Source organism: Benincasa hispida, chromosome 5 (assembly GCF_009727055.1).
Source record: "Benincasa hispida cultivar B227 chromosome 5, ASM972705v1, whole genome shotgun sequence".
NCBI lineage: Eukaryota > Viridiplantae > Streptophyta > Magnoliopsida > Cucurbitales > Cucurbitaceae > Benincasa > Benincasa hispida.
In genome coordinates this window covers 15,481,128-15,553,216 of record NC_052353.1, presented here as the reverse complement: position 1 = coordinate 15,553,216, position 72,089 = coordinate 15,481,128, and the positions used below count along the sequence as shown (strand labels likewise).

At 34.1% G+C, this 72,089-nt stretch overlaps 3 protein-coding genes across 4 annotated transcripts; all 3 read left to right on the top strand.

Annotated features, from left to right (window-relative positions):
- Positions 1 to 3,980: 3,980 nt before the first annotated feature.
- LOC120078143 (bax inhibitor 1-like) lies at positions 3,981 to 6,121 on the top strand. The gene is made up of 6 exons (XM_039032364.1): positions 3,981 to 4,167; positions 4,460 to 4,603; positions 4,755 to 4,846; positions 5,178 to 5,364; positions 5,475 to 5,630; positions 5,752 to 6,121. Exons 1-6 carry the CDS (start codon positions 4,051 to 4,053, stop codon positions 5,800 to 5,802), a joined length of 747 nt encoding a protein of 248 aa, XP_038888292.1. The 5' UTR covers positions 3,981 to 4,050; the 3' UTR covers positions 5,803 to 6,121.
- Positions 6,122 to 39,581: 33,460 nt separating this feature from the next.
- Positions 39,582 to 41,700, top strand: LOC120077164 (bax inhibitor 1-like). Its single transcript, XM_039031070.1, has 6 exons — positions 39,582 to 39,760; positions 40,417 to 40,560; positions 40,661 to 40,752; positions 40,870 to 41,056; positions 41,161 to 41,316; positions 41,406 to 41,700. Exons 1-6 carry the CDS (start codon positions 39,644 to 39,646, stop codon positions 41,454 to 41,456), a joined length of 747 nt encoding a protein of 248 aa, XP_038886998.1. The 5' UTR covers positions 39,582 to 39,643; the 3' UTR covers positions 41,457 to 41,700.
- A 5,381-nt stretch (positions 41,701 to 47,081) lies between these two features.
- Positions 47,082 to 50,699, top strand: LOC120077104. 2 transcript variants are annotated; one of them, XM_039030978.1, is made up of 4 exons: positions 47,082 to 47,241; positions 47,357 to 47,508; positions 48,829 to 48,939; positions 50,210 to 50,699. In XM_039030978.1, the coding sequence occupies exons 2-4, from the start codon at positions 47,392 to 47,394 to the stop codon at positions 50,435 to 50,437; spliced, it is 456 nt and encodes a 151-aa protein (XP_038886906.1). In that variant the 5' UTR covers positions 47,082 to 47,241; positions 47,357 to 47,391; the 3' UTR covers positions 50,438 to 50,699. The 2 variants fall into 2 exon arrangements, with proteins under 2 accessions (XP_038886906.1, XP_038886907.1); XM_039030979.1 differs by having other exon boundaries at positions 47,087 to 47,241; positions 47,332 to 47,508.
- Positions 50,700 to 72,089: the final 21,390 nt, after the last annotated feature.

Genomic DNA, 72,089 nt, shown 5'->3' with positions numbered 1-72,089 from the left:
GTTAACTTTTCTTATCTGGGCAGGTGTACACATATGATTGTATATGAGCACATTACGACTGATTTTTTGACCTAATTGATGCATGTTCATTTGGGTTCATGTCTATGACTGATTTGTGGACCTTCAGGTTACACACTATGACTAATGCATGCTCCTCCAAGTTCATGTTTACGATTGATTTTTGTACCTTCGGGATACATACTATGACTTATGTGTGTTTCTTCGGGATCACGTTTATGATTGATACGTGACTCTTCGAGATCACTACGACTGATATGATGGGTGTACACCGATACCTAGATAGACTAATTAACAGGCTACCTAGAGGGCCCAGTAGCGGATCACATACTGAGTATTTCATACTCATCTTTTCTTCCTTTATGTTTTTTAGGTATTGATAGGAATAGATCGGCGAGTGACAAACAGGATCCGTGACAGAGCCATACGGGGACAAAAGAAATCACTTCTGCTCAGTTTATATTTTTGATCATTTGATTGTTGTGAAACTAGAATGTAATGTCAGACAGAATATTTTAATGTTTGAATGTTTCCTTTTTAAATGTTTTTATCGGGCTCGAACAAAGGTTTTACTTATTTATTATTTATTGGCTTTCTAGCTTATTTTGGAAAACTATCTTTATCGTTTTAATGAAGTTTACTTCAACAGTCAAAATGTTTTGGATTTTAAATGTGTAATTATGAGTAAAGGTGCATGCCAGTGTACATGAAAGGCTGGATCGTTACAGTTTAATTTTCTTTTTCCCAAGTGAAATCAATAAAAGAAAATGTAGTTTCCTGACTCTGTATATAGCTACTTTGTTATGATATTTTGATTGTGTCCTTGTAACTCAACTAAAGTTCACATGCATCCCCTTTATGCAATATAGGATAACATGCAAAACGAATATTTTGATTCTTCAACTTTCCAATGCACATTTTTCAGTCCACTAAAGTTTTTCTTTTTATTAATTCATTTTTCTAAATTCACTTTTATTTTACAATTTTTAATTTTATCATTTCCCATCTTATCACAAATATTGTAATTTTTATAAGCATCCATTATTCATTTATAACTATTTTCACTACATTCTATTTAAAATCCAACTCCAAATCTCTCATGAATAGATTTATTTTTCTCCTATTGACAAAATTACAACTGAAAGAAGGATTATCTGATATACAATGTTAGAATAATTGCAAGGGCATATAGTAAAACACAAATAATAATATTAAAAGATAAAACACAAGGTTTGATAATCCAGTTCGTTATTATACCACCTATGTCTTGAGGTAGTGTGCCCAAGAAAGATTATTTAACTAATATAAAGTCTAATGATTACAACAGTATACTTATCTATAAATAAACAACTATAGCACCTCGAATAACTTAACTTAGTGAAAGATTACTTAGACTCCCCTAAGTATGAGACTCTCTTTCAACAAGAATTTTTATCTTTTGTTGATAAGATAAGATAAGACTCCCTATCATTCTTATTTTGTTGATAAGATAGAAAATCTGACAAAATTTTTAAATGGAGAGTAAGTTTTATAAAAGTTACCAGCCTACTAAATAAAGCAAATATGTTGAAGAAATTAATATAGAACTAACCAATTGAAGAAGAATAACAACATATGAAAATTGGAGAAAGGAAGGAGTAGGTGATAAAGAAGACAGACAAAGGGGAATTTATACAACTTTTCTAAAATGTTATATTAATATTTGTTAGTTTTGTTTGCCAAATGAAATTAATAAAAGAAAAAGTAATCGTCCAACTTTGTGTACATTTGTTTTGTTCAGATAATTTGATGCATCCCCTTTATATAATATGGGACAACATGCAAAATGGATATTTTATTTCAACAACTTTCCAATACACATTCTTCCCTCTACTAATGTTTTTCTTTTTATTAATTTGTTTTTCTAAATTCACTTTTCTTTTAAATTGAAGTTTTTTTTAAAAAAAAATAATTAAGTACCATTTTAAAACTTTAAATTAAAACTTTGACATTTTCACGTGCATGGCATGAGTTCATTATTAGTCATAAAAAGCTTGAAGAGTGTGTTTTTTTAAAAAAAAAAACTTGAAGAATAAAAAACGTCCAGTAAACATAAATTTTCTATTATATCATTAATATATGTATATCACTAGTTAAGATGTCTATACTTGTAAAATATTGGTGATATACTATAAAAATAATAAATCAATTGTATATCAATTATAAAGTTTTTTTTTTTTTTTTTAGTTGGGTTGGGTTGGAATTTTTCTAAAAATATTTTTTAGGTTTAGTTTTTTTTCCTCATCGGGGTGACCAGACCCGACCCAAAAAGTCTTGAAAATGATAACCATTTAACCTACGTTTTTGTTTCTTCAGCTCTCGCCTAGCTACTGGAATCTCTCAAATTCGCCTCACGCAATCTTTTATCTCACGGTTGATAGCCTTTAGTCCTCCACTTCGATGTTTCAGTCTTTAACTTCATCTTCATGACGGTCCATGGATTCATCTCACATTCTCGCGATCACAGCTTCCTTAAACGATAAACCTAGGTCGTGGCTTCGTCCACAACTTCATCGATGTAGGATTCATTATGGATACTGCTATCAAGGATTCCAAGCTTCATTTTGACAATCCCTTATTCTAACAATCTCATTTCACATTTCATGGTCACAACTCACACATGTCAAGCTTCATTCGATTTCGACATCCACCGTTCATTAGACTTCATCCATCGTTCATCATCACACATTTCAGCCTCTTTCTACATACCTGATGACCTAACCCGACCCAACCTAAAAATATTTCGGTTGAGATGGGTTGGCCCCTTATATAGAATTGACGAATTGGTCCAAAAAAACCTCTAACTCGACCCAACTTAACCTGTGTGCACCCTTAATCCTCACCATTATCATACTAAAAAATCATTAACTTTTTCACTCATTATAATTGGCCAATATATTCATTGAGAATTTTCAACCCATCATTTAATATTCATGTACTTAAAATAAATCAACTTTGTTGTTTTTTAAAATATAAATAAATTTCATAATGTGACATAAATACAATTAGTAGATAAAAGTCTATTCGAGCATATAATTTAAGTAGATAAGATATATTTTTAGTCCCTAGATTTTGTGTCTATTTTTCCGTTAGTCCTTAAATTTAAAAATATTATACTTTTATTCCTGAATTTTGAGTTTATTTTTTATTCGGTACCTAGCTAGGTTTCAAAATGTCATAATTAACACTTGAGTTTTGAATTTTTTTTTCAATTTGATTCATAGAGTTTTAAGATTTACACTTTTAACCTTGATTTTTCACTAAATACTCATTTTTATTCATTTGTGTTATCGTCTATTAACTAATTTAAAATATGAAAATTAATTACTATTATAATTAAATTAAAATATTCACATCATAATTATTTTAGATTGATTAAATAAATTTTAATGTCAAATACAATGACAATAAAATCTCTAAAAATGGAAAATATTGAAATTTAGGAACCAAATAAAAATTAAAGTTAAAACTCAAAGATAAAAATAATTTTAAAACCTAAAAGTCCAATAAAAATTAAACCGAAGTTTTTATGGATAAAAAAAGTTTTTTTTTTCTATTTAATTATCATTATAAAGATTGGTTTGTTATTTCACCATAGTAACGGTTCAACTTTAAAAAAAAAAAAAAAAAAACAATAATATTAAATGGATAAAAATTTAAAGAAATTAATTATACGAACAGTTTCTTAGGGTGCTCATATTTCGTCCTAAAATTAGAGTGAATTTATCGAATATATATATCCTTGACTAATCTAGATGAATCCACAAGGTTCTGAAAACAATATTCAATTTATGTAAAATTTAGAATTAAATACCAATAATAGAATACCCATTTATTGTAAATTAGTTGAAAGAACAGGGGCAAAATGGTGATTACGAATGATCTGGAAACTTATTTGCATTGCTATAAATTTCTTCAACGAAATTCGAATTTTGTTCATTCGGTTCGTCCTCATCGTCTGTACTTGCTCCGCAAGTCTTCAAAGCAATCAAAATGGATGCATTTTCATCTTTCTTCGATTCTCAACCAAGTTCCAGAAACCGTTGGAGCTATGATTCTCTCAAGAATTTCCGGCAGATTTCGCCGGCCGTTCAGTCTCATCTCCACCAGGTCGGTTCCTCTATCCTTTCTCTCTTTCATCCAATCTATTCCCATAGAAGCGATGGTTCTAAACTAGGGTTTTGAATTCCTCTATTTACGCTTCTCGTGGACTTGGTAGTTATTGTTATTGTGCAAATGAGTTTAAACAAAATGAACTTGATGAATTTGCAATTTAGCGTTGAAAATTTCTGTAATATTATGTTCTCTTCATCGGATGTTGATGATTCGCAGTGTTGTCTCTTCGATTCTTATATTGATATGTGAATTTTCTTTCTGTATTTCGTTTTTTGCGAATCTGCAGGTTTACCTTACTTTGGGTTGTGCTTTAGTTGCATCTGCTGCTGGAGCTTATCTGCATATCCTTTGGAACATTGGTGGGATTCTCACGACACTTGCAGGTATTGGATGCATCGCATGGCTAATGGCCACTCCTCCTTATGAAGAGGTACGTTTCTTTAACTTCTCTCTCTCTCTCTCTCTCTCTCTCTCTTTTCCTGATGTATGTTTATGAATCATATGTCTATGCTTTCTCTGTTTGTTTATTTTTCGTTCTTAAAGTTGATATTTTTGTTTTATGGCTTGTGATTTGTCTTCAGAAAAAGAGGGTTCCTATTTTAATGATGGCTTCTCTTCTTGAAGGAGCTTCAATTGGTCCTTTGATTGGTTTAGCTATTGATATTGACCCCAGGTAAGTCGTGTCGCTATGATTTTTTTTTTTCTTTTTAAAAAAATTAATAGTTGTTATTCTGTCTTTTATCAAGCGGTAGTAGCTTTGTAATATGATCATCTAGCTCTTGGTTCCTGTAATTGGCTTGAATTGTTTTTAGGATGGTACCAATGTAGGTCCTTTGTAAGTCCATAAGTGAGGGAGAGTGTTAAAGGATTGATATGATACTATTTTATCTTTACCTATTAGCTTAAGCTTTTCAAGGCAATCGGTATTTGAAAGTTGTGCTCAAGGAATGATGATTGTTGATTCTTTCTATTACATTGAGATTTATAAATGCTGTTGTTTGCAGTGTTCTGGTCAGTGCCTTTGTGGGAACTGCAGTAGCATTTGGTTGTTTCTCAATAGCAGCCATGTTGGCAAGACGCAGAGAATACCTTTACTTGGGTGGCTTACTTTCTTCTGGATTATCCATGTTACTCTGGTTGCATTTCGCTTCCTCTATATTCGGTGGTTCTACTGCCCTCTTCAAGTTTGAGGTATGTATATAAATTTAATGATTCAACTTTGTCATGAATTGGAAAGTAGATACCCACCTTGTGCAGCTCGACTTCAATTTATTTATTTGTTTTTTTTGTTGCTTTTGTAGTTGTACTTTGGGCTTTTGCTCTTTGTGGGCTACATGGTGGTTGATACTCAAGAAATAATTGAGAGGGCACATCTTGGTGATATGGACTATGTGAAGCATGCGCTGACTCTTTTCACTGATTTCATTGGTGTTTTTGTCCGACTCCTCGTTATAATGGTGAGTTGTCCGACAACTGAGAATCAAAGTTGGTCTTCGTTGTTTCTAGTGGCTGTTTCCTACTTAGTTCAAGTCAATTGAGATTCCAGTACTAAATGATGATTGTTTTATAATTGTGCAGGTAAGGAACTCCGTAGAGAAGAATGAGAAGAAAAAGAAGAGGAGGGACTAAATGCGGTGGAATTAACGTTTGATTTTCCTCTTATCTCGAATGCAGCGATCCAAAACAAGTAAACTTCAAACCTTCATTGTCCTGTATATTTTGTAAATTGTAGTAGAGTTGTGTAATGTGTTGTAATTTTCCTAGTACTCGTAAAAGACTGCTAGCTTGTTTGGGGCTGAGCAGAAATAAAATGCGGTCTTTCTGTTTGTTTTTATAATTTTCCTCGTGTAATCTAGTAAGACTTTTCCTCCGAGCGGATTCTTTGTTTCTTGCAATTTTTATTTGGATGATCATGAATGACTCGGGTTTTGAAAATAGAGTTGTAGAACTTTTTACTTGCTTTGCACTCCTCCACTCTCGCACTCGTGTTTAACTAATTCAATATGAGCATCTATTCTATTCTTCTTGTTCTTGCTCTTACTCGTATTTGTTACTCCTAAGAAAAGTATTGACAAATGGTTTGTGATATGAGCAAAAGATTATTTATCAACTCTGTTCGAATATGGGTCAAACAAACAACATTTTAGACCTAAATTTAGTTCAATTAGATTGTAATGGGACAGGGTAAAAGTTAAAAACATACCAAAAGGTATGTAGATAGAACTACATGGAACTTTAACATTCTCTTGTTGGTCTTTCTTTCTATAAATAGAAGCCATTCTTGAAAGAATGGTTGTGTGACAAGTGGCATGGGTTGGTTTTACTTTTTGGTCTTTTTTTTCTATTTCAAAGAATAATAAGGTCAACTGAAAAAAAATAGGTTACAATCACCATAATCCAAATTACACACGTGAATGTGTTTCTATATTTATTTGGAGTGGTTGAATATTTTATCTTTTAAAAAATGATTTATTTTTAAAATTGATCACTCGAAAAGCTTAAATTGAATACTCTTTAAATATAAAAAAACAAATTGTAAGAATATTTTTCAATATACTATATTAATAGTAATTATCTCTTCAAACTTTTAATGGTAAATATTTAGCCATCAAAATTTTTATAGGGTTAAAATTAGATCTTCAAACTTATATGGTTTTATACGATCAATTTGAGGAATCAAATTTTATCATTTGGGGTTTAAAAGTTTATATACGGTAAATTGATGGTTTAATTTTAACACTTGTGGAGACTTGAGGGTTTAATTGTTATAAGGGTGTAATTGCAATTAATATTGTAATTTGTTTAAAAATATATATTCGCATTTGGATTTTGTTCATCTTGGGTTTGTATTGTGGGTATTGTCCTGATCTAATCTGTGCAGACTTGCATAAGGGTCTGGTGTTGAGTTTACTATATTTTGATGTCTAAGCTAGTATAAAGAGTGAATAAATTGGGCTAAACACTAAAAAAGATAACGTCAGATCTCTTCTTTTGAGATCATTTACTCTCCTATGGGATGAGTTGAATGGAACTGTATATAAATTTGTTTTTTTTTTTAACATATCTATAGTCCTGTGTGATTGCAAGTGATGTCAAGGATGTTCATGACACTTGAGGTTGTAGGGTGTCAGTTCGACCTCAATTTATTTATTTTTCAATTATATATGTATTTACTAGTTTGGCTGGTCTATCTAAAACCCAAAGTACTAATATTTTCTTGTTAGTATGCATTCTTTCCTATACTCTCTCATGTACCCTTTGGGCTTGACAACTCTCAATAATAATATACATTTTTTGTTTTTGAGCTTTAAGTTTAATGCCTATTTAGTCCATAAAGTTCAAAAAAAACAAAACAAAAAACTTTAGTCTTTGACATTTGAGAAATAATTTTAAATGGGTTCTGTACTCATTTTGTCCTTAGTTGATTTAAGAAAAAAATGGTGTGACAGTTAACTTATCGATTGGACTATGGCGACGAGAAAATTTTAATGAGTTGGCAAAATATATTGTTTTTATATTATTATTTGAGGATAGGGTTTTTCTCTGAGAAAATTGTGAGTCCAAATGAAATTAGCCTCAAATTTGAAAAGTAATCTTATGTCAATACCATGTGAAATTATCACTTTAACTCCAAGTGTAGCCTTCTTCCTTCTTCAATTTACAACTTTTTTTCCTTTTTTTAAAAAAAGAATCTAATTTGCTCTTGTTTTAATTTAATTAATTTTTTTATTCTTCTTCTTCAATTAGTAGCTTTTCCTTCAATCGATCCTTCGATTCTTCTTTAATATGCAATTTTTCTTCGATTCTTCTTTAATTTGCAACTTTTTCTTGAATCAATTCTTCGAATTTTCTTTCTCAATCGATTCCTTGATTCTTCTTTGACTAAATCTTCATTTTTTTTGGAAACAAGAGTGTGAGAAGTGAGAAGCAAAAATATTTTTTAAGACAGATAAGCGGAAGGATAGAAGGAGCGAGTAGTGAGAAATAAGAAGAGAGAATTCTTGAGTCAAAGTAGTAATTTTCATTTGTACAAAAATTATGTGTTTTTCCATCTCCTCCTTCCATTTCCACCTTCCTCAATCTCTGTTAAGCATCCTCTAATGGCTGGTAGGCATCAACTTCCAAAATGTTCCTTTCCCTTCTCTCAAGTGTTCTTTATCTTGAATCTTCATTTGCAGTCCTTCATTTTCAATTTCGTTAAATTCTTCATGTTCTCTTATTCCTAATTTGAGGAAGCTCCATGCTTTAGCTGTTTTAAGTCGTTGCTGAATTTTAAGTCGTTGCTTTTCTCAGCAGTGCCATTAAAATCAAAGTTTTAATTAGCAAATTTTTTATAGGAGAGGGTATAGCTCGGGTATAGCTCGACTGTATTTTTCTATATCATTAATGAGGCAGAAACTTGCCAATTTATACACAGAGGATCCCTAAATTAGGGTTGTCCAAGAATAGTGAATTATAACTAATATAATAACAAAATCAACAAATATTTGAAATGGCCAATTAGAAAATAATGAGGGAATATAGTTTGTTATGGAAATCATAACAACTAAAGACTATTTGTACTTCCTTATCCATGACCGGGACTGGTGACTTGGCATGACTATGTTGACGTGGCATCAGTTGACCTCTTGACTTGGTCCACTCTATCACTGTCTCTAACATCCCCCCTCAAACTCAAGGGAAGTTCAATAACTCCGAGTTTGGATCGTAAACAAAAGAATTGTGAATGGGACAAAGGCTTTGTTAAGCAATAGGCTAACTGATCAGTGGTTGGCACATATCGAACCTCAAGATTACCCTTGAGTACTTGATCTCTCACAAAGTGTACATCTATCTTTATATGTTTTGTTTGGGCATGAAAGACTGGATTTGCTACGAGGGCTCCTGCACTTATATTGTCACACCATAAAATCAGCCTGTTAGGAGACTTCATTTGCATTTCATCAAGAAGCTGCTATAACCATATGACTTCTGAAGATGCATGTGCAAGAGCTCTGTATTCTGACTCAGTGCTTGATCGAGCTATCGCCATTTGTTTCTTTGACGACCAAGAGATAAGATTGTTTCCAATAAACACACAATAAGCAGCTACGGACTTTCTGTCATCGATATTTGATGCCCAATCAACATCGAAAAAGGCAGAGACATCAAGATCATTTCCAGGTTGAAAAAGTATTCCAAAATGTTTAGTGCCACTGATGTAACGAAGGACTTTCTTTGTGGCTTGCCAATGAGCATCTGTGGGAGCTTTGAGGAATTAGCTGAGCTGATTGACTATATATGCTATGTCAGGCCTTGTGTGTGTTAAGTATTGAAGAGCTCCTATAGTACTACGATAAGTAAATGGATCTTGTAGTAAGGTACCTTCATTAGCAGACAGTCTTTTGCCCAGAGTACATGGCGTAGCAGTAGTTTTGAAATATGTGAGTTCTAACTTATGCAACAAATCATCTACATATTTTGCTTGATTAAGTAAGAAGCCAGATTCAAGATAGTGTACCTGAATCCCAAGAAAATAGTTTAGAGCCCCAAGATCTTTGAGGGAAAATGTCAAATCTAGAGCACGAACCAGACGCGAGATCATAGTAGTATTGTTCCCAGTGACAATAACATCATCAACATAGACTAAAAGTAGCACAACTGATGGTCCAGAGTGGTAAATGAACAAGGAGGAATCGGATCTTGAGTTGTGAAATCCCTAGCTGGTAAGTGTAAACCGTAGCATGTTATTTCACGCTCTCGGTGCTTGTTTCAGTCCATATATCGCTTTATCTAATTTACAGACATAATCCGGTCATGTGGTAACAACATATCCTAGTGGTTGGTTCATGTACACATCTTCATTCAGGTTGCCATTCAAAAATGCGTTGTTAAAATCCAACTGTCGAAGAGACCACCCTTTGGTTACAGCTATACTAAGGATTACCCGAATAGTTGATGGCTTGACAACAAGACTGAAAGTTTCAAAAAAAATCAACCCCAGGATGTTGAAGAAACCCTTTGGCAACTAACCTTGCCTTGTATCGTTGGATCGATCCATCTTCATTCCTTTTTAGCCTGAAAATTCATTTGTTGCCCAGCACATTGTACTGCGGAGAGGGGGGAACAAGGTGCCAGGTCTGATTGGCCATTAAAGTTGAATATTCAACGTCCATGGCCTCCTTCCACTGTGGAGTAACAAGAGCATCCTTAACCTAGTGGATTTAGTTAACGACCAATCTCTCTTGGTCTCAGTAATCCAAACTTTTGGCTTAAAAATTCTGGCCTTTCCTCTGGTAATCATTGGGTGAGATGGTAACACTGCTTGATTGGTTTCTAGCGAGGGGTGTAGGTCAGAGTTTAAGGGAGACGCAGGTTGTGAGGTCGAAGATGACTCTTGTGACCGATCCGGAGATGGAGTAGATGGCACGTGTGTTAGAGTAGTGGTAGGCAAGTTTAAGATTAGGCTTGGGCTGTGATCAGATGAAGGAGGAGATAATGGATCGGATGAAGAAGGAGATAATGGATTAGGANTTAGTTAACGACCAATCTCTCTTGGTCTCAGTAATCCAAACTTTTGGCTTAAAAATTCTGGCCTTTCCTCTGGTAATCATTGGGTGAGATGGTAATACTGCTTGATTGGTTTCTGTCGAGGGGTGTAGGTTAGAGTTTAAGGGAGACGCAGGTTGTGAGGTCGAAGATGACTCTTGTGATCGATCCGGAGATGGAATAGATGGCACGTGTGTTGGAGTAGTGGTAGGCAAGTTTAAGATTAGGCTTGGGCTGTGATCAGATGAAGGAGGAGATAATGGATCGGATGAAGAAGGAGATAATGGATTAGGAAGTGGTGAAGGTTCATTAGAGAGTTGATTTTGGGTAGTGGATAGATTGGGCTAAGCCAAAGGACTAGGTAGGTTGTTAATTAATGGGTTAAGATTTAGTGTAATATGTGGTGGATTATTTAGGACTGGGTGTGAATGGACTGTGGGCTCATTAGTGGAATTTGGGGTACCAGAGGAGAAAGGAAACTCATTTTCATTAAACACCACATGCCGTGATATGAAGATTCGTCCATCCGGATTTACACATTGTGTCCCTTATGAACTGGGCTTGGCCCCAAGAAGGTATATTTTTCTGAGTGAAATTCCAGTTTGTGGGCTTGATATGGTCTTAAACATGGATAACAGGCACATCCAAAAAATTTTAAGTTAGTGAGATCCAATTTCTTATCAAACAATACCTGCATTGGAGATTTGCCTTGTAAGACTGATGTTGGTAGCCCATTTATTAGATAAGCAGCTGTACAAATGCATCCCACCAGAAGTGCAACGGCATGGAAACATGTGCCAGTAACGTTAGAGCCATTTCAACGATGTGTCTGTACTTTCGTTCCGCTCTTCTATTCTGAAGAGAAGTGTAGGGGCAAGATTTTCTCGAAATAATCCCTAAGGAGCTGCACAACTGATGAATGCGATTATACTCCTCTCCATTATTTGACTGTAATGTCTTGATTGTTATGTTGAATTGATTTTTAATCAATTGTAGAAAATGTTTAAAAGCTTCCAACGTGTCTGATTTTTGGTTTAATAGATAGATCCATAGAAACCAGCTATGATCATCTTATAAACGACACATAGTAGCGATAACCATTAGTTGATGCAACGGGAGCAGGACCCCAAACATCTGTATGAATAAGATCAAACACTTGATCAACACGAGAAGTAGAGTCAGAAAATGGTAATGCTTTAGATTTGCCCAGTTGACAGGAATCACAAAATCACATTCTTCATTATATTTAACTTGCAGATTACATTCTCTAAGTAAAGAATTTAAAACTTTGGACGATGGATGACCCAACCGTCTATGCCAAACAACCTTTGATTCAACAACATTAACATTGGTTGGCTGCTTTGAAGCTACACCACCTCTCTTCGAAATATCCATAGGTTTCATCGCCGCACCAATTAGTTTATAAAGACCATTGCTAAGAATTCCTTTCAGCAACATTTGACCCATAAGCTTGTCCTTAACAACATAACAGTCATCGTGAAATTCAATAAACACATGATTATCTTTAGCAAGGTTTGATATACTGACTAAGTTCTTTGCTATATCAGGCACATATAGCATATTTTCCAGACTTAACTTATAGTCACCATCAGTCGAAGAGTTTCCTACATGAGTAATTTGCAAACTATCACCATTACCTACTGTAACACTTTCTTTACCTCCATATTCAGTAGGGTTTGCAATACTGTTGTAATTGGCTGTGAAATGATTTGTGGCACCACTGACCACATACCAACTGGGATCGGTTACTGTTTCAGATGTAGCCAGGAATGGATTACTATTTTGTGCTGCTACAAATGCAGATGGATTATTGCCTAGTGGATTAGAACCATTTCCATTTTCTCTGTTTTGATGTTGTTGAGGACTGAACTCCTTATCATACCTATGATAACACACATTAGCAAGATGTCCTATCTTTTTACATACCTGACACATAGGGCGATTTCCATGGCCTCTTCCTCGGCCTCGAAAATTGTTTGAGCTTCCCCCTCCATTGTAGTTATTGTAGTTACCTCTTTGACCATTGAACTGTAGACGATTTGTTTGTTGATTGTTGCCTGGAACACTACTTTGATTGAGAAATTTCACACCATTTGGAGATTTACTAAGGCCACGTTCACAGATGCATTGTGACCAAATTGAATAGTTGTTTTAAAGCTGTTCTGATGTTCCAATCGTTTCTCAAAAGACAGGAGTTCTGACTGCATATCCATCCACGAAATATCAGGTTTACTCTGAATGACAACCACGACAGGGTTGTATTCTTCATCCAGGCCAAGTAGAACTTGCGACACTAAGACTCTTGTAGTTACCGGACTTCCAGCCTAAGCCAAATTATCAAAGTGTAGCTTCATTAGTTTTAAATATTCACTCATTTTCGAGTTACCTTTGCGGGTTTGTTGAAACACTTGACGAAGATAGTCTTCCTCTGCTTTAGATTGGACTCCAAATAGACTATGAATGGCATCCCAAAGTTCCTTAGCATTGTTGAATCCCATAAGTTGAATAGCAACCTCTGATGTCATCGAATTATATAGCCAACCAAGTAAAAGCTAATCTGCTGTGATCCAGGCCTCATACTGAGGATTGACAATGTTAGCTACAGCAAAGTTGGATTCTCCTCCCGCAAGCTGTTGTGCATCGGGTTTAGTTGAGCTTATAGGGGTAGATTGCGGAGTGGATAGAGAAAGAAACATCTGAGGACAAGGTTCACCCCCGTTAGGTGACCTTCCAATTTGTATCCACATAGAATCTCAAGTTTGATACTCGTGATCTGATTTAGTACTTGATTCAGCGGAGGACTGCTAAATTTGGTCGACCCGAAATTTGTGCCAGAGTACCCGAAGAAGAAGGCGTTTTCCATTGAGGCTCTGATACCAAATCAAAGTTTTAATTAGCAGAATTTTTGTAGGAGAGGGTATAGCTCGACTGTATTTTTTTATATCTTTAATGAGGCAGAAACTTGCCAATTTATACACAGAGGATCCCTAAATTAGGGTTGTCTAAGAATAGTGAATTATAACTAATGTAATAACAAAATCAACAAATATTTGAAATAGCCAATTAGAAAATAATGAGGGAATATAGTTTGTTATGGAAATCATAACAACTAAAGACTATTTATGCTTCCTCATCCATGACTGGGACTAGTGACTTGGCATGACTGTGTTGACTTGGCATCAGTTGACCTCTTGACTTGGTCCACTCTGTCACTGTCTCTAACAATTAACATTCCATGTCCCACTGATTTTGAGCCTGGATCAATCCGCTTATCAAAGCACTAGAAGATTTCTCTATCGCACCACCACTTAAATGCTCAAATTTTATCTTTTCTTTTGTCATGGCTTCTCTCAATTTTTTGCTTCTGTATTCTACGTTTTTTATTTTAATAACATATTCGATTTGATTCTTCTTCAAGTTTGAGCAACTTACTTGGGGCTTTTCCTTTGGCGTTGTTATTGTTTGATTTTGAGGATTCAATTGTTCATGTTGTTGGATTTTGTTTATGATCTTAAATATTATTGATTGTTGAATCTATTATTGTATAGAGAAGTACGACTTTGATTTGAAATTAAAGCACATTTGGGAGTGATTCTAAAATGACTATAATCACTTTTGTCATTTTTAAAATCACTATAGAGGTTGTTTGGGTGCAGAGTTGATATAAGATGTTTGGAGCTCGTATGTCTGTGTTTAAGGTGTAGAGTTGTTTTATCTGAGTTCATATGTTTGTGTTTTGGGTGCAGAGTTCATATAGGATGTAAGGGATATCTGACGTAGTTTTTTTAAGTCTAAAAGGATCTATTTAAATGATCTACTTGTTTGTTTTGAAACTTTTTTATACCATAATTCTACAAATGGTTTGTTTGATTAAAATTTTGATTGAATTTTTTTAAAATAGACATTTTTTATAATCATGAATTATTGTTTAGGTTTTAGTTTTGGATCTTTCCTTCCAAAATTCCTTTTAAACAAAAGCAATTATTTTACAAGTTTGATTTCTATTAGTTATTTTGGAAAGTTTAGACAACTATTTAGAATCATTTGATGAAGAAAAAAAATTATTTTTAAACAAAATCAATTATTTTACAAGTTTGATTTCTAGTAATTGACTTTGGAAGTTTAGACAACTATTTAGAAAAATTTAATAAAGAAAAAAAATCCTTTTAAACAAAAGCAATTTTACTTGTTGCACAAAAAGTAGATACTAGCTTATACAAGGGCCATATTTTCCGGCCCATATATATATATATATATATATATATATATATATATGTGTGTGTGTGTGTGTATTAACAAAAGGACAAGTTACATACACAAAATATATATATATAATTGAAGACATCCACAACATAGCTTCAAATCAGTCTGTTTTGCCCAACAAATGCATGCAATATCTATGCTTGGACTCGAGGGAAACGGCTAAAAAACAGTATGTTTTATGAATATCAATCAACACGATATCCATAAGGGTCAATCGATCATCTTCCTCCAAATCCTCAACCTGGAAAATCTGTTGGACGACGTCCTTTCGTATCCCAACCTCCAGCTCATATTTCTCTTTTTGCTAAGATACAAGTTTTTCCATTTGAGTTTGTTGGACGTCCATCACTGATTGGACTATGTTGAGAAACTCATATTGGAATGTACTTCTCTTTCTCTTGTTTCCTCTCGAGGTGGTGTTTGTTGGTCCGACACACCTACTGGTAGGTGTATCGAAAAGCTCGTCCATGCCATCAACAATCAGTATGTTCTCAAATGCTTGGTCCTTTGGTTACTCATTATCCTCTGATTCCAATATGGAAGCATTAATATTTTCCGCCATTTCTAATGCCTGGTCGATAAGAGTGACAGTTTTCATCAGTAGCTCTATTCTTCCCAAAAATAAAGAAAAGTTTGTCAAAATGAGGGAATGGTTTGTGTCTCATACCCCTTCGCGTTAGGATGTGATTGCAAATGAATATATATTATGTTAGAAAAAGTATACTAACCGTGATAATACACCGTAATGTATTAGCTTATATGAACCCATAAATCAAACACATCCTTCCCTGCATCCACGCATTTGAACTCCCCATTCCACTGAAGCCACTGCATGCATTTCTCAACATCTCATTAATTGTTGTGTACTGTAGTTTTAAGAATCTCACCTTGCACTCTATAGTCAATGCTCCAATGCTATAGTTAGGAACTTTCTCCTCCATCATACGTTCGAGTAGTTGCAAATAGTCAGGTTTGAAAGTTCCATTATCAGCTCGCCACCCATTTTCGACCAAATGCATTAACGATTCAACCAGCTTTACGTCTTCAAACTTAGGCTATGTGTGTTTTTTGATCTTATCACGACTAACCATTAAACTATATGCATTTCTATATCGAATTGAATTAAAAAGGGAATACGTAGAGAAATACATTTCGTAGTACGAATTATGTAAGACATTTCATAAAAAAAAAACAAGAAAAATGTTCGAGCTTACAAGAATATGAAACAAAGTCAATTAAAGTTAAATTCATAAGAAGGCAGTTTCAATGATAAAGCATTTCTTTATGATGCTTGTTCCATGCATCAAACATTTACTCGCCAAATCATCCCTAAAGTTAGTCCATTCATCAAATGTTTCAATAAATTGTATATTGTCCTCGCTCAATCCAATAGGTACAAATTTTTCATCCTTTAATGCTTCCAACATTGTAACTGGCCCCATCTCCTTAGTGATCAGGTTGTGAAGCAAGTAACACACTGTTATTGTTCAACATTAGACCTTCACTGGGTAGAATGACTTTCCACGAAAAATTTCCCACTCACCTTTCAGTACACCAAACGCTCTCTCTATGCAATTCCTAGTGGATTAATATTTTGTGTCGAAAAATTCTCTTGGATTAATCGGTACATTTCCAACCACGCGCATCCTAAAAGGTGATATCGTTCTCCCCTATACAGTATCAATAAACCTCAGCATTGAAATATCCAGCATCGTGTGAGTAGAAATAACCTATACATGTTATATAAATAGTTAGTTGAAAAGCTATTTGAGTTTACACATAAAAAATATTGTCCTGGAAAGTTCCATATACCCTTTGGGACCTTCAATCTAGTAGGTCAAGAAATCACATCTCTAAGCACCCTAGAATCGGTTGCGGACCCTTCCCACCCTAGCATCACGAATATGAACTCTCCATTTGGAGAACATACACCAAACACGTTTGTGGTATTTCATTCTTCCTAGTACAATATCATGGTCGATCAGTTGCACTAACATTGACCTTGATGTATGTGCCATCCAAAATACCCAAACAATTCCATTTGAGTTCATATGCCATAAATAAGTTATATTTGTGGTTTCTTGAAAGAGAGTTCTTTAGTATTTGACCATGTATTGATAAAACTGATTTAATACCTCAAACCATTTCCATTTCTCACCAGTGCAATCATTTGTGATGGACTATGGTTTTTTTAATAATATCTCATGAAGTTGTAGAACTGCAGCAAGGACGAAGTTGAAATGTCGTAAAACAATTTCACCAGACCGTGCAAATTGTCTTTGAACTACTTGATTCTTAACATCATGGGCCAATATGTGAAGGAACATTGCCACCATCTCTTCGACATCAACACACTAAGTAGGTGTCAGTCAACCGGTCATCCTAATCATATTACAAAGGATGGTAAATGTCCATTTATCCATTCGTGTGCTCTCACAACAACATAAGTCATTCTCATAAATAAGTCAAAAGAAGTTCAGTTGCCTAATTTGATGTCTAATAAGCGATGATTGGTTCTCTATTCTATGATGATCATTTAGGAAAAGGAATAAAGCTACCAATAGTTTTCGCTGAAAGGTGGTAATGATTTGTGTGATGATAAATAATTCTTCGTTTTCCATATTCAAAAATAGCAAATATGTTGAAATTGTTCCTGAAACCGTGAGAGCTAATACGGATTAAAATTTTGAAGGTATATCAAGAGCTAATACTAATTCCTATATACATAACGATAACTCCAACAATAAACCCACGTATTAGTGGTTTTGTATTATTTTATTGTCCTACTCATTCCTCATTTGTTGGAATGACCCAAAATGCAAATGCTTATTCCCGATAAGTATTAGCTCAGAGATTCATATGGCCACTCCGCATCTAATCTCCCTATAACTATTTGTAGGTGGAATCTTATAATAATTGAACATACCATTTCTAGGTGAATGCTTATAATAAGAAAAACTTTGATATATAAAAGCTTAATAAGCTATTATATTATTTAACTAATTTATTCAAAACTAAATTTGAACAACTAAATTGAAGATATTTTTTCAATGTCAATTATGCACTTGAAAGTGGCTAGTAAATGAAAACATCATAACTAAATTAAAAAAAATCCTTTTACTTATTATTATGCAAATATTTTGCAATTTGAAGTGGTCAATTCTACAAAATCTGTTGTGATTCAATTTTATTTGTAAAAACAGAAATAATTATTTATCAATAAAAACAAAAACCTGTTATGATTCAATTTTATGTGTAAAAATTAGAATAACTATTTATCAAAAATAATAATAATAATAATGTGTTATGATTCAATTTTATTTGTAAAAACATAAATAACTATTTATCAATAAAAACAAAAACCTACAATTAATTTTATGATCTTTCAAATCTACAATTAACTACTGCCCAAATTTTCAAAATGCACAAAAATAGAAAGTTTTATGGAGGTCATTGTATAACATAAATAAAACTACTGAGATATATAAACATACAGAAATAAAATAGTATGCATACAAAATGAATACAAATGCCCAACAAATTATCAAATTACAAACATATAATTATCAATAATATATAGTACTTATCAATGAAAAAATAAATGTACGAAATAAATAACAACAATTTGTTACAGTAAATGAAATGTTGAATACATGTATAATAATCCAAAAAACATACTACAAGGGGAGTGGACTGTAAAAATTGATATATAACGTAACACAAACCTCAAACTAATGAAATGTTGGGTTAGTTTGGGCTACACAACAAGAATAACGAAACAAGTCAGTAAAAAAAAAGAGATGAATTACTTAATAAATGAACTTGTTTAAGAAAGAAAGATCATACTTTTGTTACTCGTATATTATCTATGAGTAGAGGGTCCAACGGTTGCAAGATCAAATTTGAAATTAGAGTTGAAACAAGACACATTAGTATAACAATAATAATTAAAAGGATAGAACTTTCCATACCTTAACACCTTCAACAGGTGAAAGAATACAATGACACCACTCATGAAACAAATAAAAGTTAGAAAATGGAAAAGAAAAAAGTAAAAAGAAAAGTATGGTTGATGGAAACAACTCACCAAATTGGAAAAAAAAACCTTTGGAGGACTCTCGAATTATTAAAGGTGGATGAGGAGGAGGTTATATAGGGAAGAAAAGAGGAGGTGGGTGGTTCAACATTAATTGAAGCAAAAAAAAATTATAATCAATTAAATATAGATTTGATAGGCCTCAAGTTTTATTTTACAAATCATAAATAAATGAACTCAATCCATTTCATGAAGTAGTTGAGTCATTAATAGTGTGGTTGAGTCATTAATGGATATGCAAAAAAAAAAAAAAAAAAAGTGCAGTTTAATCAACAAACAAAAGTATTAAATAGAAGTGGGTGAAGTTCAATCAACAAACAAAAGCACAAAGGCATTAAATAGAAGTGGACAGACCATTAAATAAGCAAAATAAAATTATGAGAAGTAAAACACAACAAACATCCATTGGAATTGGACGAAAACAGAATTAAAATCATGGTGTAGTTCAACAACTATTAAATAAGTAAAACAAAATCATGAAGAGTTAAACCCAACAAACAGAAGTTAAAAATTCTATTGGACTTGGAAAAAAAATATAACTAAAATCATGGTGTATTCAGCAACCATTAAATAAGCAAAATAAATTCATGAGGAGTTAAACACAACAAATAGAAGTTAAATATTCCATTGGAATTGGAAGAAAACAGAACTAAAATCATGGTGTAGTTCAGCAACCATTAAATAAGCAAAATAAAATCATGAGAAGTTAAACAAGTTAAACATTCTATTGGAATTGGAAAAAAACAGAATTAAAATCATGGTGTAGTTCATCAACCATTAAATAAGCAAAATAAAATCATGAGGAGTTAAACGAGTTAAACATTCCATTGGAATTGGATGAAAACAGAACTAAAACAGCCCCCTAATTAAACAAAACGGGATAAATGAAAACATAACTAACATACAATGAGTTGGGACACATAATTAAACACAACAAGATGAATGAAATTGGAAATTAAAAAAAAAAAAAACTGCAATTTTAGAACATAAAAAATGAAATATATTAGAGAATAACAAAATGAAATTGAGAATTTATAAAGAAATAATCAGATGGAATAACTCATCATCGGTCACTTAGGATTTAGAAAATAAACCTAAGGTGGATGATATTCTCCCCGCCGAGCTTCACTATCTTCAAACAACCTTAAGTTGTATTATCAGTGAAGCAAATCTTAGACTCCCACTAAGATTGAGACTTTCTTTCTATAAGATTTGAGCTCTGATAACGGGCAGAAATGCACATTATCATAATGCTAAGTTCTTATACAAGGTTGGCTTGTGTTGATAAAATATGTTAGATTGCGTCCAAAAAGCATTAAGTTTATAACATTGCGGTCGTATGCGTTCATCGCATAGAAACAATTGGACTTTGTATTTTTATGCAGAATATGCATTAACGCAAGACAGAAAGAGCGATCACAAGAAATCAACGGACGATCACATAACATTACCGCAAGGCTTTGTGGTAATTATATTCGTAAACAACTGCTCAAGAAGGATTATTGCATAGAGCCGGCACAACTTGGTAAGCACATCTAGGTGAAAGGCATAATTAATCACGATGGGACAGAAAGCTGATAGTAGTCAAATTCAAATTAAGTTGACAGCCGCTAACGATAATAAGTACATTCAGCTTTTCGATGACAAACATTCGGCGCATCAATCAGGGAATTAAAGTCATCCCATCAGTGCAATCATAAGAGAGAAGCCACCTTTCACCCGAAGCTCTATAAATACCAAAGGCATCCGTCAGAAAAGGAGTTCGGATCCTTAGATAAATTTCTCCATAGTTTTCTTTTATTTTTAAGACGGAGTAAGAGAAGAGCCGAGACGCTGGAAGATCGCTCAGGGCAACTCGAGAGAGAACCCGGAGGCGTAGAAGCAGAGAACGGGCCGACTCTCGCGAGAGCGAAATTATCTTTTGAACATGAGTACAAAAGACAGTGTAAAAGTTTGGGAAGCAAGAGATTGTTACCATGCTCTTTATTCTATTCTTGTGTTGTTATTTTGTACTTCATCTTTATATTTATACAATTGAAGTTCTTATTCTACATTAGTTCACTCTCTTAGCACGCATGAGTAGCTAAACTTGTCGAATGGGTTGCATAGAATTAAGCTAACATGACCTAGGATGTTCATTTCTTGCGATTATCTTGTTTTATGTTGTGCCCAACATCTCTTTAGAGCTAATCGAGAGAGAGTCTAAATAAAGAACCTAAAGACTCAAGAGAGCTAGGTTAGAATCTAGACTCGAAAGAGCAAGATTAGAACTGCATAAACAAGAGATAGAGACTTAGAGATAAGCTCTGTTTGCCAACCTGCATCGCATGTACCCTAGAGATAGGTATGATATTATGTGGTTCGCCTTATTTGTGTGTATCATTATGTCATCGCATAAATAAGAATAAAGGCTTATGTGTAGGTCCTATAGACTTATCGCATATATCGCATGCGTTCTAACATTAGAAGCCGTAGCATTCGCATCGAGAGATGGTTTACTATTGTATGTGTGTTGCATGATCGCAAAGCATGAACGCATCCTAGGAAGTGTTAGCCGAAACCCTTCTCAACCCGTTCACCAAATACTCATTGTATTTTCCGTTTTATTAACTCTTTTTGAATTCTGATGCATTTGTTTATTTTTATTACCGCAAACATCAACACCAAACAACTATTGATTTATTTGGTTACCGCAAAGTCTTCTAGAAATTATCACCACAACCTGTTTTCCCAAGTCCTTGAGTTCGACCTTGGACTTACTAGGAAACTTAGTGAGGTTCACACTTGGATTCTACTGAGAAAACTTGAGTGCTCAACGCATTTTCATCATCACATTTCATCCACAATTCCACATCATAAAATAATGCATCAAGTTTTTGGCGTCGTTGCCGGGGACTTCGGAAAAATAGTGTGCTAACAGTAATTTTTCTGATTTCTTTGTAGACTCTGAATCTCTGGTGAATTACGACCCGGAGATTGAGAGGAAGTTCAGAAGGAGATTAAGAGACTGCTAATAACAACAATCAGATAAAGAAGATATAGCGAAGTAGCCTGGAAACGGAGCACCAAACGAAAACAACGTCATGGTGAATCCAATCCTTCTGGCTAACGATCGCAACAGACCCATTAGAGACTATGCATTGCCAAACCTCTATGATTTCTCTCCGAGAATCATGAGGCCTGCCCTCGACGAAAGCAGATTCGAAATGAAACAGGTGATGCTGTAGATGATTCAGACTGCAGGACAATTCGGAGGACGGCGTGGTGAGGACCCACACGCCCACCTTTGAAGTTTTATAGAAATCTGTAATACTTTTGTGTTCCCGAACATCTCTGCCGAAGAAGTTCGACTAACTTTGTTTCCATTTTCTCTTTGTGATCAGGGACGAATCGCTCAGCGATGCCTGAGCGAGGTTTAAGAAGCTGATAAGGGAATGTCCACACAATGGATTGCCAGACTGCCTATAAATGGAGTTCTTNGCCCACCTTTGAAGTTTTATAGAAATCTGTAATACTTTTGTGTTCCCGAACATCTCTGCCAAAGAAGTTCGACTAACTTTGTTTTCATTTTCTCTCTGTGATCAGGCAAGAAAATAGGTGTATTCCCTCGAGTCGGGAGAGATCATTTCATGGGAATAGGTCGTAGAGAAATTTATGAAGAAATATTTTCCATCTACTGAGAATGTTAGGAGAAGGAAATTAATAACAAATTTTGAACAAGAATCTGACGAATCGCTCAGCGATGCCTGAGCGAGGTTTAAGAAGCTGATAAGGGAATGTCCACACAATGGATTGCCAGACTGCCTATAAATGGAGTTCTTTTATCATAGATTAGACCCCTCTTCACAGACCGCTGCCAATGCGGCAGCCGCTGGTGGTCTGCTTGACAAAACAAATCAGGAGGCTAAGAATATCCTCGACCACATCTCTAAAAATCACGAGGACTGAAGAGAGAACAATCAGAGATTGAGCATAAAAGATAATGACGCAAACAACAGGGCCATCGCATCCCTGCAGAATCAGATGACTGCAATGATAAACCTAATTCAGGGAATTGCTATCAACAGCCCAACACCGCAACATGGGCAAGTAAACACAATTAATCAAAACACCGCAAGGTGTGCGACTTGCGGTGACAGCCACACAATGGAAGAATGCTCGCAGAATCCACAGTCTATTTACATTGTGAAAAATAATCCATTCTCTGATACATACAACCCCGAGTGGAGAAACTAGCCCACCTTTGCATGGAAGAATTAGCAGCAGAATTTCCAATCTGTGGCACAAAGAGAAGGGCCATCTGGATTCTTCCCGCGAAATAACGATCAGACAAGCAGTCAAGCTAGTAGCTCGCAATTGCCGCAATCTTCCTCCTTGGAAGGCTTGTTAAAGTAGTATATAGAGAAAAATGAAACTGTGCTTCAAAGCCAGGCGACATCCATCCGCAATCTAGAATTCAAGATGGGCCAGATTGCGAGTGAGCTAAAGAACAGACCACAAGGAGCGTTACCGAGCTCAACTGAGCTTCCACGCAACGCTGGGGGTACAGGGAAGGAATAATGCTTAGCAGTCTCCTTGATAAGCGATATAATGACTGTGGAAGTAAAGAAAGAACCCATTGCGACCAACCTAAATGCGGTAACAACCAGGGAGCCGTTGATTTATAATGCGGAAAAGCCTGAGAAAATGAACCCCGATGTTGCGTCCACCCTCAAGCCTTCAAAACATGAAACAGTCTAGCTACCACTAGCTCTGCAAGGATTGAAAGAAAAACAAAGTGATGAAGAAAAGATCGCGATAGCGGCAACAACGCAAAATGCCATGATCCCACAAAAAATGAGCGATCCAGGAATCTTCACGATACCATGCTCCATTGGAGGGATCTATAGTGGCCAAGCAATATGCGATCTAGGGGCAAGTATCAACGTAATGCCACTCTCAATCTTCAAACAATTGAATATTGGCACACTTACGCCCACGATAGAAATTCTCCTACTTGCGGATGGATCCTGAATACACCTCGAGGGAGAATTGAAAGATGTCGCAATCTCAATTGATAAATTCATTTTACCGGCAGACTTCATCATTTTGAATTGCAAAGCGGATAAAGATGCGCCCATCATATTGGGACGACCATTTCTCTCGATCGGTCGCGCTCAAATTGATGTGCACAAGGGGGACATCATAATGAACATCAATAGGAAAAAAGCTCCGGATTAAGGCAGTCAAAATTTCGGAAGATCAAAAAAAGAAGAGAAAGGCTCCATGGACGTGAAAAGCCTAGCTTGGAATAAGTGGTCCCTGAGTTACTATATGTCTCAACCTCGTCAGGGACGCAATCCTTTTGAATGTCTTTTTTCCTACATCAATACTTCATAAACTTTCATCACTTTGTTGTTATCATCTATCCATCTACATTTTACTCTTAAGAAAAAAAAAACAATGCAATCGTGCTAAACGATTGCGGTGAAGCGATTTTGTTAATTTTTTTTTTATAATATTTGACCCTCTCGATGTTTTTCTTGCCAATGATCGAGGCGAACGATTATGAAGGCGCTACACGGAGAAGCAACTTATATTATTTCATCACTGCAATCCAAAGAAGATAGATCGCCGTAAAGAAGGATGCATCAATACACAATGCGGGCGACAATGCAAATTTGGGAGTTATATTCTTCCTTAACTTTATTTCAAATTTTGCAATATCACATCGCATTTTCATTTTAAAAGTTTTATCACCGCATCCTCTTTGATTACTGCAATCATTTGACATGGATAAATTTAGTAAGTTACCGCATGCCGTCTCTTTGCCAATAATGATTTCAATGATGAAAAACATGCTTCTATTTTCTTCCATAATACTAGAGTCAACTTAATTTTAAGATAGTCACCTCATGAAATATTTCTAGAAGTTAGGGGTCTGCTAGCTTTCTTTCAAACTCTCTTTATGAAGCTTTTTAAGAACATCGCATGACTTCTTTCAATCTTTTGGAAATGAGGATATTGCCGCATTTTAAATTTGGGGGTGAGTTATTTATTTTCGACCTTGCTATTCTTAAAAAAAAAAAAAAGAGAATAATAACTCCACTGTCAACGCAATGGGAAACCCATGTTGATAAGAGTTAAGTTGTGAAAGGCACTTACCCGTATTTAGATGTCCGCATGACACACATGGGGCAAGCCAAAATGAAAGTAAGTTGCCAAGATCAACGCATAAATAAAATGACCGCAACTCCGCTGCCAAGTAGGTATGAGTTTAGTCTGAAAAAGAGCGCATTGCTCGTAGTTGGATGTCTGGATGACACATGTGGGGGCAAGCCAAAATGAAGGTAAGGCACTTGGATCAGCGTAAGGTTAGAAAAAAATAATAATGTCAAAAAATATGCAAGGATAAAAATCATTTGACACCCCGATGTAAAAGTTTTCTTTTTGAAATAAATCATGAGATGTCCCGGAATCGAGTAAGCTGATGACAGCAGAATTCAAATTAAGTTGACAGCCGCTAACGATAACAAGTACATTCAGCTTTTCGGTGACAAATATTTGGCGCATCAGTTAGGGAATTAAAGTCATCCCATCAGTGCAATCATAAGAGAAAAGCTGCCTTTCATTCGAAGCTCTATAAATACCAAAGGCATCCTTCAGAAAAGGATTTTGGATCCTTAGATAGATTTCTCCATAGTTTAGCCTTGTCCATAGTTTTCTTTTATTTTTAAGACGAAGCAAGAGAAGAGCCAAGACACCAAAAGATCGCTCAGGGCAACTCGAGAGAGAACCCGGAGGCGTAGAAGCAAAAAGCGGGTCGACTCTCACGAGAGCGAGATTATCTTTTGAACATGAGTAGAAAAGACAGTGTAAAAGTCTGGGAAGCAAGAGATTGCTACCAGACTCTTTATTCTATTCTTGCGTTGTTATTTTGTACTTCAGCTTTATATTTGTACAATGGAAGTTCTTATTCTACATTTGTTCGCTCTCTTAGCATGCATAAGTAGCTAAACTTGTCGAATGGGTTGCGAATAACTAAGTTAACATGACCTAGGATGTTCATTGCTTGCGATTATCTTGTTTTATGTTGTGCCCAACATCCCTTTAGAGCTAATCGAGAGAAAGTCTAAATAAAGAACCTAAAGACTCGAGAGAGCTAGGTTAGAATCTAGACTCGAGAGAGCAAGATTATAACTGCATAAACAAGAGATAGGGACTTAGAGATAAGCTCTGTTTGCTAACCTGCATCGCATGCACCCTAGAGATATGTATGATATTATGTGGTTTGCCTTATTTGTGTGTGTCATTCTGTCATCGCATAAATAAGAATAAAGGCTTATGTGTAGGTCCTATAGACTTATCGCATATATTGCATGCGTTCTAACATTAGAAGTTGTAGCATTCGCATCGAGACATGATTTACTACTGTATGTGTGTTGCATGATCGCAAAGCATGAACGCATCCTAGGAAGTGTTAGCCGAAACCCTCATACTCATCATATTTTCTGTTTTATCAACTCTTTTCGAACTCGACTGCATTTGTTTATTTTTATTACCGCAAACATCAACACCAAACAATTATTGATTTATTTGGTTACCGTAAAGTCTTCTAGAAATTATCACCGCAACCTATTTTCCCAAGTCCTTGAGTTCGACCCTGGACTTACCAGGAAACTTAGTGGGGTTTACACTTGGATTCCACTGAGAAAACTTGAGTGCTCAACGCATTTTCATCATCGCATTTCATCCACAATTCCACCTCATAAAATAACGCATCAAACTCCCCTTAAATCGTGAGACTTCTTCCTACTTGAATTTTATCTTTCCTTCTAAGAACAAAGTCCGCTTTATTCGAATGGCTTAGGCTATTCCTAAGCTTGAGAATCCCTTCTCAGAAGAATATCCCTAGGCATATTGACAGAGATGTGAGGAACATGAAGTATGTCTTCACGAAACACAACTCTGTCAATACATTACACTATTGATTGGATACACATTAGGTTGACTTTTTCATATATGAGCTTCACACAAAATAATATGGCCAACCCAAACTAGAGGACTAATTGTCCTATAAATATGACAGCATAAACACAACGGGCATCCCTAGCTTCAATAACAATCACGAGTTGTGATATCAACAGAATAAGACACTAAAGGAAACCACCAATAAAAAAAGTATTTTACAGGATCAACATTATCGTAAACATTTCTTTTCCTGAAACTATCAATGCAAAGACACATCTCATAACATCTAAAAAAATCATAGGTATGCAAAAATTAAAAAAAAAAACTTCCTACCAAAACACAACCGACGAGAGTTATTATAAAACACAATCAATAAATATTTCTTAACTTGCACTAATCTCCCCCTCGACATGTGTTAACATTATGCCACATGTCTTTCTTTGGTGAAATGGGCCTTAATTCCTTCACAACCCACGTGCAAAACTTGATTAGTTACTACCAATCAACTGTATAGAGACCAAGGACAGTATGGAGAGCCTCAAACTGTTTAACATCTAGCGCCTTTGTGAAGATGTCAGCAATCTAATTTTTAGTTCAAATATGTTCCAAGACAATCTGTTTACTTTCTACCAATTCTTGAATGAAATTGTGTCTGATGTCAATATGTTTTGTTCTACTGTGTTGGATTGGATTCTTAGAAATATTTATGGCACTCAAGTTGTCGTAGTACAATGTAGCATTTTGCTTGACATCGTAATCTTTGAGCATCTACTTCATCCAGAGAAGTTGGGTGCAACTACTTCCTGCAGCAACATATTCAATTTCAGCAATAGAGAGAGGCACATAGTTCTACTTCTTGTTGAACCAGGACACCAAATTGTTTCTAAAAAAGAAACATCCACTAGAAGTGCTTTTTCGATCTTTTGAGCTTCTGCCCAATTTGCATCGCAATAACCTACCAGGGAGTTGTCCGTGTCAAAAGAGTACAAAAGACCATACTCACATGTATGATTAATGTATTTGATGATTCATTTGACACCCAACAAATGACTTGCTTTAGGTTTAGCTTGATATCTGGCACAAACTTCTACACCAAAGGCAATGTTTGGCCTGCTAGGAATGAGATAAAGTAAACTCCCAATAATTCTTCGGTACAAGCTCTCATCAACACAAGACCCAAAAGAGTCTTTAGACCTTTTAACATATGTAGGAGTAGTAGTTTTCTTTGAACGAGTCTTTTTAAGCCCAAATTTTTTAACCGTCTTTTGCATATTTTTTTTGGGAGTTGAATATTCCATCCTTAAGCTGCTTGATTTGGAATCCTAAGAAATATGTTAGTTCACCCACCAAACTCATTTCAAATTCAGTTTGCATTTGATTGACAAACAGATCTACGAGGTGCTGAGACATTCTTCTAAACATTATAATATCCACATAAACTTGAGCAATCATAAGACTCCCTTTTTCTTTCTTCACAAACAACGTTTTGTTAATTCCTCCTCTCACATATCTCTGCTTAAGAAGAAATTCATATATGTGATCATACCAAGCACGAGGTACTTATTTTAAACCATACAGAGCTTTTTGAAGCTTGTACATATGATTAAGATGAATTGGATCAACAAAGTCTTTAGGTTGTTCAACATAAACTTCTTCATTCAAGTATCCATTAAAGAAGACAATTTTAACATCCATCTGATAAAGGTTGAACTTTAGCAGTTAAGCAATACTTAGCAGAAGTCTAATGGCTTCCAGGCGAGCCATGGGGGCAAACATCTCATCAAAGTCAACACCCTCTATTTGAGAATATCCTCGAGCAACCAAACGAGCTTTATTGCTTGTAACCATTCCATGTACACTATACTTCCATTTGGTGCTAATGACATTTGCTGAAACAGAATAAGGAATCAACGTCCATACTTGATGTCTTTTAAATTGTATCAATTCTTCTTGCATAGCATTTACCCAACACTCATCTTTTAAAGCTTCAGTTGCATTCTTAAGCTCTACAGGAGATGTGTAACAAATGTTACCAATCATTTGTAGGTAATCCACCTTTTCTTTCTTTCTAGTTGAAACTCTAGACCTAAAATCTCCTATAATATTACTGGAAGGATGATTCTTTAAAATTCTACTAGAAGGCAGCTTGGTATGCTTCTAATCATCTTCATTATTCGAGATTGTGTTGTGATCAGAATTTTCAATAATCTCATAGGAATTTTCATCAACAATTAGTGAAACAATTGATTTTGATTTACACACATCTATCACAACAGACTCATCATCATTGGCTTTTTTCATAAAACTCCAGCCGTAGTATTCATATTTGATTGACGGGAGAATAGACGACATATTGTTTTTTTTTGTAATAAAAAAAGTAAAAACCGTATAATTTCATTCAATTATCAAAAAGTTATCTTTAATTATAACAAGTTATTATTATAATGAATAATATAATAGTAATTGTAATTATAGTTAGAAACTCAAAATTCGAAATTATATAGTGACACATTTTTTTATTATTTTGATTCTAGAATTTCTAATTCTAGAATTTATATATTCTCTTTGCCTCAGCAACAATTTTTCGTCCATTTGCATCATCAATGACTAATGATAGATTCCATAACACTCTTTGTATGCTTGTTATAAACTCTCTAAGCTCTACTGTTTGTTGAATACCCAAAGAAGATTCCTTCATCACTTTTGGAATCCCATTTTTTCTTTGGATTTTGATCCATTAATATATAAAACGAACTGCCAAAAACGTGAAAATATTTTATATAAGGTTTTCTCCTCCTCCAAATTTCATAATTTATGCAGTCAGTGTTAGGGCGGATCTCAATTCAATTATGTATATGGCGAGCAGTACTTAGAGCTTCTGCCCAAAAATGATAAGGAAGGTCATAAGCATGAAGCATAACACGAGCCATCTCTTGTAGAGTGTGATTTTTCCGTTCAACAACTTCATGTTGCTGAGGTGTGATGGGAGTAGAGAATTCATGGTGTATACCTTCAGCATGACAAAATTCAACAAATTGACTGTTTTCAAACTTCTTGCCAAGATCGGTGCGAATGTGAATAATGTTCAACCCTTTCTTTCTTTGAAGTTGAAGAAACGAAGTCTTGAGCACCTGGAACGACTCAGACTTCTCTCTTATGAATTTAATCCATGTGTATCTAAAAAAATCATCAACATAGACCATGACATATCTTTTCCTACCAAGGCTTTCTACTTGCATGGGCCTCATGAGATCAACATGAATTAGCTCAAGAATATGATTAGTAATAGCTACGTCCTGTTTATGAGGCATTCTTGTTTTGTTCCCAACTTAGCATTCTCAACATATAACTTCTTTATAGCTACTGACATTTGGAAGGCCAATCACAACATTTCCATAACTACCATTTGTATAGTTTTAATATTGACATGTCCAAGACGCTTGTGCCATAAGGCAGATTCATTCAGCTTAGAGACAAGACCACTTTGCTTTCAATATGTAGAAGTTCACAAATAACAGTTGTCTAGTGAGAGCTTTCCTATCATGCAAGAGATTTAGCAATATCTGTGACAACACAACCATCTTTGGTAAAGTTCACATTCAACTCCTAATCACACAATTGACTTATGCTAATGAGGTTTGCTGTTAGGCCCTTTACCAGCATCACTCATCAAGAATAGGTAATTTGGGATATTTTAGTTTTTCTTTTCCAACAATCTTTCCTGTGGCTCCATCACTAAATGTACCCAACCTGATCCAGCAACCTTATATCAGAAACATAGCTCTTTTTACAGTCATGTTCCTTAAATACCCACTTTAAAAAAAACCAATCACTTCTGGTTAAAGATCGAAGAGATGTAAGAATAAAATTACAGGGATTTGGGTTGGATTTGGCTTTCCAAACTATCTTCACTGTGGGAGAAGTTGATCTTCTTTTGTAGACAAACTCAGGAAATCTTGAGCGGTTGTCACATTTATAATACCCATGTAACTTGTAGCAATGGGGTCTTATGTGACCTCTTTTTCCACAAAAATGACAAATCCACTACATTCTATTAAGATAATTCTTGTTTTGATATTGACTTGTTATAGGACATTCAGGCTGATTTTTCTAAGGCTCTTTATCTTTGACAAAAATAATTTTCTATTTCCCTTTGTCTGAATATTGTCTTCCTTCTAAAGAGTTGGAATCAGTGAACCCAATGCCATGAACATCCCTGGATAGCTTACTTTTAGAGATGAATTGTTCAAGGTGATCAGTTCTTGAATTTAACATCCTTACAGATTTACACATTGACTCGTTCTCAATTTTAACTTTATTGAGTTCATGCTTCAATTCAAAGATAACAGACATGTGGTGAATATTATCAGCAATAAGTGATTTCATCCTTTCCTTTTGAACATCAGAACCTTAGCATCCTTGCATTTCTGCTTGTAAAGATCACAATAGGCAGATGCAATCGATGAGTCTTGAGTTTCATCATCTCCATCTATTGTAGTGAAATCATCTATGAGTTGTTTGAAGGAAATAGGAAGTAAGATTTTCATGAGCAATAGAACAAGACTATTCCAAATTACAATCATGAATGAACATATATTTACAGTCGACTTCAAACAAGTGGTTATACAATTTATATAGAGAAATTACAGCATGAAAAACTACAATGCACAGAAAGCAAACTCTACGCACATATGAAGATACGTCTCCACGCTCCATTGCGTGACTACTCGAACAATCAGCAACCTTGAACGCTCGATCTACACGACTGCAACACAGCATGAACACTTCGCGCTCATCGTCAAAGAACTCCTCGGTTACGAACTCCTCCACAACACAAATGAACTCTTCTGCAGCACCACGAACGGCCTCCAGAAAACCTCGACGGTGTCGAGTTTAGTCTGACACCACCAACAAGGCTACCTTGGTATTCTTAGTGTGAGAATCCAGAGGGTAGTCTCTGTTCGGACTTGGTATGAGGCAGACGAAGAAGGAAACACTGATCGCGTACACGACTGGGCAAGTGGGAGATGGCGGAGACCTATCGTATAGGTCGATGCCCAATCGTTTAAATAAAGCTAAGTGATCGTTTAGCTCATCGTTTAGCTGGGTTTGTCATGTACAGACTCTACACGATCGTTTACTTTGGGTAAGCGATCGTCTAGCAAAACTATGCGATCGTTTAGTAAATATTGCACGATCGTTTAGCTCTACTCTGCACAATCGTTTAGCTCGCCCAACCGTCATTTAGTAAATCCGAATTTACTTGACGACTTCGTGAGTTTCTTTTTCGCAAAGAGAAAACTCAAAAAAACACTTGTTAGCGTTTGTAAAAACTTCTTTTTAAAATAGGAAAACCATTTTTCTTTTAAACTCACGATTACCATGATTCAATAATCACCCACTACTTTGGTTATTTAAAAGAAAAATAATTAATTATTCAATAATTAATATTATTATAGACATTTATAACCTATAATTTTAATATTTCATCTCATGAAACATATAAACCATAGTTCTTTTTCTATTCTATGGTACTTGATGTAAATCTCATTTACATCAATCTTCCACTAGATGTATCTCATACACCATACCGATTATATCATATATAATCAAAATACCTATTGTCAATTTGAACATTTCAAATCAACACCAAGAACTGATCCTCAACTGAATCCATTGGGCTACCAAGGGGACCTCATGGACCTGTAGCTCGAAGCTTCAATGGTACGTGAATAACTGACTAAACTCTTTAGTCATGGGATCCACTATCCGTTAACTGCTAGGCACTCCACTAAAGACTGACAGCTGAACTCTCCGTACCACAGATATATTATGTGTCCATCTTAACCAATCACCAGCGCAACAACCCTTTACAGATCGCTCATAAGTACAGCTGAGCCAATAACCGTGATGCCCCTGTAGTTACATCTGTCTCCTTAAGTACCACTGATTCCTCTAATAAACATAAGTCATAGTCCTACTATGACTGAGTCTTCTCTTCCAAAGAGAAGCTGTGACCACTATGTTCAAGCCTTGGAATCAGCCCTTAAGGGAGCAATCTCTCTACTTATCCCTGCTTCGGGAAAGAAGTGAATTCCATCTTGTGGATTGAGTTCCTAGCTCCCAGATTAGACACCCAAAAAGGTAGGCATGTTGAGTTGGCAATCTGGCCACTCTCACCCATACTAATCAAGAACCGCCCTCAAAGGCAAGAGTTCCCAAAACACTCAGGAAGGTCGTGTCACCTACGGTCGTTTAGGTGAGATGTAAGTCTCTAGTATCAACGGCATTATATACAGAGTCTAGTCATCTCATGGTCTAGGTCTTATACAAACTCTTTGTATAGGACACCCCCGTTCTACATCTCTACATGAATGGTCAGGATCTACCATTTATAGTAGTTTACAACACTTGCAAACTTCTACAAAATGGGTCGTATCCGTAGTGTCATCAGGATCAGGTATCTCACCTTAATCCTTATACTACAAACTTATTTAGGTTATCACTTAAGGTATGATCCACTTGTATATCACATATACATGCTTAAATCCTATAAGATAACCAATGAGCTTTGTTTATTGGATATGAGTAAATACCAGAATTAAATAACACTTATTTTATTCATTAAACAATGTGCATCTTTACAAAATAACGAGACTCTGGGAGAATTAGGACACCAATCCCAACATTGTTTATCTCCAGAACTGTCAAATGAGATGCAACTAACAAAAGCCTCGATATCTTCTTCTAGATCACTACTGTCATTAGACTTTTCACTTGACAAAGTCCTAACACAACTCTTGTTTTGTCTCTTCACAAATGTTGGACATTCTTACTGATAGTGACCAAATCCTTCACATTCTCTACATTGAAACATCTTAGCTTTATTTGTATCATTCCCCCTGGTTTGTCAAAGGTCTTCTTAAGACGTTGAGATCCTTGAATAGTTAACCCAGAACTGTTGCCATTCTTAACCACTCTTGGAGAATAGAAGCCAGGCTTATTCTCAAATTTCTTCAACACACGAGATAATTATTTTGATAATAAGGAGATTGCATCAGCAAGGTTTTCTTTAGGTTCCTCTCCTGATTCATGAGAATGTTTGTCGATTGAATACTACAAAGAAATTCCCTTGTTTCTCTTCTCAGACTTGTCACTAAGAGATATTTCAAAGGTGAGTGATGATCTATAAAGATCATCAACTTTCATAATGGAGGTATCCTACGCTTCTTCTACAGTAGTGACCTTCATGTCAAACCTCTTTGGCAGAGATCTGAGAATTTTTCATACAAGCTTTTCTTCAGGAATCTTCTCCCCCATAGCAAATGATTCATTTGCAATGTCAAGTAGTCTAGCATTGAACTCTATAATAGCCTCATCATCTTCGAATTTTGTAGCCAATAGCTGCAACTTTGACATCTTAACTTTGGATGTTCTATAGTGAGCAACGACAAGAATATTCCAGGCTTCTTTCACAGACACACAAGTATTGATCAAGCGAAAGATGTTTTTGTCAACACCATTGAATATGGCGTTTAAGGCCCTAAAGTTTCCAAGGGAAGCTTCATCTTCCTCCTCAGGTCACTCAACTTCAAGCTTGAGCTTTAGTTCACCTTTCTCATTAGAAACTTGAGGATATGACTATCTGACGATAATAGACTTCTAAGATTTACTGTCTAAAGACTTCAAGAAGGCAGTCATCCTCACTTTCCAATATGCATAGTTGGTTTCATCTAGTACAGGTAGATCAGAGGTTCATCAGAGGTAGAACCTCTTTCTTTTACTTCTTCTATGAGAGTAAGACAGGATCACAACACCAAAGATAATGGTGACCCGCTCTAATACCAATTGAAAAAACGATAAGGAGGTATCTACTGCACGTTAACAATATTATGATCAATGTTATAACATTCCCCAAGACAATAATCAGATATATAGGATAGACAAAATAACACCAGAGATTGGTAATCCAGTTTGGTTTAAATCACCAATGTCTAGGGGAAGTATGCCTAGAAAAGATAACTTCACTAATATCAATTATAAGCAATTATAATGTAGTATTTATTTGTAATGGATGCACGGTTATAGTGGCTCTTGTACAACTTTATCATCAACTAATAACCTAGGCTCCCCCTAGGTGTGAGACTCCTTCTCTCGGTATCTTGGGCTTCATTTAAGTTGTATTATCAGTGAAGCAAATCTTAGGCTCCCCTTAAGATCGAGACTACCTTTCTGTAAGATTTGAGATCCCCTCAAATCATGAGACTCCTTCCCACTTGAATTGTATCCTTCTAAGAACAATATCCCATTTGTTTGAATAGCTTATGCTCCCCATAAGCTTGAGAATTCCTTCTCAGAAGGATCTTTTTACCCTTGATATGAGGAACACGAAGTACGTCTTCACGAAACACGACTCTGTCAATACACTGCACTATTGACTGGATACATTATATGCTGGTTTTTTCATATATGAGCTTCATAGAAAATAATATGGCCAACCCTAACTAGAGGACTAATTGTCCTATAAATATGACAGCGGAAACACAATGGGCAACCCTAACCTCCATAGTAATTGCAAGATAAAACGGAAAGGATATCTGTAGAATAAGACAATAAAGGAAACCACCAATAAGGAAAGTATTTTGCAGGATCAACATTGCCATAGACATTCATTTTTCTAAAAGCACCAATGCAAAGACATTTCATAACATTTGAGATGCTTAAACAAATATTGCCAACCGCACGAATTCTAACAAAATTTGTTGAGCAAATTTATGGAGAAAAAAATCAATTTTAAGCAAACTTTCTTGGTATTATCTTTGGTTTTTTTAGACTGAAAGGGCTAAGAGGAAAGAACATGGTACTTTCCACCACCGGTTGAAAGTTGGAGAATGTGCAAAGGGAGAGAAAGAAAGGAAAGTGTAGAGTGAGGGGGAGGAAATGGAAAGACTCAATAAAAAAATAAAAATATAAAATTAATCTATCCTCTTATTTCATTTAAAGTTAATATATCAAGTTAATTGTCACGTCATTTTTCAGTAATGGTCAAATGAGTTCAACACCATTTAAAATTATTTCTCAAATCTCAAGAACTAAAATGTTTATTTTGAAACTCAAATACAAATAGACATCAAATTCAAACTTTATGAACAAAAAATGTATTTTTTTTTAATTAATAATAGATGAGACCATTCAAATTCAATGAAAGGTTTACGTGTAGACTAAATCATCTAAACAATTTGAAAATCATCAAGATGACAAAAGCTTTGAGATTGACTTATTCCCACATTGCCTATAATTGCAAGATTGAAATGAAATTTTAGGTCAAAATATTTAAAATATATAGCACAAAGATTTCATTTTTCTTTTGAAAAAAATCAATCTTTAAATTAAAAACAAATACAACTACTGCCTTTTCAAAGTTCATAAAAAAAAATGTGCTACATTTTCATCACCTAAAGTCATTTATTAACCATTAAATCTATAAACATCACTTCTATTATTTAGTTTCTAATTTTAGAAGTGTTTTTAAATTAAAGCTAAATCTTTTTCAAAAATTTGTATTTTGTTTTTAAAAATTGATTAAGAAATCAAATACTTACCTAGAAAATATAAAAATCGTGAGTACAATTTTAAAAAACCAATAATAAAAAATAATATGATTATTCAACGGGTGTTTTAATGTCATAGTTTCAAATATCAAAATAAAATTTAATTATATTCCAATTTAAATTGGAGTTAGAATATGTTAGAGAGCACGCGGGCACGCACACCACTCACATGCACACATGCGCGTCACACACACGAATTATACTTATAAATTTTAGTTATACAATATAATAGTATTCATTACCTTTTTAATATATTTTTAATCAAATGTGTTTTATTTTATTTATCAGTCACAATCCATTCAGATAGAAAAATCTTTGAATATCAATCCACGAAACTTCAATAATTAAAATTGTTATTCAAATATTCTTTATTTGATAAATAAAAGTAAAAATAAATTCATATATCACTAAATTTAATAAATAAACATATCTAATTTTCAATAGTGTTAAACTAAATAGATATAGCCAACATCAATGTAGCTCAATTAACATAGTATTCGTACTTTCGACCTCAAAGTTAGAGGTTTGATTCTCTTACCCACACTTTTTATTCCTTAATTCAAAAAATTATTATTTTAACTTTTTTGTCTTTTTCTAACTGTTTTCTTACTTTTTGAGATTTTAAGTGGAAGGTTCACGTAGTGATAATACCATTTTGTCTTCATTTAAGTGTTTTTCATTTGACCTTTTTATATTACATTTTTTTTAAACCCAACTTCAATTTTTGAAAAAAATTGATTGGGATTTCTTATAATGACTTAAAAATTTATGATAAAAAAGATTCTTATTTGAAATTTTCCTTAAGAATTACAAATTGGGGAAAATTTCATAATTTTCAATTTTTACGACATTTTCGTAAATTTAAGTTTAAAATAACTAACTTAAACCTTTGTCAAATTAAATTAAAACTATTTTTAAAAAGAAGTGGCATTGGTTTAACTTAAGTTTAATTAACTAATTTCAAAATAACATGATTTAAATAAAATTAAAAAAATACGCAAACAGCATTTACAGCGGAATTCAATTTTTCAGTAAAAAACTTACCAAGAAGGAAATGTAATTTTTTCTAATATTAATTATTATTTGAAAAACATAACATTAGTTACTTATTGAGAAAAAAATATAAAAGTTGTTTTTCCAATATTAAAAAAACTAACTTTATGTCGAATTTTCCGGTAAGTGAGTTACCGGGAAATTGAACTTCCCGGTAAGTCACTTACCAACTTACCGGGAAGAGTTTTTTTTTGTTCTTTTTTTTAATAAATAAATACTATTAAAAAAACCTTATATACATGCTTCCAGGTAAGTTACCGGGAAGTTCAATTTTTTTTTTTTTTTAAAAAAAAACAAATATATATTATTAAAATTAAAATTAAAATTAAAAAGTCTATGTATATGTTTCCAGACTTACCGGGGAGTTTAATTTCTTGGTAACTCACTTACCGGAAAATTCGACATAAAGTTTTTTTTTTATTTTTTTAAAATTATAATATAAATAATTATTAATATTGGAAAAGCAACTTTTATATTTTTTTTCTCAAGAAGTAACTAATGTTGTTTTTCAAATAATAATTAATATTAAAAAAATTACATTTCCTTCCTGGTAAGTTTTTTTTACTGAATAATTGAATTTAGCTATAAATGTTGTGTGTTTTTCTAATTTTATCTAAACCATGTTATTTTGAGGGGCTTTTTTAAATATAAAAGAAGTTAATTTTGTAAGATGGAAACTTTTTAAAATTAAACATAGAAATTTCTCGATTAATTCTTTTATATTTTTTTATGAGAGAATCGAAAATATGATTCATCCTTACATCAATGAACATATTTGTTGGAAACATGATAATACTATAATTAGCTAAAAAAATAGAAAAATTGTTATAAATGGAAAATAGAAAAATCCAAAAAATATTTACAATAAAGGTCCCACAGTGTAAAAATACCAATTTATCCCCATTCAACCTACTATAACTTTTCTAACCCAAAAAGAAAAAAATATTTCGATAAGGAGTGAAAATTTTCTGATAAACATAAAAATTCTTAGGTGGAATTTTCCTTAAAGAATTGAAAATTTGAGAAAAATTCCATAAATTTCAATTTTTATGAAAAATTTGTGAGACCTTTTTTAAACTCAAAACCGAAAATGGTAAATAATAAAATTAAAAACTAGAAAAAGAACTATCCTCTTACAGAAATTACTGGAAAATTTTGGAATTGAAATTGGAAAAAAATGAATAAAAACTTACAAGAATTGGAATTTGTTATTTTCTTTTTCTAAAGGTGGCATTGGTCTAGCTTAAGTATAATTAATTAATTAATTTAGAAAAAATAATTATTTAAATAAAATAAAAAACACGCACAACATTTATTACGAAATTCAATTTTTCGGTAAGAAACTTACAGGAAGGAAATGTAGAGTTTTTATTTTTAATATTAATTATTATTTTAAAAAAACACAACATTTCTGGGTTATTAAGAAGAAAATGTAAAGTATTCTTTTAATATTAACTATTATTCATATGAGGAATTAAAAGAAAAAAAAAAACTCTGTCCAATTTCCCTTAAAAATTGATTCCATAAATTTCAGTTCTTACAAAAAAAAAAAAAATTATGAGAGTTTTTTTTTTCAAACTCAAAACTAATAATGATAAATTAAAAAAAAAAAAAAGAAACTTGTTTAAATAAAAAAAATCTAAAATTATTTAGACTTTGTAGAAAAAGTTTTGAGAGTATAAAATATTTTTTGATAAATATTTTTAGGATATTTATAAGAATTTTCCTACATTTTTTTAAAAAAAAAAACTCCATTTCTTGACTTTTCCAAAAAGAAAAAAAAAACACCCCTTTCTTGTAAGTAGCTTAAAATGTTAGGGGCAAAATAGAGAATTCGAACAATCTAGAAACTTGACTTGCATTTGTATTTATCTTTCGTTCCTTGGGAGATTGATTTACACACAATTCGTTTGTTTAACGTGCTCGCTAAGAAATTTTGTTCAACGCCATGGACGCGTTCTCGTCTTTCTTCGATTCTCAATCCGGATCCAGAAGCCGTTGGAGCTATGATTCTCTCAAGAACTTCCGGCAGATTTCGCCGGCCGTTCAATCTCATCTTCAGTGGGTCAGTTGCTGTGAAAATTTCTTGTTTTTCTTCGTATATATTGTTAAATCCGCGTGGATCTTGATTTCATCATGTTTTATGGAATCGGTCTCTCTAATTAACATTTTAAACTCCTGCTTTATGTTTTTCATGCGCCTGGTGGTCATTGTTGAATCGGTTTAGACAAGAATTTGTTGAATTGTCTTTGATGGCTGTTCTAGGGTTTTTCTTAATCTTGTTTCTTAAATTAGCAGAAATGGTGTTTTTGGTAGAGGGAAAATTGTAAATGGTTTTTAAGCATGGGACTACAGCTGTGCGTTTGATTCTCAGAACAGAGGATCCTATTGAGTTGAATGCTTTGATTTATTTTAGTGAAGAAATTCTTGATCGTATATTGATTGAACTGATAAAAGATCTCCCTATGTTATTTACCTTTCAGTTTTCTCGGCCACGGATAAATATTCCTCAAAATCGAGCCTTGAAATTTCTTGTTCTTGGCTGAACCTGGTTTCTTTCATCATTTTCTTTTTGAACATTTAAATGTCCCCACTACGACCAATTAATTTATTGGGGTTTTTCCTATTTTTGACTCTCCTTTTTTGTTTAGATATGTAGCTTTATCGATATGTGTAATTATTATATGCGACTAATGATGCCCAAGTACTTCAAATCTGCAGGTTTATCTCACTCTTGGTTGTGCTTTGGTCGCATCTGCTGCTGGAGCTTATCTGCATATACTTTGGAATATTGGTGGTATTCTCACAACACTTGCATCTATTGGATGTATTACATGGCTAATGGCTACTCCTCCTTATGAAGAGGTATATTTGTTTTGTTTGAATATGCACTCTCTCTCTCTCTCTGTTTTTGGTGTTAGCATTCTAATTTCTGTTTTGTGTCAACATATATTTGTGGGTTCAGAAAAAGAGGACTTCTATTTTATTAGGGGCTGCTCTTCTTGAAGGGGCTTCGGTTGGTCCTTTGATTAATCTGGCTATTGAGATTGACCCAAGGTAAAATCAAATCGAAATATCATCAATGGGCACTGACTATTTATGTTCTCTGAATTTTGGGAATCAATCTATGCTTTGATTATTCTTGTATTGACTCACGAACTCCGTCGTTCCCAGTGTTCTGGTGAGCGCTTTTGTGGGAACTGCGGTTGCCTTTTGTTGTTTCTCAGGAGCAGCCTTGTTGGCAAGACGTAGAGAATTCCTTTATCTCGGTGGCTTACTTTCTTCGGGCGTATCCATGTTACTCTGGTTACATTTCGCCTCCTCTATATTCGGCGGTTCTACTGCCCTTTTCAAGTTTGAGGTATCTATATTCCTACTTCAACTTTTTTTCATGGTTTGGAAGAGGAAGCAGTAGGTCTGATCTTATATTGTTTTGTTATGTTTGTTTGTTTGTTTCATCTGTAGTTGTACTTTGGGCTCTTGGTTTTTGTTGGCTACATGGTAGTTGATACTCAGGAAATAATTGAGAAGGCACATCTTGGTGATATGGATTATGTGAAGCACGCATTGACTCTGTTTACTGATTTTGTTGCTGTTTTTGTCCGAATTCTCATTATAATGGTGAGTTGTGTTTCTAAATGCCATGTTTCTGTTGGAATTTTTCGCTTGATTAGCTGAAATGGTGATGGTATTTGTTTACTATTCTGCAGCTAAAGAACTCAGCTGAGAAGAACGAGAAGAAGAAGAAGAGGAGGGATTGAACTAATGGTGGATAGATGATTGTGGATTGTGAAGGTGAAGTGGATGTTGAGTGAGAATTATGGTTGTGAATAACTTCTCTCTCTCTCTCTCTCTCTCTCTCTCTCTCTCTCTCTCTCTTTTTGTCATTTCCCCCGCTCATTGTTAACCCCAATGTTTAGATTCTCTTTGTAGATTGCAATGGATCTTGGCTTATAATGAACTTGTGATAACTACTGATGTGTATTTCTGATTGGACTGTGGAAATATTTTGGTGTTTTAGGATTTTAACCTTAGTTTTTAATTTTTAAGTATTGGGGATAGAACTTGTTTGGTAATTACAACAAGGGAAGCTGAAACTAATTTGATTGGTTTTGGGTTTAACAAAGCTTGGGTGATTTAAGAAACTAGGAACTCTTCTGAAACTCTCAAAATCAATTTAGCATAATTCCAAAGAAAGTTAGGGAAGGAGGTTAGGAGAATTAGTTTCCTAGAATTGCAAAGATGATGATGAAGAACCTCCTAAAGAGGTTAGATTTCCATTTTTTTCAAAATTTAGAATCAAGAACCTTTAATTAACTATTTTGTTTTTAAGTTTATGAACACGATTTTTACCTGCTTTGTTATTTACTCTCTTACTAATGCTTTAAAAAATTCAAGCCAAATTTTGAAAACTAAAGAACGTAGTTTTTAAAAATTAAGATATGTATTTCTGTCGGTTCAATTTCGATATGTATTTCTGTCAGTTCAATTTCGAAATAGCTTCTAATTTTAAGAGTGTTCATGAGTTGAGTTGAAAGACTTTTTAGATCTAATCTATTTGATCAGGTCGTAAATTTCTTCAATTCAAATAATTTTTAAATTAAAAAATAAATCAAATTCAACCTAACCATGGAATATTTGGGTTGGGTTGGGTTGGATTAATTGGGTCATTTATTTAAAATTATGTTCTAAAAAGATGCAAAATGTAAATATATAAAAATTTAATTTAATTGTTTGTATATATTGAATTAAGATTAACAACTCAAATTTAATGTATATAGTGAAAATATTCTTTCTAAAGAAATTATTTTTAAGAGTCGAAAAATAAATTATTTTAAATATATTGTAACTAAATAAAATTAAAATCAATATATGTTTAAATAATTGTGTTATAAGTAAATTTTTTTTTAAGTTAATAATAAATTTGGGTTGGTTCGGGTTTGGGTTATATTAGGTGAATCTAGGACTAATGTAAATGAGTTGATAACTCAATTCAAACCGCATGGATTAGGTTAGATTGATCGGTCTTTTCAGGTCATCAAATTCGATTAGCCCTAACTAATTCCATCTCATTCAACATCTCCCATTAAAAAAGAACTCTAAGTTTTGAACTTATCCATCATTATTATTTTTGAAAGACTAAGGCATTTGATATTGAGCTGACAAGCACGCACGTTGGATTTTAACAAGTTGACTATGAAGAAAAAAGAAGTTGACTTTATATATATATACACATTTGAGGGGTAAAGTTGTATATATGTACTCTTTAATGCATCTTAATACATTAAATGTCACACCCGCCTCCAGACCACCTTCTCTACCTGGAAGAGGGATGCGACTGTAGCAGTTATCAATCCTTGAGTTGACACTTACTGCCTAATGGTTCTTGCAAAATAACTCTGGTACCGTACTATAACTTATACATAGGAGAATGATCAAGTCAAGGAGATAAATTATAACGGATTGAGTAGGTCCATCTTTTATTACGATAGTGAAATAACGTTTATACAACTTAAAGACATAACAACAAAGTTTACAACGACAACCGTAAAAACCCTCCGGAAGTGTAATTGGGGCACTTGGCAGACCTTGACCTTAGCAACACCCTGGAACTCCTCATCTTTCACTACCTGGGGGATTAAGAAAACATTTTGAAGAGTGTGATCTACTAAGCCCAGTGAGTGGTTCTTTTTAAGATGAAATTCACTTTGAAAATCATCATTTTTGGGAAATTAATCACATGCCAACACTCGCATTATAACTCATGCACAGTCAAAGATATAATCATGCAACCAGTAATCTTTATCCCAAAAGCTACACGTAGCATGCCTATCATATCATCTATCAATACAATCATCTATGGAAACCTTCCTATGACCCCAATTCCCGCCTATGTGCACATCGACCATTTTATTTATCCCGCTAGTCATGCTTAGGTACTTGACCATATTTTCCGTCGGTTGTCACCGACTATTATTTCCCGTCGACCGAAGCCGACCATATTTTCCAGCCGACCAAAGCCGACCAATTTTTCCCGCCGACCGAAGCCTACCATATTTTCTCGCCGATCGAAGTCTATCAATTTTTCCTGCCAAGCACCTTTTGTTAAGCATACTAATTATATCCCGGGCATAATCTCAGTTTCCATAGTCACACACAAACAATACCATGGCAATCATCCTATCACCAAAAGCATGTATTTTGTATCTACAGATGCATATATTCTAATATCAGAGTATAAAGTTAAGTGAATACTCATAATATGCATTTACTATCAACACTGTATAAACACACAATATTCTTTATTTATCAAAGCAACATAACACTCACGATATATCGAAACTATAACGCTATAACACTCACACTATGTGTTAATTATCAACGCTATAACACTCACACTATGTGTTAATGATCAAAGCTATAACACTCACACTATGTGTTAATGATCAAAGCTATAACACTCACGATATATGTTAACTATCAAAACTATAACACTCACACTATGCGTTAATTATCAAAGCTATAACACTCAAAACATATGTTAACTATAAAACTATAACACTCACAACATATGCTAACTATCAAAACATAACACTCACCTTAATTGCTTAGGAGTCTTTCTAATAGTTCCCTTTTCTACCTCAGGCTCCCTTTTTACCCCTAGAATCCATATCCAACTTTCAGCTTAGACTACTCATAGTTCTAAAACCTTATTTTGAGATACTTCCTTTTAAAAAACTATTCTAAAATGTCTCAAGAAGCTTACTATAAAATCTTAGCTCATAACTCTTCATGGTTTAGCCGGAATCATCCAAATATCAAGACTGGCTCAGCTTATCTGATAGCTCGACCCCATTCCTTAGAGCTTCTTCTCTAGCAGCCTCACCATGAAAACTAGACTCTCTTATCTTTTAGATGGCTTTTGAATTACATCAAACACTCGAGTAGATTGGGAGATCTCCTCATCTCAAGTTGATGCATTCTCCTTCACCTTCACTGTCCAATGAACTCTACTATCCCTTTCTCTTTACGAATTTTATGATTTGTGGTTTGAAAATGAAATCTCAAAGGCTCTATTTATAGGCGTTCAAACCTCTTATGGTATTGACATCATCTACTTGGCTGTATGGCCAAATGTTTAATCCTTTCTTTATCAACGTAGGCTGACTTCACCTTGGTTCAATGTGTTCTTCCCAAACGCATCCAACACAATTTTGGTTCAATGTGTTCCTCCCAAACGCATCCAACACAATTTCTTAGGGTTTAAGAATTCCTCTTAATCGGACACCTAAATTTTAATTGACATTTGCCCTAACGTCTTCAAGCTTTGTTTGTATTCAATTTAGGGTTTTCAATGCATAATCTATAAGATCGTGGCCAAATTCAACACATAAATGCCCGGCCGTTCGATGCCAGGCGTTTCCTTCGATCGCGTGGGCGTGACGTTCGAATGAGGCGTTCAGACCTCTCGCTCTCTCCCACTTTCTTGCTCACAATCTCGCTCTCTCCAACTTTCTCGCTCAAACTCTCGCTTTCTCCACTCTTACTAAGGATCTCGCTTTCTCCAGGTTTCTCACTAGCTTGGATCTCAGCAGTGTCGCTCTCTCCAAGTTTCTTGCTAAGGATCTCGCTCTCTCCAATCTCACCAGCATCGCTCTTTCCAATCTCGCCAGTGTCGCTCTCTCCTTCTTTCTCTTCACCCTTTCTCTCCAACTTCGCTCTCTCCCAGTCTCTCGCTCAGCCAATCTCACTCTCTCACATTCTCTCGCTGCCTCGTTGGTGTCGCTCTCTCCACTCTCATTCTTTCCAATCTCGTTAGCTACTGTGAATATGGTTTATCTCCGTGCAACTTTCACACGAATTTTCCCAAATGATTTTCTATATTTTCCTCAGTTCTTCAATCCTTTCTTCACTATTCAGGATTTAAGTCTTCAAGGTTTTCTCTTCTTTTTATCCTTTTAGGGTCCTCTCTACTCGTACTCCAGAATCAAATATGGTTATCTTAACTATATTACCTAACTATTATAGTTTACATTCACTTTTACTAATTGTTGATTCACAGAAGGTGACAATTATTACAGTTATTATGACAATTGTAAAATTATTAGACATAACATATGATTTAACTTTCTCCTAATTAACCCCTTAATCACTTACTTAAGTAGGAAAATGGAGATCCGAGTTTCACATTAACCCTTTTTATTTGATATTTAATGTATCGTGTACAATAATTCTACCAAATTAATTATTCAAACTTCCAAATTAATTGATTTTTATTCATTCACTATAAATGTGAACCTCAAGTCAACCATTAACTAGTTTGTTTTTTCCTTGTAATTATATATTGTACTTTAACCTAAGTTTTTTTTATCAATGAACATTTTTTTTAATCATACAACCATAAACTAAGTTTCATAGGACCGTCCCATTATTTAGCACTTGAGAACAACTCCATGTATGAGAAATAACAAATCTCATCTCGCGTAATTATGTTCTAAACTCCTTATTTGGAAAATAGTAGGTTTATTGGATCAACTATAATTAACACTCCCATCCATGTAATTCAAAAGATGAGCCAACCCTTACATGCAAGTATTTATAATTCACTTAAAATTAAGATCGAGTTGCATATGATTATCTTGTGAAATATTAATCTTTCCATGTTACGGATTTATGAAGAGGGATTAAATATTTTACGGTCCAGTCTTATACAAACTCGGTTATATAGTATACTTCATTCACCTATCTCCACATGAACAATTTGGATTAAATCACTTCTAACAATTACAAAGTAAGTTGTATTCGTTGTGCTACCAAAATAAATACCCCATTCTCTATTCCTCGCTTTATTTATTTTCATCATGACTTCTTTAAAAAAAAAAAATTATATACACATGCTACAATAAAGATATGCACATGTCTGAATCAATTTAAACTTTTATGCATAAATAATAGTATTGTGTGAATAACTTTTTGAACCATTTTTAAATTCTTATGTGTTGTTAATTAAATAACTTAATACAAAAATTTTATTTTATTTCATTTAAGAGGTTTAAGATTTTTTTTTTATTTTTTATAAGCAATTAACTAGTGGAAAACTAACTACTTAGTTGAAAATTTTCAATACCAGAATAAACGAAAAATAATTTACTATGGAAAACTAGGTCGACTCTCGTGAATTTTTCATGGAGAATTTCTCCCCAATCTTCACAAAATTAAACAAGAATTTTTGTGGGATTGAAGGATAAAATGAGGACAATCATCCCGTCCCATCCCGTGTACATTTCTCAAAATAAATGAATTTTTTCTAAGTACACCTATTAGACACACCATCAGAAGGGACTAGTTTGTAATTTATCCAATAAAATTCTTACCCATAAAAATTAATAATGCTCTGGAGATGCATAGCAAAATCATTTTTTAAGACCTCAGCTCGATGAAGCCATATATAAGCTTCGAAGCAGACCGCCACGAGAAGGGAAAAAAAAACACAGCGTTTCGGCAGTACTGTGTTCGTTCCAAATGGATTAATGGCTTCTTCTTCTGGTATCTTACAAACCCATCTTCTGTTATTGCGAAATTTACTTTCTAAATGGATTGTGAATTTTCCTTCGATTTGACCCAACAAAGTTACAGACTCGATTCTACTTTGACTTTGCAGGGAGATCTGTGTGTTGAATAACTTGAGGGATTTGGATGGACAAGCTTTTGGAGTTTGGACGGAGAGCCCTCTTCTACGTTAGGGTTCTCTCCGGCTATGAAGAGCGGCGGATTCGATCGTTTAGGTTGGAGCTCGAAAAGCGTCTCAAACAGGTACTTGTGGTTGGATCTTTTGCTTTTGGTTCAATTTTATTCTGATTATGCAATTTCTATTAATGGGTTTTAGTTTTTATGTCTTGGGTTATTGTTCTATCATGGTGGTTTTGGCTAAGGATGGAGTTGGTTAGAGTACAGTGAAATTTGGACCCAATGAGGGAAAATGTAAAATTCTCTGCCATTTTGTTCTGGGAAGTGAGAAATTTTACCTGTTTGAAGAAGTTTTAATTTGAATGATGGGGGAACAGAGAGGAGGGAAAATTATTCAGCTGTGAAAACTGAGTTTAGGGCAAATGACAGCAAATGTATCTTGAATTCAACACGTGGGGTGGAGATTTGAAGCTTTGACGTTTTGGTCGAGAATATAATACCTATGGTCCATGTTCATGTTGACATGAAAAAAAAATGTATCTACTTTACCATTATTAGTATCATCGTAGGTTTAGATTTTGTTCACTTAGGCCATTTCCGGTCTCAATTTCTTATCAACCATTTCTCTAGTGCCATTTCGTTCAGTTGCCTGTTTGTTATAGAATTTGGCATTTTATCTTGAAAAGTGTAAAGTATGAGGGTAAACTTTTGTTACTTCGATCAATGTTTTTCTCAAGGTTACTTTCTTTGTCATTAGGTTAACTTGTCCCGTCTTCATGGTGAAGTCATGAATATGAGCTTCTTTGTAAATGCAACTCATTATCATTTACAAATTATTGAATCAGTCCTACATTTGGAAGTAATGGTTTTCCATTGGGCTTGATCTTTCCTTTTCTTCATCCCTCTTTTATTTAATTGGATAAATGGGTTTCAAGGGGTTATCTTTCGCATCTTTTGTTCAGAGGAGGAGACAGATTACTTATGGTAGGGTTTAGGGACAACTTAACTTGTATGGTTTGGAGGAAAAAATAAGATGGATTGACATGGGATTCTTGGAATCTTCACAGAGCAAATGATGAGCTTTGTTGTCCAAAATAAACTATCCAACTTCTTTAATTTTGTTGAGTTATTCAAAACCTTCGTTTTGATCAAAATCATTGTCGTAATGTGGATATTTAAGTTTTCATGTATAAGGGCTATATTTATGGGTGTTTTTTAAGCATTATGTTGAGAAATGTGTGGATGATATACTTTTTCCTTTTTGTTTGAAACTCTGTATTTTCTTCTTCTTCACTGTCATTTTAGGTTAGCTCATTCATTGCATTGGGCCAAAAAAAAAAAAAAAAAAAAAAAAACCATTAAGCACTCGTGATATTGGATGTTCAAAATATTCAACTTGCTGCCAACAAATTTTATATATTATAATGGTGTTTTACCCCTTGCCAGGCGGAGGAAAGAAAAGCTGCCATAAGAAAGATACCAGAACAGGCTATCTTGGGAGAAGTTCGTCGTATGGTTGAGGAGATGCAAACTCTAAATAAAAAGTTAGAGGAAACAGTAAGTTTTATTCTTTCAGTTCAACTCCGTAGATATTTCCATTTGTGAATAAAAAATGTCACTTTCGGCCACCCTAATATTGATTTTTTGCTATGGTGGATTTCATATTATTGATGTTTTTTCCTCTGATTTGCAACTCCCCAAGAAAAAGTATGCTTCTTATTTTATAAGAATAAACCACAAAAATAGCGTTTGCATACAAAGACATGCATACGTCTAAACGTTAAAGACCTTCCCATATCCATAATCTGTCATCATCTGTGTTGCATGATCAAATTAAGACTAAACTCTTGTTTAATTCTGTCCATTTGGCTTAACATGTAACGTCATTTCTCATCAATCGTATGGTTCTGTCGAGATTGGTCACTGCGTCTTATCAGTTAACAAGTTTTAGGAATTTATACATATAAAAGATATGCAGATTGATTGCTTTATGTGAGATATGGAGATTAATGTATTCAACTGAATTAGAGTTTAACTTATGCGTAGATTTGATTCACAGATCTATGTGTCAGCGTTTTATGAGCACGAAGGTTAGTAATGTATCTGTTAGGTATCCTGTATCCAAGTTCCTGCACACAGAAAACCACACAAACACTACCAAGAGGACACCCAAACACCACCAGAACAGGCTCCCTGTGTAATATTATATATCAGCAAGGTTCTCAAGACTCAAGAGTTCACGGTTAACAAGCCACAAAACACAAGAACCAGGCAATAACAAAATAAAGAAGATAGCAAGGAAACAAAGTAACCGATTGGCTATTTGAGAGAGCTGCCTCTCCTTCCTAATGAGTTCTCACTCCAAAATTATTCCAACCTTCACACTGAATCCCAAAACCCTACAAACTTCCACTGGTCCCCACACTTACAATATTCTTCAGCTGGTCCTCTCCCCGCTTTCTGCTCATGCAATTCCTTTGTTATCATTCTTCCTTTCATACACTTTCATAATAGGTCTCACAGTATCCAGTAGTCATGTGAATAGAATTTGTCAATGGGAGAGTTGTTAATGGGAAGCCCTTATAAATAAGGGGAAATGGGTATGCGAGTGGTGTCACAGTGGTAAAGGAATGTACGTGAGACGGCGAGGGAGATTGGTCCCTTCAGAGGCGCTATCATTCTTCTTACTTTCTTTTTCTTTAGCAGCAATATGCAACAGTTTCTATAACAAAACTTTCTACTATTTCAACTTTAACGAACACATACTCCCTGAAGGAACAATATCCAAATCTTCTTTTGAGGTTAAGAAAACTGAGAATATATGCAGGAGTCTGCCATTGAAGAATACTTCAAGCCAATTGACAAAGAAGCAGAGGCATTAATGAAAATACAACTTGAAGGAGAAGAGAGAACTATGAAGGACATGGTCAAAGTTATGCAGCAACAGGCTTTGTTTGAAAAAGCTGAGGCAGGTAAAGTTACAAGTACCCTTCAAACAGATAAAAATCAACAAACTCAAAACCTTGCATCTGACACAACCCCTCAAAAAACTTAGCTGAGGTACTTCTATTAGATTTTAGTGATGATTTGATTAGATTAATAAAGTCTGTTACCGTGCAATTTTGGTACCACCATTGTCTTAAAAATACACTTCACTCTATAGTAGTTGTGATTATAAAGCCCCTTAGTTTTTATTACAGAGGCATTATTGATTATTTCTAGTTGATTATATGATAATTTCTTTTACCCAATTCAGATGTATGGATTTGTAATTGTCAACGTCAAGTTTTTCTAGTATGGAACTGTTGTTTTTCTCACTTTTCCTTGTATTTATTACTTATTAGCGGTTTGGCTTCAGTTTGGCCCTCAAACCAAGCCGAATTGAACCGATTAACCCCTAGCTATGACTCCCCTTTTGTGAAAAGGGCCGGTTCTACTTGTTTGCTCGCTTTTATGCTATTTTATGGAGTGTTTGCAGAGAAAGAAATAATAGAATATTAAAGGGTTTGAGACATTAGGTGTGGTCCTTTGTTAAATTTCATGCCTCTGGGCCTCTATGTGTAAAGCTTTCTTAGTTATCTTTAGGTCTTATTTTGCTTTATTGAAGTCTCTTTAGGGTTAATTGGATTCCTTTTTGGGTGTTTTTTTTTTTTTTTTTTTTTTAAATTATCATTATTATTACCCTTAACTTTACAGGGATTGGTGCAGCGATTGAATGAGTTCCATTTTACGATCTTATTATTGTTAAATTGTAAAATTGGTCTCTATTATTTGAAGAAAGTTTAGAATTTTAGTGAGCATGGTTTGTAATTAGAATTGGTCCCAAAGGTTTAATAAAATCCTCTAAATAGTCTAACTCTCGGCATATCAACTAAATTTTAACTTTGATTGAAAGTTTATTATTTATACAATTTGCGCACAAAAGTATATTAGATTAAGATGAAATGCTAGAATCATTCAAACTGAGCCCAAACCCAATAACTCTTTCTCAAAATAATAATAATAAAAAAAAGATGAATAATAATCCAAGAACTCTTATCCTTGAAATCTTCATCTTTATCCTTAAAAAAACATATAAAATATTTTGAAACAACATGAAAAAGAGTTGAGAGGGAAAAAAGAGGTTTCCCAAGGAGGACTTCAATCCATTCATTAATGTTTCTTGTTAAAAAATCACATCTTGAGGTTTGGAAGATAGACCATTTGAATCCTTAAATTCAAGCTCTTGTCCTTTCTTTTAAATTTGAAAATTGATTCATATACAATATTATTCCCCCCTTTTAAGCATTTCTGTTTAAGATTCAAACATGAAAACATGATAAGTCAAATTTTGGTTGCCCTATTTTCAAATGGATGAGGTAAGCGAGACTATTTTCATTTTCAATTTTCATGTAAATCACTTTTACAGGAAAATTTCAGAAAATGGTCACTCAGTTGGCCCTTTGTTCAGACATTTTTATTTCCAAAAAAAAAAAAAAGAAAAAAGAAAGAAATTTACTTATGAATTGGTTTTATTATTTTAATTATTATTATTAAGGTAATTCTTTTAAATGACAAAATTATCGAAAATATTTTCAAATATGGTAAAATGTCACTGTCAATTAGCGGTAGATATTGATAAATATTGAATGACTTGAATGACTTTTATTAGCGTCTTGACATTTTGTTATATTTGTAAATAAGTTAGATTAAAAATAATCTTATTTTTGGTGAAAATTTCAATGTTTTCACGAATTTCCATGTTTTCACGAAAATAACTTTAAATTTTATTAGAAAAACCATGATGAAATATATGAGATTCTTGCACTAGGAAGCGAAAATAGTCTCACATATTTATATTTTGTTGAACTTAAAACAAAAAACTAATAATAAAATTATTGAATGAAATAACAAAATTGCATATTTTATGTAGCCTTGATTTCATTACTTCGTACAAAATGTCTAGTATAGGAAACAAAGAATGTCTTGTAAAAACTTTATTTATTTTAGGAAAATTATTTTAAATGGTAAAACTGTTGAAAAATATTTACAATATATAATAAAATTTTACAATCATTAATGATAGACACTGATAGACATGGATAGATTCAATCCGTGTCTATCAATGTCTATCATTGTTAGTTTTAAAATTTGCTATATTTTGTAAATATTTTAGTTTATTTTTCTATATTTAAAAACAATCCTTTATTTTATTCTATTATTATTATTATTATTGCCTTCTAAAGTTTAAAAAAAAAAATGGAAAAAAATTGAAGAAGTTTTATTTTGAAAAGAGAAGGTCGTGATTTCCAACATAATTAGAGGCATCTTTTTGCATTCTTTTCAGGTGACTTTGTTGACCTGTTTACTTCCCTTGGCCACTTTTTCAATCTACCATCTTCCACTCTTTTTCAATTTTCTCTTCCAACTCTAGGGTTTTTTTTTTAGTTAACCTAAAAAAAAGCCAAATTTTTTTGAAGGAAAATTTAAAAATGAATCTGAATACTAAAAAACATGGCTACTGCTCATATACTTGTAAGCGTTTGTGTGATTGCATTATAAATACTTTGGCTAAATCTATGATGGTTGAAGTGAAATTTGAAATTTCAGCATTTGAATCTTAAATAATTGAATTCTTAGTTCTTGGTATTATTTCGAGGTGCTTTTTCTATCAATGGATGAAATAAATATATACATTTCTACTAGGGTCGTACACTATGGTTTATGGTTTTATCTTTTATGCCTTTTGTAATCAATCGAAGATCAACTGAGATATAGACTTATGACCACCCCCTCTATACGTTGTGTAGTGATTGTGCTGACATTTCGACCTTTACCACAATAATGTTATCCATAGATCAAATTATATCGTGGATCATGTGGGACTAGAAAAACCATTCATTTCAATTACTTCATTCTTTAGCTTTTTTTTTTTTTTTTTTTTTTTTTTTTTTTTTAATTTAAACTTTTAGTATTCTATTAAACATAAATTTTAAATTTATATCTAATAGTTAATTAATCTTTAAAAATCTTGACATTGGGAGGGACTTATTAGACACAAAATTGATAGTTTAGGCTATGGGTAACTATTTGGTTTTTGAAAATTAAGCCTATTTCATCTCAATTTCATATCATTGTTTTCACATTTCTCATATAAAAGAATTGAATTCTTAGTCCAATTCAAAATACAAAAACAAGTATTTCCAAACTACTTTTTTAATTAAAAAAATTTAGTTTGGTTTCTGAAAACAACGATAGAAAATAGATAACAAAACAAGAAATTTAGAGGTTGAATGAGTATTTTTAGACTTAATTTTCAAAAACTAAAAAATAAAAAATGAATGGTTACCAAACAGTATCTTAGTGATCTATTAAATACTTTTGAAAGCATAGAGAATAAACAAACACAAATTTTAAAGGTTAGAGACTACATTTATAATTTAACCTACATTATTCTTCACGAAGTATAAATTTTTTTGAAATATTTCAAAAAAAAAAAAAAGTTTATCTAATTTTGTAGTATGGAGAATTACGGGTGTTCATGGGTTGAGTTGAATTGGGTTGAAAGACTTTTGACCCAACTCAATTGTTCGGGTGGTAAATTTCTTCAACCCCAAATAACCCTTATTAAAAAATGAACCCAACCCAGCCCAACCATGAAATATTTGGGTTGGGTTGGTTCGGGTTAATCGGGTTATTTATTTAAAATTTTGTTCTAAAAAAAGCAACACGTAAATATGTAAAAAATATAATTTAATTATTTTTATATATTAAATTAAGATTAATTACTCAATTTCAATTTATATAGTAAAAAGTTTCTTTCTAAAGTATAAATAAACTACTTTTAAAAGTTGTTGAAGAATAAATTATTCAAAAAATATTGAAATTAAATAATTAAATCAAAATATGTATAAATAATTGTGTTATAAGTAACAATTTTTTTTTTAAGTTAATTATAAATTCGGGTTGGTTTGGGTTATATTAGGTGAATCCATAAATCAATCAAACCCATAAAATTTTCATTTATTTAAATCCAACTCAATCCAAATGAATTGATAACTCAACCCAAACCGTATGGGTTGAGTTGAGTTGATCGATTTTTTCTGGTCGTCGGGTTTTTTGAACACCTCAATGAAAAATAAGCTTTGACTTCGATAAATAAAATAAAATAAAAAGAAATAAAATAAAATAAGGAGAGGACGACATTATTGGATTGTGGTGCCACTTAGGCCGACATCATCCATCCGTCTGCTGACCTTCTCCTTATTAAAGTAAAATAATAATAATAATAATAATAATAAATAAATAACATCTTAAAATAAAAAATAAAAAATAAAAAATAAAAAATAAAAAATAAAAGTGTAATATTTCAAATTATCAAAGAAACTTAAAAAGATAGAGCATCTAGAATTTGTTTTATATTTTTAGATTCATTGAGTTCAATAAATATGTGTTTGGTAGACAACTCATATTCTGTTTTTGAAAACTGTTTTTTGAATTCTATGATTCAAAGAGTGCAAATTCTAAAAACATTTTTTTTATATTTTTATTATATCCAGATTTTGAATCTTGAATTTTAAAAGTGTAGAATCATATTAAATAAAGATAAAAACACTTAAAACTATAGTATATCATATTATAAACTCAATTCATTTTTTGAAAAGTAAAATATGTATTATGTAACGTATTATAAGTTATATAATATTACAAAATAATAATATGTCAAAAAATTTAACATAAAATATGTTCACAAATAAATTAATAACAGTTTATTGTCAATTAATATTTAGTGGGTAACTACAAAAAATAAAAAAAAAATTATGATTTAAAAATCTAATATCGATCATATTTTAAACAATTATTTAAATCAAAATTCAAATTTTGAATCTACCACCAAATACATATATGAAAACATGAAATATAAGTCTATTTCTATCGAATCTCTTGTTTTCAAATTTATATTTTTAGATTCTCTATTAAATAAGATCTTAAGTTTGTGGAAATGGGACTTTCAAAAGTTAGTGTATAGCTTGAAAGATGAGGTTCAAATGTCAATGGTAGTTTTATTGTTTCTATCTTCTAACATATTGGATTAGAAAGTCTAGTTGATTAGGATAAATGAGCTATGGTATAGACCAAATATAAATTTGGAGATTTTGTGTTTTGTGAAAATATATATATATATATATATATATATATATATATTATATTATATATATATATATGGGAGTCTTAAAATTAAAGTTAGACATTAACAAATAGGACCTTGAACTTAAAGTTTAATTTTAAATTTTTCAAAAATTTGTACAAAATAAGTTATAAATTTTATTATTTAATAGGTGTTGGATATATTCAATCATTTAAAAAATTAACCATTTATGAGAAAAATGAAAAAAAACTATATCGAATTGAACCTTAAAATTTAATGTTGTAGTTCATCGATGTATTAATTATAAAAATGAATTATACTATCTATTAAAGACAAAGTTAAAATCATAATGTTTTAATATTTTCAAATATGTTAAGTAAATAGATATAAAAATGAAACCTTAAGAATTTATTGGACGCAAAAATAACAAATTTAATGATTTATTAGATTTTTTTTTTAAAATTCAATATTATATAATATATATATATATAAACACAGTTCTAAAAGACCATAGACTAACTTCTAATTTTATAAGAGATTGTACCATTGACATGAAGTTTTTGGATTTTCCACCAATCTAAACCTTAATTAAAAATTTAGGATTTAGCAAGTAAAGTCGCAAAAATAATTTTTGTCACTCTTAATCAACCTAATTTGTAAATCAAGCACTTCCTTAAAAGTTTCATTCTTGTTTCCTAGATTCATAAGTTTAATGACATTTGCTTTAATTTCCCCCCTTTTTAATTAATATTTTTTGTAGTGTATATGTTACACCAAATTCAAATCGTTTTCAATTTAAACTTACCAATAATGCGCTGCCTGAGCTCTAGTTGATTTGATATTTGCATCTAGGTCTAACTTTTTTATTTTTTATTTTTTAAATTGTTCTTTTAATTGAAAACTATACATTATTCCTTTTAAAAGAGAAACTAGGCTACCAAATAGGTGAATATTGTTGAAACAGATGTCACGAAAGTTGTTGCGTCGTAGAAGAATCATTGTCTTGAAAGAAAATACGGGCCGATCTCGATACTTATCGCTTATGCCGGTTGCTCCCCAAAGTTAACACAACCTCCAAATTTTCAGGCATACACACACGAGAAAAAAGACTAGAATCGATAAGAAGGTTCAAGTGGAGAGGAAGGAATGAAATTCAGTTGTGTCCTCTCTCAAGAAAATCGACGGTCAGAAATCCAACAGACATAAATTCCAACGGTTAGAATTAATTTATAAATAAAAGGATAAGTAATAAAAATTTAATTCTTTTCGTGCAAGCACAATTATCCAAATCTTCCTAGTCATTTAATTTATTTGCACATGTGGTGAAAGGATTATACTTCCACCATCAACTCTCTTTGGATTCTTATCTAGAATACCTTGATATTTATATACTCTCTAGGCAATTCTAAATCTATCCATGTGGGACAAAATTTCCTACTCTCTTTAACTTTTCTTATGAGCCTAAGCCTAAAAGTCATTTCCACCAAATATTGTGTAAAGTAATACAAAATTACTTGTATTCAAGGTATAGTTACACAAACTTATTTTTCAAATTGGAAACAAATGTGTAAAACGCATTCACTTTCATTGACAGTTAAGTTAGGCACATAAATTTTTTTTAGTATAAATTATTTTTTTAAAACAAATGCCCCATAAACACTTTGATTTGTGATAGTTTAAACCTTAAATTACTATCGTAAAAAAAAACTTTAAATTACTTACACAAATATAATATAATGAGCATAGCTAAATTGACATCAAACATGTACTATTAACCTCAAGATTAGAGGTTAATAATACATGGGGAATTATTTTCTTTTGTCTTGTTTCATTGAGCTTGTAAAAACTATTGTCATATATGAAGGCATAACCAAGGCTCTTGGAGTTGGAATAACTCCTCTTTAGGCTAAAACACAATTTCCTAATTATATAGAACCTTTTGATGGAAAAATCTAGATATGCCAACAAGGTTCAAGTTTTTGTTGACTCTCTTCACGATTTGCATAAAGGTCATTCGATTCAAGGTTTCTTTTTTGTCAATCGTCAGTCTAACTCTATTGCTCACGCCGTAACTTTTCATGCTCGTCGTCTAAATGTTTAGAAATATGGCTTGAATATCATCCTCCATAGGTGAATTCTGTTTTACTTTTTGATTTGTCTAATTCTTAACATTTCTTGTACTTTTTGTACCACTGTACTAAAAAAAAAAATCTCAAGATTAGAGGTTCGATTTCCCAACCTTACATATTTTTGATGAAGAAAATCTTAAGTTACTTTACTTGATAACAATTTTGTTTTTGTTTTCAATTTTAGAAAAATATGCTTGTGCTTGCATCTTCACAATTTTGTAGTAATATTTTTCATATTTTTTTAAAAAGCACATTTGAATTTGTTGGCGAGGGAAACTTGCACGCTTTTTTCGTTTGTAATAATAGTTTTCATATTTTTTATATGGGTTTGCTATCAACCTGCTTCTTTAGTGTATGTCAAGTCTACAATAATCTGATGCCTAAGTTAGTAAAAGAAGTGTATAGTTCAATTAAGCATAGAAAGTAAGGTCAGACTTTTTAAGGTTAGACTCTCTTTTGAAGATTACTTACTTCTTTCCCTTTAGATGTTGTCAAATGAAACTATTAATAATGTCCTTCCTCTTACATTCACTTGGAGATATGTATAATGTCGGTAGTTTTAGGGTGGTTGTGTTCTTTGAGGTTGCGGGGCACCAAAGCCGAGCTTGACTTGGTTATTTCCTGATTCATATATATTATCTAGCTTATTGGTTGGCCCATGAACTGAGACTAACTTTTTTTTTTCTTTTGGGACGCTTATTTACCATGTTGCCTCCTAGTTTTCCTTTGGCTTAGGTCTATCCATGGACTTTGGGCCTTTGGGCCTTACTTGGGGCAACCCTGAAAGAATTAATTTAGTTTTTAAAAGGGTTGGTTGCATATATATCAAAATGGGTCAAATTAACTAAAAATATAGCAAAAGCTCAAACACAATTTACAAATATAACAAAATTTTGTTCTAGCCACACAAAAAGTTTAGAAAGCCCACGCTCTAAGAAAACCCATGTTGATTCCTTCTTCCTACCCCATCCATGATCACTGTCTATCATGGATAGATAGTGTCTACTATCACTACCTATTAGTGATAGATTTTCGTCACCATTATCTATCATTGATAGATAGTGATAATCTTTTATCACTGATATACAATAGTAGTTTTCTATCATTGATTATTAGTGATAGAAGTATATCACTTTCTAGACTATCACTAATTTATCAGTGATAGTAGTATAAGTATATTACTTTCAATCATTGACGATAGTGATAGAAGATTATCACTGACTATTAGTGATAAAAGTATATCACTTTCCATCTCTGATAAACTGAGATAGAAGACAATCACTAGCTATCAGTGGTAGACTCATCTAAAGAAGTAAACAGATTTAAAGAAGTTAACAACAAATACAATTTTCAAGCATCTTCTATCACTGATAAATAGTGATATAAGACTATAACTAACTATCAATGATAGAGTTATATCACTTTCTATCACTTATAGACGATGACAGATGACTATCACTAACTATTAGTCTATTGACAAGAAATACAATTTTTCAGGTATATTGTATCATTGATAGACAATGATAGAAGACTATCACTAACTATCAGTGATAAAAAGTGTATGTATATTACTTTCTATCACTAACGACAATGATAGAAGATTATAACTGACTATCAGCGATAGAAGTATATCACTTTCTATTATTGATAGACTGTGATAGAGGGCTATCACTGACTATTAGTGGTAGACTCATCCAAAGAACTAAATTGATTTAAATAAGTTGACAAAAAATTACAATTTTCGATCATATTCTATCACTAATAGACAGTTATCACCGATTATCGCTGATAGAGTTATATCACTTTCTATCACTAATAGACAAGATAAATGACTATCACTAACTATCAGTCTGTTGACAAGAAATACTAAACTATCACCAATTTCAGGTATATTCTATCATTAATAGATAGTGATAGAAGACTATTACTAACTGTCAGTGATAGCAGTACAAATATAGTATTTACTATCACACACGACATTGATAGAATATTATCAGTTTCTATCAGTGATAGAAAGTGATATGCTTCTTGTTGGGATTGGTGTCCTAATTCTCCTAGAGTCTCGTAGTTTGTAAACTGTACACATTATTATGAATAAAATAAGAGTTATTTTATTTGACATTTACTCATATCCAATAAACAAAGCTTCATGGTTATTGTAAGTAAACTTAAGCATGTATATGAGATATACAATGGATCATGGCTTAAGTGATAACCTAAAAAAGTTTGTAGTATAAGGATTAAGGAGGGATACCTGATCCTGGTGATACTACGGATACGACCCGCTTTGTAGAGATTTGCAAGTGTTGTGAACTACTACAGATGGTAGATCCTGACCATTCATGTAAAGACATGCGAGCGAGGGTGTCCTATACAAAGAGTTTGTATAAGACCGGACAATGAGATGACTAATTTCTTTATATAACGCAGTTGATACTTGAGACTTACACCTCACCTAAACGACCATAGGTGATATGACCTTAATCCTGAGTGTTTTGGGAACTCCTGCCTTTGAGGGTGGTCCTTTGATATGGGTGAGAGTGGTTAGATTGCCAACTCAATATGCCTACCTTTTTGGGGATTTGTCTGATTTGGGAGCTGGGAACTCGTTACGCAAGATAGAGTTCACTCCTTCTTTGAAGTAGGGATAAGTAGATAGATTGCTCTCTTAAGGGCTGATTCTGGGTCTTGAACATAGTAGCCACAACTTCTCTTTAGAAGAGATGACTCAGTCATAGTAGGACTATGACTTATGTTCATTAGAGAGATCAGTGGTACTTAAGGAGTTAGATGTAACTACATGGACATAACAGTTATTGGTTTAGCTGTACTTACGAGCGATCTATGAAGGGTTATCACACTGTTGATTGGTTGATATGGACACAAAATATATCTGTAGTAAGGAGAGTGCAACCGTCGGTTTTCAGTGGAGTTCTTGACAATTAACGGATGGTGGATCTCGTGGTTAAATAATTTATCAGTTATTCACGTACCGTTAGAGCTTCAAGCTACAAGTCCATAAGGTCCACTTGGTAGCTCAATGGATTCAAATTGAGAATCAGTTCTTGGTGTTGATTTGAAATGTTCAAATTGACAAGAGGAAATTTGATTATATATGATATGATCGGTGTGATGCATGAGATACATCAAGTGGAGGATTAATGTAAATGAGATTTACATTAAGTACCATAAAATAGAAAAAGAGCTATGGTTTATATGTTTCATGAGATGAAATATTAAAACTATAGTTTATAAATATAATATGGTAAGTTGGTTATCGTATATATATTTATAATAATATTAATTATTGGATAATTATCTTTTTTTCTCTAATAACCAATTGAGTGGGAGGTTATTGGTGGTTTTATGGTAATCGTGAGATAAAAAGAATTTTTTTCCCTAAAATTGGTGGAGTTGCTATTCTCGGAAAGAACTCACGAATCGCTATCAAGTGAGAATTGTTTTCACTAAACGATAGCCGAAAGAGACTAAACGATCGTGGAGTGACACTATACAATAGTTCACTCAGTTGGTCGGAGCTAAATAATCGCAGGGCATTTACTATACGATAGCTTGCCTTCTTCTAAACAATTGAACATTCGTCTATCCGATAGACTCTTCTCATCTCCCACTTGCTCAATCATCTACACGATTGTTATTCCTCTAGTTTCTTCCTTTCACCAAGTCCACACAGAGCCCACACTTTTGGATTCTCACACCGAGAATAACAAGGTAGCCATTGTGGTGGTGTCCTCACTCAACTTGATCGAGTTCGAGGTTTTGGAGGTCGTTCGTTGGGTTCGTGATCTTGGAGATCGTTGAGTTTGTGTTTGCTGATTGATCGTGCTGTGTTGCAGTTGTAGTGTTCGAGCATTCGAGTGTTGCTATCTTGAAGACTGAACGAGCGTTCGTGATCGAGGGAATTTGAAGCGTGAGTCTTCAAAGATATGTATAATCTTTCCTTTGATTATCTTGTAAAGCATGCTGGAATTTCGTATTGTGCATAGCCTATAAGTTTCTATTTCTTAACTGTAATTATTAGTGTTCAAATTCAAATGGAATTTAGAATGATCATTCCGATGCTCATAGAAATCCTCATGTCTGATTTCCTTCAATTGGTATCAGAGCCAAGTTGTTATGATATTTCAAATTTCACTTCTATTTTGAAATTTTTTTACAGTCGTAGTCGGTTTTCTGCATTTGCGTTTAAGTATTAAATGCGTTTGTGGATGGTGTTGATGAATGTTTACGGGTTAATTACCTCTGTTTAAATCTTTCTTTTGATTACAAAGTTTTAAGGGCCCCTGTGTTTTTGGGCAACAAGCAATCAAGTCTATAATTCAAACTGTTTGAGTTTTTTGAGTCGTTCGTGATGAAGTTTTGAAGCATGGAGATGCGGTTCTCAATGAAGAAGAAGACCAAGAGTTGGTCGTATCGTGTAGCCTCAGGTAAACGATCATTGGGATTTGGCTAAACGATCATTTAGATTTTTCTATGCAATCGTGTAGTATTTACTAAACGATTGTTTAGCTAATGTTAAATGATGGGGTAAAGTGTATGCTCTATCGCCGAGCGTTGGTTGCTCGATCGCGTGGATGCTGGAGGTAAACAATCGAGTGGGAGCATTTGATGCTCATCATTTAATAAAAGATGCACGCACTAAACGATCGTGTAGTTAGCATGCCTCATCGCATAGTCACCAACTACACGATCATGCGGTATACGATACTTTGGCGTTTGCTTAGCGATCGTTTAGACGATTGTGCTTCGCCACATCATGGTCGTTTAGACGATCGTTTAAGGTTTGCATTATGCATTACATGCTACACGATTTCTTACCTCTTGCTTCATCACATAGTAAAACGTACACGATCGTTTAGCTCTGGAAGCGTTGGTAAATGATTGAGTAAAGTGTCTACTCTTTCATGTAGATGATCGCAAGGTTTTTGGTACACGATCAGTTGAGACGCGGACTTCGACCGAACGGTTCAAGACCCGGTTCGCCTGTTTAAACCAGAGACTTTTTGCTTTTGTAATAGTTAGCTTTAGTTTTGAGGATTTTGAGGCTAATTATCCCGCTCATCAACTTTTGCTTAATATACATGAGATGTATGTGGTTTATATGGCATAGTGTATGACGTATAGATTTGAAACCCACCTTAGGTTGTGAAATTATTCATGCATCATGTATTATAAGTGTTATAATATGGCATGATGAAATTACAAGAAAGCATGCGCATGCATCATGAAATATAAGAGTTATATTTATGCATGCAGTAAGCATATTCATGCATCATCTTTATATTATAAGCATTATAGTATAAGAGTGAATGAAAACATGTTTTTTTTGGTTTGTTCTTGTTTTGTGTAAGTGTTATATAAATGTAGCAATGAATGAACAATACATGGAGCATGAAGACACGCAAAAATTGAATCTATAAACTACAAGTCCATGTTCCCGTTACCAATTCCCCGGCAACGGCGCCATAAACCTGTAATGGCATAAACTTAACAATGATGCAAGCAAGGTTCAAGACCACGCATGGATGATTTCGATGATATGCGATACTACTTCTAGATATGCGTTATTAATGAATGTTCTTGTAGTATGCTGTGCATTGTCACAAGTTTCCTTGTGTTGAAACCAAGTATAATTTCACCGCAAGTTTCTCAGTGTGATCTGAGGTCGAACACAGGGATTGTTTTAGGTTAATTGCGTTATATTTGTGATATATGCGACCAGGGGTTTTCAAATTAATAAAAGTTTGTTTGTATAGGTATTTAAAATTGCGATAAAGTAAAGGTAAGCGATAAAAATGCGATGATAAAGTAAATTGCGATAAAATAAACCTAAACTATGATGATACAAGATACAAGTTTCATGATACAAGATACTGAGGGTGAGACTGAATGTGAAGATTATACAAAGATCGTGTTATGCGGTGGCAAGTCTTATGTGTGAAACAGAAAGAGAAAAGATAATTAATACAAACATCGCAAGTTTCTTAATTGCGTTAAAGGCATAAGTAAGGTTTCGCTTTTCCCTTGGCGTACACCTCTCGGTGATCGGCTGCGTTCCCACATCTCTGTGGTGAAACAGGGATAAACGTAATGAACGCAAGGTTGCTTCCATCTCTGGAAGTACTTCTTGCTTTAGTTAACGCATTCTTCTAGCCTTCTCTCGATAGATTAGAATGGCATCTTCACTTTTGCTCTCGTAGGTGAAGATGCCGTCTAGCATGCTTTAGCTAAACATCTTTATTTCTTTAGCACAGATTAAGTTACTTATTTAATTCATATTAATCACAAGGAATTAAGAAAACATCATGGAGAAAATGGTTTATGGAGGAATGGAAATAGACAGAGAAGTGGAAATGGAAATGATCAAGACATTCACTAATTCTATTTAGCGTCTGATAGATGGTTGTGAATGAAAAGATTAAGAAGATGAAATACAATTGATGAATGAGAGTTAGAAACAAATACAAATAAGCACCAATGTCTTGGCACAGATCTGGAATGGAGAATCGCTTGCCGACGTTGATGGAGTGAATGGAAGGATGAGCTTCCCTCTTAGGCTTGCTCAACCGGTAGGAGGGATCTAAGAACAGAGCTCCTCGGCGGGGATTTGGCAGAATTGTACTGAGACTCACCTCTTGGCCTTGTCTCTTCTCTTTCCGGATTTCCTCCGATCAGCACTTAGATCAGCTCTCTCTCAATAGCCTCGTATCAATTATNCCTTGTCTCTTCTCTTTCCGGATTTCCTCCGATCAGCACTTAGATCAGCTCTCTCTCAATAGCCTCGTATCAATTATACCCCCGTATCAAGTATATCTTTCAGTGAATTCTTTAAGGGTATTTATAGGCTGAAGGCTTTAACTCTTTGACTTGTGGTCCCCACTTTATTATTATGGAAAGTCTGAAAATGGTGGAATAAATATTCTTTCTGTTATGCAATCAGTCCGTCAAATATGCACAACGGTTAGTTGTACACGTGTCACAATCCTCCGTGATTGCACTACTCATTTGCATCTTTCGATCGTGTGTTCGCATGCGGTGTTGTTTTTATTACCGCATACGGTTGAAGTTCAGCTCTGAATCGACTGTCGCATTGCGCCATCATTGTGTTGATCGTCTATTCATTCCTGACTAATGGGCACAATGCGACGTAGATACGTTAATCTTTCTCTATTGAGCCATGAGCGTATACGGTGACTTGGTTTCCTGCAAAACAAACTTGAAATATCATTTCCTACCATCTTAATGGTTTTAGTGGGTGTATTTGCGATAATTTATAATTATTGTATTCTTTAGCTAATTTTCATACAATTGATGCACATTTTCTCTCTTTTGGCCGCAATATCTGAATAAGGCAGCATAAATAACTTGTATTTCTACAAGTTATCACATGACACTTATTCTATTTTTAAGCGTTTTGAATGCCTTGTATGTGTTTGCTTTGTGTTATGGATGGTTTTGGTTGTTTATGTTATAAACGTTATAATAGAAATTAGAAATAAAATCGATAAGAAAGTGTTGCATGTGAACTTAGGGTGAACTTATGTATTAAAAGGGTTTTAAAATTGGATTGAGATAGACCTAAGTTCAACGGTTTTAATGGGATTAGCAACCTAAGTTTTAATCTTTTTAAATCGGTTTAATAAGATTGAATTGATTGGAATAAAAGATTGAAATTGTATTAAATCTATCTATAACAGACTTTTTATCTAAGGCGGGTTCTGTTTAGGCTGGGGTTCTTAAGTTGATGAAAACGGAACACCCGTACCTGGGAACTAACCTGGAAAGTTGAATTAGATAAATTTTCTGCAAGCATGCAAAAGTTGGTCAAAGACTCCGTTAAAGAGTTTAATGGATGATGATCAAAAGTTGTTCAACTATCCAAGGTAAATGTTACTCTTGGGAAAACCTAAAAAGTCACTTAGTTAAAATTTTTAGCCGTGTTTTTTCTAAGTAAACTAAACCCTAGGTTATAAAATATATAGTGGGAGGAAGAGATATATATGATATGTCAATGATTCCACTCATATTTCTCCCGAATGTTTACGCTATGAGATTCATGCTTGGCCTCGTGGTGCCCTGGGAGCATCCCCCTTCGGATGGTGTTTGCATGAGTCAATATCAAGGTGGAAGGAGAGAGTGTTTATAGTAAGTGGGTGAAGGGTGTGTGCCAACACATCCTATGGTCTCCTTCATTAGTTTGCACCGTGAGATCATTCTTGCACTCCCTCGTGGCACCCTGGGAGCGTCCCCCTTCAGATAGGTTTTGTGCAGTTGGTCAATATCAAGGTGAACTCCAGAAATGGATAGGGTCACTTTAGTTTTTGCCTCAATTGGATTTTTTCCCTTCAAATTGGCTGCTTGGGGCAGAACTCTAGGGCCTAAAGTGGTGGGTCACACTTATGGGAAATTTTTAAGTAAGTTAATGATTTCTTGACCAAATAAATGATGGGTAGTCTTTATAGGAGCAAGAGTTGTTCTGGTATTAATGGCTGGTTGAGAATGTCTCAATTCAGAGGAGGGATAAATTGACCACCCTTCGGCGGCTTTTGTCCTAAACCTTTAGAGCGTCATTCTGAAACTAGATGTCACACGGGGTTCATGTTATTTTTGCTAAACTGTATTGGGTGTTGTCTATTTTTCAACGAGGATTTGCTTAAAACCCAATGTAGATCAATGTGTTTTTGTTTTTAGCAACATTTTTGATTTTTCGTTAATTGCCTCTAGTTTAATCGATTTCATACAGTGGAAAGAGTCTTGTAAAACGTATTTCGTGGTAAATGACCTCAAGTTTTTCATGGTTGAGGAGTATCCTCAAGTCTTGACCTTTGATGCACCGTGAAGTGTTCGTAATGCATATGAGGTGTGGATGAAGGCTAATTCATTGGCCCGGCTTCACACATTGGCTTGCATACTTAATGCTTTGGCCAAAAAGGTTGAGCACAAAGGGATGGATGAAAATACTAGTAGTGTCAGTTCCCAAGTTAAACTCTAGGAAGAGAAAACAAGTGTTGCTGAATCTGTTAAAGTCCATAAAAGAGAAGTGTTCTCTGAAATAGAACTTGGAGCTTATTTAGGTCCTGATACTGATCCCACTACTCTCCAAAAGAAGAGGATGTCTAAAGACAGTAAATGTGATTTATTATCTTGGAGACATGTTTGGTAGAGAATGATTATTCTACTTAGATCCTTGATCCAGGTGCTATTAACCATGCCAGCTCCTCTAATCGAGTTGGTACCAGTGAGGTTGTTTCAGCTGTTGCTATAGGTAGACTGAATTCATTTTTGAACAAGAAACGTTATCTGTTAGTGGATAATGTTTTCATAATTCTTCATATCAAGAGGAAACTAATCTCGGTTTCTTGTCTCATTGAACAAGGTTATACCATCTCCTTTTCTGGGAGTAAAGTGTTTATTTTCAAGAATGGGATGGAGATTGGTTTTGGTTCATTGGAAAGTAACTTATATGTACTAAGGCCATTAGTCATAAAAGCCTTGTTTAATATAGAAATGTTCAGTACAATGACAATAGCTAAAAGACCAAAGGTTTCTCTTAAGGAAAATGCCCATCTTTGGTATCTAAGGTTAGGTCACATCAACCTCAATAGGATTGAGCAGTTGGTGAAATGTGGACTTCTAAAGAGTTTATAAGAAAACTTCTTGCCGGTATATGAATCTGTCCTCGAAGGCAAGATGACCAAACGACCTTTTACTGGAAAAGGTTACAAAGCCAAGGAAGCTTTAGAACTTGTACATTTAGACCTCTGTGGTCCGATGAGTATTGGGGCTCGAGGTGGGTATAAATATTTCATCTCTTTCATAGATGATTATTCAAGGTACGGGTATTTCTACCTAATGCAATGTAAGACTGAAGTCCTTGACAAGTTAAAGGAGTATAAGGCTGAAGTTGAAAACTTGTTAGGTAAGAAGATAAAACACTACGATCTGATCGTGGTGGAGAGTATATGGACCTCCAATTCCAGAACTATATGATAAAACATCGGATTACGTCCCAACTCTTGGCCCTAGGTACATCTTAGCAGGATGGTGTATCAGAAAGGAAAAACAAAACCTTGTTAGACATGGTTCGATCAATGATGAGTTATGCTTATCTTTCAGACTCATTTTGGGGTTTTGCAGTGGAGACTGCTGATAACGGGTAGAAATGCACATTATTACAGTACTAAGTCATTAAAAAATGCGGGTTTGCATTGATAAAATGTATAAGATTGTGTCCAAAAAGCATTAAGTTCATGACATTGCGGTCACATGCGTTCATCGCATAAAAACAGTTAACTTTTGTATTTTTATGCAGAATATGTGTTGACGCAAGGTGGAAAGTGCGATCACAAGAAATCAACAGTCGAGCACAGCGTTACCGCAAGGCTTTGTGGTGATTTGTGCTCATAAACATCTGCTCAAGGAGGATTACCGCATAGAGCCGGCGCAACCTGGTGGGCGCATCTAGGTGAAAAGCATAATAAATCACGATGGGTCAGAAAGCTGATGACGGTCGAGTCAGAATTAAGTTGACAAGCTGCTAACGAACTACTGTAGCAAGCACACTCAACTTTTCGGTGACAAATATTCGGCGTATCAGACAGAGAATTAATGTCATCCCATTAGTGCAATCATGAGAGAGAAGACGCCTTTCACCTCGAAGCTCTATAAATACCAAAGGTAACCTTCAGAAAAGAAGTTCGGATAGTTAGAGAATTTTCCCTTAGATAGAATAGCCTTGTTCTTAGATTTTCTTTTATTTAAGGCGGAAGGGAGAGAAGCGAGATTGTACCGAGAGATCATTCCGGTGAACTTGGAAGAGTGCTGGAAGCATCAAGATCAGAGAGAGGGCCAGCTTCTGCAGAAGCAGGAATATCTTTTGAACAGAATAGAGTTGACAGTGTGAAAGCCTTGGGAAGTAAGGGATTGCTACCAAGTTCTTTATCCTTATCTTCCATTGTCATTTTGTAGTTAAACTTATCTATAGAAGTGAAATTTTCTTCTTTATATCTGTTCACTCTCTGTTTATTACACAAGAGTAGCTAAATCTGTCGAATGGGTTGAGAAGCACTTAGCTAGCATAACTGGGGATTTTCATTCTATGCGATTATCTTGTATTATATATGCATCATTCGTCCATTAGAGATACTCGAGAGGGTAGTCTAAGGACAGAATATAGGCTTGGAAAAGTCAGGTTAGAATTTAGGCTCGGGAGAGTCAGATTAGAACACATAATCAAGAGATAGGAGCTTAGGAATAAGCACTGTTTGCTATTAACGCATCGCATGCATCCTAGAGACAGGATATGATTGTGTGCGGTCACCTTGTCTTTGTGTGCATCTTGCATCATTGCATAGGAAAAAAGTAGAGACTTAGGAATAAGCTCTATAGATATTATTGCATTCAACACATGCGTCCTAGAACTAGGAGCACCGTATTTGCATTGGAAAATGATTTGCTATAGCATGAGTGTAACATGATCGCATAGTTTGACGCATTCCTAGGAAACGCTAGCTAAAGACCTTCTCAACCCGTTCCTCCACATATTCAGTGTATCTACCGCATAATCGATCTTTTCTCAAATCCACCACATACTTTTTATACCACAAACAACAACCCAAAACAACTATTTGATTTATTGGTTGCCGCAAAGTCTTTTTAGAAATTATCACCGCATATTGTTTTTCCTAGTCCCTGAGTTCGACCCTGAACTTATCAGGAAACTTAATGGGATTTATACTTGGATTCTACTGAGAAAAATTGTTGCTCAATGCATCCTCATCACCGCATTTCTTTCCATTATTTCATCACATAAAACAATGCATCAACTGCATGTTACATTCTTAACAACGTTCCCTCGAAAAATGTTTCTAAAACACCTTTTGAGTTGTGGAGAGGCCGTAAAGGTAGTTTATGCCACTTCAGGATTTGGGGGTGTCCGACCCACGTGCTTGTGACTAACTCGAAGAAGTTGAATCGCGTTCGAAAGTTTACCTCTTTATAGGCTACCCCAGGGAAACGAGGGGTGGATACTTCTATGATCCGAGTGAGAACAAAGTGTTTGTTTCTACAAATGCTATCTTCTTGGAAGAAGACCACATTAGGGTCATAAGCCACGGAGTAAGCTTGTTTTACGTGAGAATTCTAGTGAGACTGAGACTACTGAAGGTTCAACAAGAGTTGTTGAACAGACTGACAGATCAATAAAAGTTGTTGAGGTTGGTGCATCTAGTCAACCAATTCAAGAGTTGAGACTGCCTTGCATAGTGGGAGAGTTATGAATCCACCGGAACGCTACATGGGTTTGACTGAAGCCCATAACTTCATTTCTAATGATGGTGCCAAGGATCCATTGTCTTTTAAGCAATCAATAGAGGATGTTGACAAAGATGAGTGGTTTAAGGCCATGAACCAGGAGATAAAGTACACAATCAAGTCTAGGAGCTTGTGGAACATCTTGATGGGGTAAAACCTATAGGGTATAAATGGATCTATAAGCGAAAACAAGGTATAGATGAAAGGTGCAAACCTTTAAAGCTAGATTCGTGGCAAAGGGAACCTAGGTCGAGGGAGTGGACTATGAGGAAACTTTCTCACCTGTTGTCATGCTCAAGTCTACCAGGATACTCCTGTCCATAGCCGCATTTTATGATTATGAGATATGGAAAATGGACGTCAAGACTGCCTTTCTTAATGGTAATCTTGAGGAGACCATCTACATGGCTCAACCAGAGGGGTTCATAGTTCCAGATCAAGAGCGAAGAGTTTGCAAGCTTAATAGATCTATTTATGGGCTGAAACAAGTGTCTAGATCATAGAACATTAGATTTGATAGTGCAGTCAAATCCTTTAGCTTCGATCAGAATGTTGATGAGTCTTGTGTTTACAAGAAGATCATCAACAACTCAGTAGCTTTCCTGGTACTGTAATGATATCCTACTCATTGGGAATGATGTAGGGTTTCTAACTGACATTAAGAAGTGGCTAGCTGCCTAGTTCCAAATGAAAGATTTGGGTGAGGCGCAGTATGTTCTAGGGATCCAGATCATTTGGGATCGTAAAAACAAGAGTTAGCCTTGTCTCAGGTATCATACATCGATCAAATGTTGACTAGGTATAGGATGCCGGATTCCAAGAGGGGTTTATTATCCTTCAGGCATGGAATTATTTTGTCTAAAGACCAATGTCCTAAGACACCTTAAGAGGTTGAAGAGATGAGACGGATTCCCTATGCTTCAACTGTTGGAAGCTTAATGTATGCAATGTTATGTACCATACCCGACATTTGCTATGTAGTAGGGATTGTTAGTCGTTATCAATCCAATCTAGGATTAGATCACTGAACAACGGTCAAGATGATCCTTATGTATCTCAGAGAACGAGGGACTATATGCTCGTGTATAGAGATAAGGATTTGATCCTTACAGGATACACAGACTCTGACTTTCAGACTGATAGAGATTCTCGTAAATCGACATCGGGGTTAGTGTTCACTTTGAATGGAGGGGCTGTAGTATGGCGAAGCATCAAACAAAGATGTATTGCTGACTCCACTATGGAAGCCGAATACATAGCCGCTCGTGAAGCAGCTATGGAAGTTGTTTGGCTGAGGAATTTCCTTACAGATTTGGAAGTTTTTCCAAATATGGATTTTCTTTATAGATTTGGAAGTTGTTCCAAATATGAATTTTCTGATCACTCTTTATTGTGATAATAGCAGGGCTGTGGCAAATTTGAAGGAACCTCAAAGTCATCCTAGAGGAAAGCATATCGAACGAAAATATCATTTGATAAGGAAGATTATGCATCGCGATGATGTGATAGTCATGAAGATTACGACGGAGCACAACGTTGCTGATCCATTTACAAAGGCTCTCACGGCTAAGTGTTTGAGTGTCATCTAGAAAGTATGGGTCTACGAGACATATGACATCTTGTCTAAAGAAAGTGGGAGATGATACTGGGGTATAGGATATGCCCTAGTTTATTGTATATTATACTTGTTTTTTCATGTCTTGTACATTAATCTCCCGAGGCATTAGGACAAATGTGAGATTGTTGAGATTGATGTCCTAATTCTCTCGAAGTCTCATAGTTTGTAAATTGTACACATTTTTATGAATAAAATAAGAGTTATTTTATTTGGCATTTACTGATATCCAATAAACAAAGCTCCATGGTTATTGTATGTAAACTTAAGCATGTATATGAGATATACAAGTGGATCATGCCTTAAGTGATAACCTAAAAAGGTATGTAGTATAAGGATTAAGGAGGGATACTTGATCCTGGTGACACTACGGATACGGCCCGCCTTGTAGAGGTTTGTAAGTGTAACTATTCATGTGGAGACATGCGAACGGGGGTGTCCTATACAAGCGATCTATGAAGGGTTATCGGTTATTAGCCCAGTTGTACTTACGAGCAATCTG

Excerpts from the sequence above, each read along its gene's own strand:
- LOC120078143 (XM_039032364.1), top strand. The coding sequence starts at position 4,051 with ATGGATGCATTTTCATCTTTCTTCGATTCTCAACCAAGTTCCAGAAAC. Across the intron at positions 4,604-4,754 it reads CCACTCCTCCTTATGAAGAG|AAAAAGAGGGTTCCTATTTT; the intron begins GTACGTTTCTTT and ends ATTTGTCTTCAG. Across the intron at positions 5,365-5,474 it reads CTGCCCTCTTCAAGTTTGAG|TTGTACTTTGGGCTTTTGCT; the intron begins GTATGTATATAA and ends TTGCTTTTGTAG.
- LOC120077164 (XM_039031070.1), top strand. The coding sequence starts at position 39,644 with ATGGACGCGTTCTCGTCTTTCTTCGATTCTCAATCCGGATCCAGAAGC. Across the intron at positions 39,761-40,416 it reads TTCAATCTCATCTTCAGTGG|GTTTATCTCACTCTTGGTTG; the intron begins GTCAGTTGCTGT and ends TCAAATCTGCAG. Across the intron at positions 40,561-40,660 it reads CTACTCCTCCTTATGAAGAG|AAAAAGAGGACTTCTATTTT; the intron begins GTATATTTGTTT and ends TTGTGGGTTCAG.
- LOC120077104 (XM_039030978.1), top strand. The coding sequence starts at position 47,392 with ATGGACAAGCTTTTGGAGTTTGGACGGAGAGCCCTCTTCTACGTTAGG. Across the intron at positions 47,509-48,828 it reads TCGAAAAGCGTCTCAAACAG|GCGGAGGAAAGAAAAGCTGC; the intron begins GTACTTGTGGTT and ends ACCCCTTGCCAG. Across the intron at positions 48,940-50,209 it reads ATAAAAAGTTAGAGGAAACA|GAGTCTGCCATTGAAGAATA; the intron begins GTAAGTTTTATT and ends GAATATATGCAG.